Source organism: Capra hircus, chromosome 1 (assembly GCF_001704415.2).
Source record: "Capra hircus breed San Clemente chromosome 1, ASM170441v1, whole genome shotgun sequence".
NCBI classification, from domain to species: Eukaryota; Metazoa; Chordata; class Mammalia; order Artiodactyla; family Bovidae; genus Capra; species Capra hircus.
The window spans coordinates 95,146,809-95,218,897 of NC_030808.1; the positions used below are offsets into that span (position 1 = coordinate 95,146,809).

General features: G+C 40.8%; 1 protein-coding gene across 1 annotated transcript; it reads right to left on the minus strand.

Annotated features, from left to right (window-relative positions):
* TMEM212 (transmembrane protein 212) lies at positions 1,200–54,462 on the minus strand. Its single transcript, XM_018050240.1, has 4 exons — positions 54,304–54,462; positions 45,980–46,039; positions 44,437–44,820; positions 1,200–1,418 (listed from the first exon to the last, which is right to left on the minus strand). Exons 1-4 carry the CDS (start codon positions 54,460–54,462, stop codon positions 1,200–1,202), a joined length of 822 nt encoding a protein of 273 aa, XP_017905729.1.

The following is a 72,089-nucleotide window of genomic DNA, read 5'->3' on the forward strand; positions in this document are numbered from 1 at the left end:
TGACTCTTCGCGACCCCATGGACTGCAGGCCACCAGGCACCTCCATCCATGGGATTTTCTAGGCAAGAGTACTGGAGTGGGGTGCTATTGCCTTCTCCACTTTTCAAGCCTACTTAATCATTTACCAAAATATTGTTTCACTTTCTACTTAACAAGTAGAACATAAAATTACTCTGTTTAAGTTATAATTAGGTTTGGCAGTTTAAAAAACTAACAATGGGGGGGAAAAAACCAGTCACTGTAATAGTCACTTCAAAAATATTAAAACTTAAAATCTGCCCCCAAATTAAATTTGCCCTAAAAGCGGCTAAAATACCGAAGGTTAACAAAATATTTCATATGTAAGACCCAGAAAACCCTTTATTTTGTTAAGCCCAGAGGTAGGAATATAGGATGATATGGTGAATCATGAAATCATTAGGCATTCAGCTGCTCTGTATGTTTCACTGTGGCTTCACATAGGGGTCATAATGATTGCTGGAGCTCTAGCCGCATGCATTCCCATTCCAGACAGCATGAAAGACAAAGGGAGACACCGAAAGAGGACTAATTACTGTTTTACAAAGGGACCCTATTTGGAAGTCCAGCAATGATTTCAATGGCTTTATCTTAGCCATATGATAGATAGACATTAAATAGGTAATAGAGCTGTGCTCAGTTGTGTCTGACTCTTGCAACTCCATGGACTGTAGCCTATCAGGCTCTTCTGTCCATTGAATTTTCCAGGCAAGAATACTGGAGTGGGTCGCCATTTCCTACTCCACGGGATCTTTCTGACCCAGAGATCAAACCCACATCTCTTGTGGCTCCTGCACTGTCAGGTGGATACTTTACCGTGGCACCACCTGGGAAGCCCCTCTTAGCCATAAGGCCACAGTTGACTACAACTGAAAAATATATCCTTCTGTTAGAGCATATTAGTGCCTCAAATGAAATCAGGATTATGCTACTAAGTAAAAAGTGGAGATGGACAATGTATAGAAAATTGGCAGGCTCTACTGCACCACTATATCTTGTCCCGTCAGTCAACAAGAGACATTTGCTCTGATCAACCTGAAACCTTGAATAGAGCATGTTATACCCCATATCCCTGTTCAGTGTTACTATGAGGAACTGAGTGTTGAGGCAATGAAGGGAAACGTGGCCTTCCAGCCCACCCCCTCCTCTGAAGCCAGCAAGGCAGTGGCAGCATGCATGATTTAGTGTGGGCTGGGGGAGATAGTTGTCCAGGAGCTTGAGACAGTGCCAAGCACCAGAGTGAGCAGAGAGAGCACCACAGCATGGTTTGGAGGAGCAATGAAGAGCATGGTGAAGAGGCAGGCTGCGATGCGCACTGACACTAATCTGATTTGAGGCTCAAACTCTGTGTCACCAAACGTACAACTGAAACTGTCCCTGAAGGAAAGGAAGACCTCATCCTGTTCTTAAAAGAACGGGGGAGAGCCAACTGGCATATGTGTGGATCAAATCAGGAACTCCTCCCCCGTCCCACTCCCCACCCCAAACACATACACAAACAAGCATTTTTAAGCCATCAGGGTACCAAATTATTGTTTTCCCTACAATCTGTGACTTTTGTTGGGTCTCTCTGTACTCTTCCACTCTCCTTTCACCTTGTTCTCCCTGCTATTTTGCCCCCTACCCCCTTATTAGGCCAACTTGTGTACTATCTTTATTACAGTATCACTTATTTTTACCCTAAGAAGAATGTAATTTTGATAGGAAAGAGAGTTCTCATTTGACAGTCAAATGATATAATTTTGTGACTATTTAAAGCAAGTCATTTAACCTCTCTGAACCTTAATTCCCACATCTGTGAAACTGATGACTACTTACATATTTCCCAGGCTTGCTGAGTAAAGCAATTATAAAACACTCAGCAATGTAAAAAAAAAAAATATATATATATATATACACACACACACAAAGGTTCATTCGTTAGTCTGTTTTCCACACTTCAGAACTTTGCTGTAAAAAAACCTACCGATTCCTGCTTTGAGCATTATGGGAGCTGCAGACTGGGGGATCCTAGGAAAGATCCCAACACAGAACTAGCCCTGGAGAGGACACAGATTTGGAGACTTTTTAGGTCTCACAAGAAGAGTGGAAGTCTACAAAAACTTGTTTCTTCTAAGAAAGGAAGACAAGAAAATGAGGGAATAAGAGCCGTGGTTTCGAGGATCGGACCACAGGGAGGACAGAGTGGCAGATATTCTATCTGGAAACATACTTGAGCTGGCCTCAGCGTGGGGAAGGAGAGCCTGGGATCCTGTGCTGAGACAAGAGCCTAAACAGGATCAAATGACTTGCAATAACCTTAGAACCCATTTCCTGTATGAGGAATAACCATGTAAGGCCAAACCCTTATAACCGGATAAACCACCTAACCTTATAAGGCTAAATGAAAAAAGCTGAAAGCAAATCTGTACATTTACGATCACAGTTTCATGTACTAGGGATTTTTATCATTTTTATTATTTTTTCTATATTCCAAATTTTCTATAATTAGTATATTTTAATACAATCAGAAAAAATGAATTAAAAACCATTTTATATTGGAAGCAGTAATAGCCTCAAATATATAACTGGTAATATAATTACAGTAATTTAAGAATTAATTTAAAAGATAAAGTATATAAAAATATAAAAATTTGACTATGCTATAATAAACATAAAAAGCAGATGCATATAATTAAAACTATATAAAAATATAAGCAAAACAGAAGGGACTATACAGAAACATGAAAGCTTTTTGTCACCAACAAAGCCCATTAATAATTCCGAGGGAATCAAAACAGAATCCGCATAATAAAATAAAGCCTAACCTTCTTGTCCTTTGTGATTAATCTAGTTTCACTTGCTCAAGGGTGTTCCATGCAGTGGCCTCAAACAGGCCCTTCAGACCAAGAGTTCCTCCTGAAAAATGGCTGCGCCTGACGCCGCTCGGGCAGTGTGCAGAGACACTGCGAACGACAGCTTGATCCAAGATGGCGGCAGCTGGCCATGCGCAGAGAGGCTGCAACCTGCACTGCGGGCTGAGCGAATGCAAAGAGCAGCGCAGCTGCGCCCCTCCCCAGGAACTCTCCTGAGAACATCCCTGCAAGATCTCTGAAAAGCAGCCACACCCACTAGAGCGAGCACTCCTACCTTTCTACGTAACCAAAGTAAGAAACTTCTCTTTGCATCTGAGCCAAACTCCGTCCCATTCTATAGGCTCAAACAACACTGGACAGAAGAATCCTTGTTGGGGACCCATTTGGGAAGGTTTGGTAATATTTTCTGAAGGTCTTTTAAAAGTAAGAGCAATTTTAATTTTTTTCTAAATTTAAGCATTCGTCAAGATTGTTTTATTACTTTAAAACGTAAGTATGGTACAAATGATACAACCTTTTTTTTTTTTTTTTTGGTCAGGATTCCTGAGGACTGAGGGCAGCTATGAACAAAACTATAAATCCAGAATAATATCACTCCCCCAGCATGCTGTGACACTGGAGACATGAGAGAGAGAGCATCTACCAAGAGGAAGGAGTTTGAGATCAAGGATGGAGGTGCAAGGGGTTCCCACTTTTTCTTGGAATTCATTAATAATGAGATGGGCTGTGTGATCTAGGAGTGTGGGCTGTATCTTATGAGGTTGGGAATTTCATGTTCTCCTCATGTATTTTCTTTTTGTAACCCCCAAGGCTTTAATAAAATCGGGTTCAAACAAACTAGCCTCTTTTCTGCTTAAGCAAGAAAGATCTCTTTGGCCATTCTTGGGGACAGCCATGCTCCATGACTAGAATATAACAGAAAGAGAAACTGCAAGAAGATGAATCTCCTGGAAGTAGAGGCAGGCACTCTTCACTCCGCCTTTCCCTTTTAAGTTGGGGGTGTATCCCCCTAAGTGAGCATCTGGAAGCTTCAGCGCTTTATTTTTGCTCTGCTTGCAGGCATTTGCCATCAGCTGTCAGGCAGCTTGGAGGAACAAGGAGAACAGAACCTCTGGACAGCATACCTGTGACTGTGGTCTGAAGTTGCTAACGGCAGCCACTAATTGACCAGCATTGCTTAGTGGTCTCCAGTTCTGTCCACTCTCAAGGTGACACCCAAGCTGTTCAACCTCCTTTTCAAACCCCCTCCTGCATGACAAGGTGGAAGATTCTGTATCTCAATGTCATTCTCAGAGATGATTTTTTTCAACCCCAGAACCAATTGTTCTCTAAATTGCTGTCTCCTAATTAGCTCTTTCATTCACCCCAAACTCCATTCCTCATCCCATTGTCTGACTTGCTTCATGCTTTTCCAGATTGGGCTTCCCAGGTGGCGCTAGTGGTAAAGAATCCACCTGCCAATGCAGGAGACACAGGCGATGCAGGTTTGATCCCTGGGTCAGGAAGATCCCCTGGAGGAGGAAATGGCAACCCACTCCAGTATTCTTGCCTGGAGAATCCCATGGACAGAGGAGCCTGACGGGCTACAGCCCATGGGGTCTCAAAGAGTTGGACACAACTGAGCACAATGCTTTTTTGATGCTTTACCTAGATTGTTGCAATAGCCTGGGAATTGGTTTCTCTGCCTCTGTTCCTAAAAACCCCACCCCCAAACTACCAAGGTATTGTTTTTATGTTTTTATTTTTTATTTTTATTTTTTCAAGGTATTGTTTTTAAACAGATTTAGATGTGTTATTACTCCCGTTACTCCCACTATTTCTCCATTAAAAACTCCCGTATTTAAAAGAGACTTCTGTGGTTCTTCATTAATTACAAGATACAATCTGAATGTCTTGGTCTGAGATTTAAGATCTACATTTCCCACTTCATCTTTTACCACTAGCCCTGTGTTCTAGCTACACAGAATTTCTTAAAAGTCCTTCTTTCCTTAGCCTTTTTTTTCTTTCCTTCCTTTTCTCTCTCCTCTTTCTCTTCTTTATTTTTCTTAATTGAAGTACAGTTGATTCACAGTGTTATTAGTTTCAGGTGTACAGCATAGTGATTCAGTATTTTACAGATTAAGTTAAGTCGGTCGCTCAGTCGTGTCTGACTCTTTGCGACCCCGTGGACTGTAGCCCACCAGGCTCCTCCGTCCATGGGATTCTCCAGGCAAGAATACTGGAGTGGGTTACCATTTTCTTCTCCAGGGGATCTTCCCGACCCAGGGATCGAACCCAGGTCTCCCGCCTTGCAGGCGGACACTTTAACCTCTGAGCCACCAGGGAAGCCCATTTTACAGATTATATTCCACTAAAAGTTATTGCAAGATAATGGCTATAATTCTCTGTAGTATACAATATGTCCTTGTTGCTTATTTATTTTATGTGTGTGTTAGTTACTCAGTCGTGTCCGACTCTTTATGAACCCATGGACTGTAGCCCGCCAAGCTCCTCTGTCCATGGGATTTTCTAGACAAGAATGCTGGAGTGGGTTGCCATTTCCTTCTTCAGGGGATCTTCCTGACCCAGGGATCTCCTGCATTGCAGGCAGATTCTTTACCTTCTGAGCTACCAGGGAAGCCCTTTATTTTATACATACCCCTGATTTGCCCCTCTCCCCTTCAGTAACCACTGGTTTGTTTTCTATATTTGTGAGTTTGTTTCTGTTTTGCATATGCATTCATTTATACTATTTCTGTCTTTTTATCTTTATTTCTTAAAACAGCAAAAACAACAAACCTCAAAAACATAGGAAATAAAAATGAAAGAAAAATTTGCAGTTTAACACCACCAATACATAATTAGTTGTGTCATTTGATAGTATCTTATTATTTCTTTATGTGCATACTTTCAAGTTATAAATGTTTTTATTACCCCCCCATTTGAAGATGAAAAAGCAAAGATTCAGAAAAATCATGACAAGCTTTCTCATTGTCTCTTCACAGATCTAATTTACCATTTTAATCACAAGTTAGAAGTTATGAAATCTAGTCCTGAAATGCAGAAGATAACTTTCTTCACTTTTCTCTGATTTAATATATCAATTTTGGTTTCTAATCCCATTCTTTGGGTGCAATGGAAACGTAACTTCAGTCAATTTACCACACCGCTTTCCTTTTCCCTAGGGGGTTTGCTGCAAATCCTTTATGTCACCTAGCTACCTAGCATCTGCTTAGGTGTACATCACCTTGATTGTTCCTTGAGCACCCATTGAATGCCAGCTGCTGAAGGGACCTCCATTGTAACAACACAATGGGACCCATCTGATTTCAGGGCTCCCTCCTTGCCATTTCTGACCGTGGTTGGCGGGGGGGGATCATTGTTCAACTCTCACACCATGGCAGGGCTAGGGAACTCTGCAGGGCTCTCAGCCATTTACCATGGCTCCATTTCTTCTCTGAGGTCTTGCCTCCCCTCTGGAGCTCAGCCTATAGAGCAAAGCCACTCCTTAGCAGTGTCTGCTTCTCCTCCCGATTTCCTTTCCTAATTTTCTTCTTTTCTGTCCTCTAAAGGAACTAGACTCAGAAATCGGATAAGATTCCTTTTCTTTGCTTGATGTTATCGCGACCTTTTCCTGAGATGAAGAAGGTCTAATCTGGTGTTAGATAGAGGGAAGGCAGAAAAGGAAATACTGGAGAAAACTGTTAATATTTTAAAAATACTTTTCTGACACAATAGCATAGATAAAATTTTGTTTTCTCTTTTTTAAACTGACCACAAGCATACTGAATATTATCACATAGTTTTTAAAATTATAATTTTAATACTTGGATAATAATATATTGCTTAAATTCCATGAGGATGTGGCATCTGCTGTGTTCTTTTAGTGATGAGGGACAGTTCAATTAGCTATAATGGGGCTGGCTTCACAGAAAGTGTAACAGGATAGGGGCTTTATATCAGAGATGATTTTAGGGTCCTTAGCAGATTCTTACTGTTGCTAGTAATAAGATATTAAAGATATGAACTTAAATTTGACACGTTATATTTCGATTTCTATCCCTTTTTATATTGAACAAAGAGGTTCTATAGTTGCAGGCTTCCCAAGAGCATGATGCTTTGTAAAAGATTAACTTTGTACTCCATGTCCTAATGCAGTTTACAATTGTCTGACTCTTTGTGACCCCATGGACTATATCTTGCCAGAATCCTCTGTCCAGGCAAGAATACTGGAGTGGGTAGCCATTCCCGTCTTCAGGGGATCTTTCCAACCCGGGGATGGAACTCCAGTCTCCAGAGTTGCAGGCAGATTCTTTACTGTCTGAGCCACCAGGGAAGCCCCCCTTATGATTACATACATGGCATCAAATAAAAGCCTTTTGGATACACAGAGAGCTAGAATAAATAAGTAAAAAGTCTCTGCTGTTTAAAGCAATATAGTTTTCTGGCTGCAATGCAATATCTAGTACACTAGATTTCAAATCCAGTGGTTCACATTCAAATTTCCATGGCACTTTTATTTTGTTTGCTATTTATAGGATACAGTGCAAAGCAATGTCATTTCTAGAATTCCTGCGTGGAATGACTTCAGATATAGCAACCTGGTTAAAAAGAGGGTGATGGGATTAAGCAAATTATCCTAAAGCAGGGCCTACATAGAAAACACAAGATTTTTCTTTTTTTTAAAACTAAGTATTTGGGCTAATGAAGATTGGGTCTGTGGGCCAGGACTAAAAGCCTACCCCCAGCCACCCAAGGGCACTGCCACTGATGTTAGGTACAGCATGGGATATCTGACAGACCTTTCTTGCTATATGATCTTGAGCAGTATACCTAATTTCTCTAAGTGTTAATTTTCTCATTTGAAATATTGATAACCATTCCTATCTACTAAGGTTGTTGTAAGGGCTTCCTTGGTGGCTCAGACAGTTAAGAATCTGCCTGCAATGCAGGATACCCAGGTTCAATCCCTGGGTTGGGAAGATCCTCTGGAGAAGGGCATGGCTGCCCACTCCAGTATTCTTGCTTGGAGGACTCCATGGACAGAGGAACTTGGCAGGATATAATTCATGGGGTCACAAGACTCAGAGATGACTGAGTGACTAACGTTTTTATTTTCAAGAGTTACAGATAAAGTACCTGACTCATAGTAGGCACCTCAGTAAAGGGTAGCTACTATTAGTATTATTATTGCCCATGAAAGGGTCTGTGAGCATAAACGGGATGATTACGGAGGAAAGATGAGGTTAAAGAAAATGAACACTAGTAACAAAGCACTTAGCCTGTGATGTCTGACCTTTGGGGAAATTTAAAAGCTGATCATTGCTTGATTTCATGGTAGTACCCTTCCCCAGGACCCCAAAGTATTATGTGACATGTTTATTTGTCTAAGTGATTTAGCTTCTTGAGACCTTAGATTTTGTAACACTCTCTGTGCCACTGAAGGTTGTATGGAAAGTTTCAAAATCAGGGTTTGAGATTTCCTTTAAAATATTAACAGAAAAGTAAACAAAGTTTCTTCTTCCTAATATAACAGGATCTTCTCTTCCTAATGTAAGATACCATCTAATAGATGGCTGGCCTCATACCTAGGCTGACAATAGGATGTTATTTAACTGCCCTACCCCTGCCTTCCATCATGCTTCCTCCCCTCTCCGCCACAAATAAGCACTGGAAGTTAAAAGCTGCAATTCCACTTCAAAGCAATGGTCCGGGTCCATAGATAGGACATTCCAAAGGGCTAAGCAGAGCCTGTGCTTGAAATAAGAAAAGAAGGAAAACTGAAAGTGGGGGCTGGTAACCATAGCATTTGAGGAGTCTCTGGGAGATGAGATCTTAGGGAAACCCTGAAGTGGGTATAGGAAGTGGTTGGACACAACCAAACAGAAAAGGTAACTGAATATATTATTACCCAGCTCGCCCTCTGGACACCCTTGGGGCAGCTGGCTTCACTTAGTGTCCTTCTTAAAACTTCTCTCGAATGATCTCTCCAGAAACATTAATATCAACCCCTGTATAAATGTCAATGATAAGTCTTAGCCGAGAATATTCTGGCTACCCTAGGAAATCAGGATTTCTCAGGAAATCCGAGTGCTTGGGCCAGGTCTGCTATTAGTGTTTTGGGAGAGCTCCAGGAAATGATCTCTTTTCACTTCACTACCTTCATTTGCATTCTTTTGTTTAACAAATTTTTGTGTAGCATCAACCAGTCAGGTATAGTGAAAAATCCCAATGATAAAACAGAAATATGGTCTTTGATTTTATGATGTTTATTACATAGTGTATGTAGAGCAAAACCAAACAACTAAATGAAATAATATAAACAATGATGGTCCATCAAAATGGTAAGGAAGGAACATTCAGGCCAAAGCAGCATGATGAACAGAGCGCCTGAGGGGGAGATAGGTGCCCATGAGTACTGGTGGCAGAGGGAGGTATTCAGAGAGCCAGAGAGATGAGGTTGAGGAGGCTGCCCCGGGGGGCAATGCTGCAGGGACACCTAGGAGTGGGAAGGCCAGAATAGGAGTTTCACTTGAAGAACAGTGAGAAGCCCCTGGAGGATTTTAAGTAGAGATGAGATGATCCATGTATGGTTTATGAATATTTCTACATTCCTTACTGACTATCCCCTCCAAGTAGTTATGGCCCAACGTGGCTCAGCAGTAAAGTATCCACCTGCATTGCAGGTTGGAGGTTCGAACCCTGGATTGGGAAGATCCTCTGAAGGAGAAAGTTGCAACCCATTCCAGTATTCATGCCTGGAAAATTCCACAGACAGCAGAGCCTGGTGGGCTACAGTCCATAGCGTTGCAAAAAAGTTTGACACGACTGAGTGAACACACACACACAGTCTGTTTCATATGAGAAAATACTCCAACCTAAAGAATAGCCCTTGGATTAGAAAATCACTTTCTAGGAAACTGCTGTGCCACTTCTCTCCCGTCTGCCTGGAATTTTACCCTCCCCATTGTAACAAATCCCCTCATCTGAAATTTCTTGGCATCTTCCTGCAAGTCTCATGTCAAGGGAATATCACCTGTATCTTATTAACCTTGGATGAACCACGTTCTAACTTGCCTTCAATGCCCTGTAAACCTAGAGTCACCTGATTGAAGCCTGTTGCCTTAGAATTCTAAACCATAATACTGCTTCTCTATGAAATCATTTACTTTCCCATACAGTTTGCTTGAGAACTATTTGATAAGTTTGTTGTCAAGAAAGAGAGAAGGAACCCAACAAACATTTGTGTTGTGTCCTGCATCTCCCACAAAGATAAAGCTATTCTCTCCAAATTATGGCCTCCAAAGACATCCTAAATCCTCCAGGCTTAAGTGTTTTAGGATATCCAGTGAGAACTCAGCAAACACCACATGGCAAAGAACCATAACCACAACGTCTGCTTCTAAGCAATATAACTCATGGGATCTGAGCAAAGAACTGGCCTTTCAAGACTCCATTTCTCACAGAAGTACATGTAATTTCTTCCTCATGCCTTAATTTAGCTTGGCAATATTTTGCAGTCCTTGTGCAGCTTTCGTGTTTTCCAGCTTGACATGGGTAAAGGAGAAGAGACGGCTCTAATACCTTTGGATTTTGTACGGATTGTTGGTGCCCAAAGCCAAACTTTTCCAGCAGCTGGTAAACAGCTTTAAAATTCAGGATCTCTTCTTTTGGCTCTCATTTGCCTGAAGAGCCATAAATGTCAGTCTTGTAACTTCCTCACAAACAAAGCCCATTGGTAAGTCAGTAAAAGCAGGCGGGATGTATGCTCATGACGAGCATGTTAAGACATTTCATTAGCTTCTTTTCCTGATGGCTGTGCAAGATCAGAGCGGAGAAAGGAGCCTGCACAGCTTACTGATGAACTGTGTTTTTAAAGCTTAGTTGAAAGATATACTTAGCATTCAACTGAAACATGCAAGTCAAATGAAAGGGCTATTTTCATCAGGTTTCCCTATAGTTTGAACAATTTGGAATAATTAGATTGGGCCATTAGGCCAGAAATGAGTGCAATTACAATACATAAGCTGTCTTCTAAGGATGATTATATTTATTGAGTAGGGATTGAAAAGCAGAATACCTTTTCTTGCCTTTTACATTTATTCTCTTCTTTTCTAAAAGCTCCCAGTCTGCCTTTTCCTGTCAATTATGTCTAAGTTGAGGTTATTTTAAAATTTTAGTCTCTTCAGAATTATCTGTTGTTTTTTTCTTTTTTCTCCTAGAATGTCAAATCTTCCTGGCAAAGTCTTACAATCTCTTTTCCTTGAACCTATAAGAACCTTGTTAACTAAGTGATATGGAGTAAACCAAACATTTGTGTAGTGTCTGTCTGCCTAGGAGATAAAGCTGTTCATGCAATGAAGTTCTGGAAGACATCAATAACCCCCTTTAGCTCTAGGCATTTTAGGAGTGTTGTCTTAAGAAAAAAAGACTCTTTTACAAACTCTGGATGTGTAGTGAGCCTTAATCTCTTGCAGTAAGATAATAAGTATACTCTTGGGTAAATAAGTGAAGAAAAGATTGACAAAGAAATGAACATGTTGACTACTTTTATTCTTCAGCAGTAATGTAACAGTAAAGATTTTTCAAAATAAGTTATTTTGACCAGATTTTTAAAATAAAATGTATTACTTGATCCTACTTGATCTAACGCAGCAAACTCTTGGTTTCTCTATTTTAGTTTCATGTGTTGACTTTTTTTAAAGAATAAAAACTGATTCATTCCAATAAATTAATAGAAAGAAATGTCAATTTATAATAGTGTCCTTAGTTTTTGCCAAAGATTGTGTAAATGACCATACCCACTTGTAGATTTTAATAGGTCATTCTTCCAAATGTCACAGATCCAAATGACCAAAATTCTATTATAAAGGCTTCTATACATCACTGAGTTTTGTTCAGAACTTTTCTCAAGGGTTATGCCCATTAGTAAATTGTTCTCGAAACCAATAACTTACTTTGAGGATTGAAATGCTTTGCTTAAGGAGCAAAGGATATATTTTGTGGGAAAAAACTCTTCAAGAATACCATTATGATAGCAGAATGATTATAAAAAGTGATATCTATTGTTTGATGAATTCTAGTTTTCTGCTATTCTACAAATGAGTCACAATTTCTTCATTTTCTAAATTACAAACTCCCATACATATAATGTGTGGTGGTGGTGGGGTGTGTGTGTGTGTGTGTGTGTGTGTGTGTGTGTGTGTGTGTATGTATGTGTTTGTGTAGGGAGATAGTTAGAATGTGATGTGATCAGTCAAGTTTAAGTAATTTGTTTTATGCAAAATGAAAAGAGCACACTACAGCTCATGAGAAAGTCAAGACTGGAAAAGCCAAACTAGTCCTCCTCTTTTCTAAATGTCTAGAAAGTTGTGTTGGCTGTTAACAGGCATACCTCAGAGACACTGGGGATTCAGTTCCAGACCACCTCAATAAATCAGAGGCTGTAATAAAGTGAGTCACAAGAATATTTTAGTTTCCCAGTGTATATAGAAGTTATGCTTATACTATACTGTAGCCTATTAACTGTGCAATAGCATTATATCTAAAAAAGTACACAACTTAATTTAAAAATTCTTTATTGTTAAAAATGCTAACCATCATCTGAGCCTTCAGCTTTGCTGGTAGAATGTCTTGCCTCTATGCTGATTGAACAGGGTAAAGGTATTAATTGGCCTAATTTAAATATTGTTGTGTCTCCAGGGTGTAGGAAAGGCTTTCCTTGTGGCTCAGATGGTAAAGAATCTGCCTGCAAAGCGGAAGACCAAGGTTCAATCCCTGGGTCAGGAAGATCCCCTGGAGAGGGAAATGGCAACCCACTCTGGTATTCCTACCTGGAGAATTTCTTGGACAGAGGGAGCCTGGTGGGCTATAGTCCATGGGGTCACAAAGAGTCAGACATGACTGCGTGACTAACACTTTTTCAGGATATAAGGAGGACCAAGGAGAGGGAAAGAGACTGAACTTTGGTTGGTGGAGTACTCAGAACGCACTCCCACATTTCCCAATACACTAAGATCCAGTGCTTATCCTGCTTGTCCTCAGAAACCTTCCCTGAATACGCCAGCCCAGGGAAGTTTGCCCCCTTGGCCTCTCACTTACTATTTGACCCTTATCAATGACAGGCTGGTGGTGCCATTTATCTCATCCCATGTTTATGTCTTATCTGTCCAATTAAATTCAGGGTTCTTAAGAGTTACTACCTTACTACCTTTTTTAAAAAATTGTATCATATAAGAGCTCAGCATGGTGCTTTACACAGTGGAGTAGGAGGTCAACAAATCTGGTTGAATGATTAGACAGTAGAGAAAATAATGAATGTATTTTTCAAGACCACCTTGTTTGCTGAAAGAAAAGAAAAAAATTTAACAATCCTTAAGAGTCAGAAATTTTTCTTTATGGAGAATTGAGCTTCAAGGTCCAAATTTGAGTGGCTTCAGGTTGAAGATAATTCCATTTCTGCTGTTGTAGCAAGCCCTCTCATTTAACAGACAAAACATCCACCCAGCTGTAATATCCATTTCAATTTACAAATTTGAATAAAAGAGAAATTTTGAGGAGATCTGTGTTGAATTGGTTAGAAGGAAAGAAAGGAGTCAGTTGCTGAAGGAGCATTATTTGCACTTTCACACCCCCTCTCTTAATATATTAAAATATCTTTCTTCATATTTCTCTCCAGAAGCACCATTTTTCACAGTGGCCAAAGAACTACTTAGGAGTGTTCCTTCCTGCTGTATTTTTGTCTGCATCAAACTGCTCAGCTTAGATTAGAAGTCAGGGGGTTATTTTGTTTTTTGTATCCTGGACAGGTCTGAAAATAGACTTTGTCACAACAAGCAGCAATTACAGAGCACTTAATATTTGTAAAGTGCTTTCCAATCTTTACCAGTTTGCCTTTGAAATGCTATTGTTGATGTGAGCTACTTATCTTCTGAATTTCCAGATGGAGAAAGGGCAGAGAGGTTAAGTGGTTTGCCTGAAATTTAATAGTATGTTACTAGTAGTGCTCCAGTATTAATGCTCCACAATTCCTGAGTGAAAAATGTTATCCACCTTTCCTTTCTAATTTTGAAGGAAAATAGAATCATAGAGCTATCCAATAGACATTTATTGGTAGAATGGTAGAAGTATTTGATTCCTGGTTTTTATTTGTTAAGAGATTAGAAGGAGCTTTAACAAAGTAAGACCAATTAGAGAACTTTTAGAGGAGGAAATGGCAACCCACTTCAGTATTCTTGCCTGGAGAATCCCATGGACAAAGGAGCCTGGAATCACAAAGAGTCGGACATGACTGAAGCAACTTAGCAGCAGCAGCAGCAGACAACTTTTAAGTAACTCAGTGAATGAAGAAAACAATTTTGTGGAACAGGGCTTTTACATAGGACAATAAAGCTACATAGGACTTTTTTTTTTTACTTCAGTATCCAAATAGTTAAGAGCTCATGCTAAATGCTAACAGTAAAATTCTCCTTTGCTAAACACTTTTAAACATTCCATTTTATTTGAGATAATTTTATGCTTTGAGAAAAGGGAAGATGGGATCACAGCGCTGATATGGGGGTAGAGATTATTGGTGAGGGTGACCAGTTCTTCCGTGAACTCAGTTTCCAGTGGGAAATACCAAGACCACATCCTATGGACTTACCACTCCTGAGTTCAGTGAGTGACCTGGACTGACCTGACACCTTAGATTTTTTTTCTTCTCTAGATCCATCTAGGAGACTTGTAGACGCTTCTTTCCACCCAACCAAAGAAAGTCATTTGGGAATGCTATTTTTCTCTGAATAGGCCTCTTGTGTTGTGATTGGCTTTGCTCTTGGGAGATGGACTGTAAATGGAGAGTTGCAATTGTTAATAATAAACATTTTTACCCAAGTTCATTGCTACCCCTGCTCATACATGCTTGGTTTTCAATTTGTTACTCACTTGCAGGTGGAGCAGGGTTATATGCCTCTAACTTAAACATCATTGATTAAGCAATATAGCAATCTTCTGTCAGTATTTAAGTACAGAGCTAAGGAATCCACTGCTTTTTAGGCCCACTTGCCAGGAATCACCTTGACCAGGCTTCAGAGGAATGCCCTCTTTGGCGAGGCTCTGGAAAAGCTGGATGGAGAGTAACTCATATCCTCCTTCTGCTTCTCTGTGAGTGAGAAATGCTTTAAAAGAAAGAGCGATTTGCCTACCTAGGAAGGTCACCATGGCTCAGATATTCTTGGCCTCATCTTTGAAATTGTTCATCAAATAGAGGCTAGGAACTCTGATATATATGGAGAAAAAAAGAAATCAAATCGAGCAAACAAAGTTTTCAAAAGTTACTTCTAGAGAAAAGAAAAGTGTTCCTACTTGAAGTAGCCAACCTCCTTCATTCTCTGAGAAAAGATGCTTTGGCTACCTTAGTTCACAGTAATTCTTAGATTTATTTGGAAGAGAAGAGTAAAATGAATTTTCAGCCCCTCTGATAGCTACAATCGTCTTATGAGTTCATAAAGCCAAGTCTTTAGAAGAAATATGGCCTTCAGTCCCTGTTAATATATCAAAGTCTAAAGGTCTGTATAGTGTTACTGTTTACTTATTTTTGATGACTACATTCTTTTTTCCCCCAACATATCATTAAGGGCAGGACTTTCCTGCCCCAGGACATTCAGAGTTAAATGAAAAAGTCATTTTGGAGGTAACACTCCAAAGTAAGGTCACTATGATAATCCAAGGAGAATGGATCCATAGAATATATTTCTTTTTCATTTCACAGCTGGCATGTTTATTACCTATTTATTTCAATCTATCTTTCTCTGGAAAAAAGCTTAACATTAAAGATGATTTACCTTTTTTCAAAGTATGTCTTCGGATGATGAGGAGGAAACCTGGGAACCTATGGTAGAGTATTTGGGTGTGGGTATACTAATAAAAATCAGCATTCTCACCTCCTTCTATCAGTTTTCTAAAAATCCCTTTTATGGAGAGCCCCTAGGATAAGCCCTAGTTGAGCTTCTGAGTTAATGGCAGAAAATAATATCAGATGACATTTATTAGGTGCTGTGTGAGAGGCACTGAGATGATCAGTCTGCATATAACACTCTACACAACAATCCTATGATAACACTGATATAAAGCCCATGTTAATACTAGGGTATTATTCTCCTGAGTGAGCAGACAGTTGATACTGATCTTAAGATGGTTAAGGGACTTGCATGTGGTCACACTGTTCATGGGAAATAAAAATAGAAAGAATCTAGGCAGTCTTATTCAGAGCTGGGTCCTTGGCCCTTCCATGAGCTGCATCTAGCTGCTTTTTGTGGGTCAACACCTGGGGAGGTAGGGGAACATCTTCCCATAGCTAATAGATCATGGTCCACTGTTTGCTCTATGTTGAATCAAAACACATAAACTCAAGAAAAAAAATGTCCACAAAATACTGTGGAAGAGAATGAAACTTAATTTATGCTAAAGAATATATATATATATATATATATAGAGAGAGAGAGAGAGAGAGAGAGAGAGACGCTGATGGGCTGAAAGAACCAAAAGAGAAGGACAGAGGTACTTATTTTGGTGGATAAAAATGACTGCTATTTGTTTGAAGCCTAAAGTGCTGGTTAGGACAAAAGTATCAGCCTGCCAATCTCTAGAATTAGTGATAAGGAAGCACAGTGGTCTCTCCTCATCTCCTACTGGAGGACTTTTTAACAGAAACTTCCTCTTTACAGTCAGTGGTTGAGAAACCTCAAGAATCATATAATAATTTTAGGGAAATTGAGACTGAAGAAATAATGAATGTGTTTAATGAATCAAATTACAGTGAGAATCAACATACATACATGTATTGAATATGTATGTGTGAAAAATGAATCTTGACCCCCTTACCTCTCACAATGCTAAAAAAGCAATTCCAGATAGCTTATAGAACTAAATGTGAAAGGATAAATGGTAAAGATTCTAGGAAATGACATAGATAATATCTTTGTGACTTTAGAGTAGAAAAATATTCCTTAAGACACAAAAAATTAAAAGATTGGCATATTGGACTTTGATAAAATTAAGAGCTTTTGTTATCAAAAGACATCTTAATTAAGAGAATAGAAAGGAAAGCCACAAAATAGAAGAATGTATTTCTGATGCATAGAACTCACTAATGACTCATAGTCAAAATATTTAAAGAACTTCAATAAATCAGTAAGAGATAAAACAGACAATCTAGTAGAAAAATGTACAAAAAAACTGAAATAGAGAGGTCATCAAAAAAGATATGCAAATGGCCAATAAATATTATTAACCTTCAGAGAAATCCAAATGTAATTCCACTATACCTTTACCAGAATGGCTAACATTAGGACTGAAAATGCTAACAGTTTGCAAAGACATAGAGTAACTGCTGGTAGGAACATAAGTTGGTACAGTCACTCTAGACAACAGTGTGGCAGTATCTCCTAAAGCAGAAAGTATGCATGTCTTATACCAAATTATTTCACTCCTAGGTATGTTCATGGGCTTCCCAGGTGGATCTAGTGGTGTAGAACCTGTCTGCCAATGCAGGAGACACAAGAGAGGCGGTTTCGATCCCTGGGTCAAGAAGATCCCCTGGAGGAAGGCATGGCAACTCACTCTAGTATCCTTGCCTGCAGAATCCCATAGACAAAGGAGCCTGGTGGGCTACAGCCCATAGAGTTGCAAAGAGTCGGACACAACAGAAGTGACTTAGAACAGCACAGCACAGCACAGGTATGTACTTAATAGAAATGTATTCATATGTTTACACAAGACATATTCATAGAAACATTAGTCATAATAGCCCCAAACTGAGAACAACCCAGTTACCAAACAACAGGAAAATGGAGAAATGAATTGTGGGTATATTCATATGATGGTATACTTGAGAGCAATAACAACACAATGTACTGCCAACACAGGCTGCAAAATAGATAAAGCTTGTGAATGTAATGCTAAGAAAAGTTAGATGCAGAAAAATACATATCATAAGATTTTATTTATAAGAAGCTCAAAGACAGGCAAGGCTTGCTGATGGCAATGGTGACAGAACTCAGGATAGTGGTTATGCTCCATAATCTCCTCTGCCCTGACTGATACACTATCAAAAACTGATATATGACCTTCACTCTGAAGCTTCATGTGATAGGTACTCTCCTGCAATTCAAGAGAATATTGCTTGTGTTTCTATTTAAAATTTATATCATCTGCCTTGCTTAGTAATTAGCAATATTCTTCTGTTTTCTTTTAATGTCTGTTTTCTTCTTCCATCACTAACCCCCATCTCATTGTATACAAATATACTCACAAACTACCTCATAAGGAAAATAAGGTTGCATTTCTTAAAGATACATCTAATAAGTTATTTAAAATAGTGTTTTTACTGAAGTATAACATACATGCAAAAAAGTGAACAAATCATAATTGTAAGTATCAATTAATTTTCACAAAGTGAACAGTGCCATGTTATAAACACACAGATCAAGAAATAGCACTTTTAACACCCCAGGTATTACCTTCCCAAAGGTAACCAAACCGCCAAATCATAAAACAGTACTCTCTTTCTCTGAAGGAGGGTGTATTCCCGCTCCCAAATTTTGTTCAGATGTCAAAATTAATAATGTCACACATATACCAAGGTGATATGAGAAGGTTTATTACATTCTGAGGCTTTCTGAGGAGAGTGATCAAGAAAAGGAGACGGGCCTCAGATGTTTATGGTAGTTAAAGGATGGGGCCAGCGTGAGTGTTCTCTCATGTGAGAAGGCGCCTGAATGTTTTGGACCTCCCACTGATGTCAAAGAAAGGAGCACCCAAGATTTTTTTTTAATTATTCAGCTTATGCGGATGTGCAACAGAAGAGAAAGAGGAGTGGTAAGGTTTAAAAGATATCAGCAGTCCTACATCAAAAGATGGAGTCAGGCTTTTTATTCCATGCAGACAACCTGTATTTATTTCTTGCTTGTGCTGCATGTCCATCATGGGCTGAGAGGAGCCTCTGGTCCATGACATGTTTACACTTAGGCTGTCAGGGCGACCATTATCTGGAACATCGCTAATCACTTTAATGGGGGGAAAAAGCCAATCTCCACTAAATTGTAAAGCTTCTGCTGGAAAGTGACGTGTGTCACTGTACTTTAATTCCATCGGCCAAATCAATTCATCTGGATGCAAAAGGGTAGGAAGAGTACAGTCTACCGTGGGTTTAACAGGAGGAGAACCAGAAACAATGATGAGATACACTGTTGTTACTATAGGTGGATCTTAAAGGATGAGTAGGGTATTGACTGGTAAAGGAAGAACTGTCTTGACACTGAAGGAATAACATGAGCAAGGATGTGGAAGGGTAGATGGTGTGGCCCAACCAGAGATTGCTGAAAATGAACTTGTGGGAGATGAGATTAGAAAGAAACGTTCAGTTTAGTAATAAAAAGCTTTGAAATTTAAGTATCTTGGGCTTTTAGCACTGGACAGAATGAAATATTTTGAGGCTATTGAACATGGATTTTCAGTAAGAATTTACACAAATAAAAAGTCAGGAAGTTATTGTAATAGAGACGAATAGATCGAGGTCTGAACTAGAACAGTGGCTGTGGGAATAGGAAAGTGGAGGCTCGAGTCTTTGGTGGTCCAATCGGACATGAGGTGAGAAAGAATAGTGAAAATTATACCATTTTCTTCTATCCTGGATGAATGGAAGAATGGTGGAGACATTTCTAGGGCACAGAGGACAACATGGGGTGAATTAATAAATTTGCTTCTGAAAATGCCGAATTCAATATAATGCAAGGACGTTGCTATAAAGTGCATGTTTGTGTCCTCCCCTCAAATTTGTATGTTGAAATTCTAATGCCCACTATGATGGTCTCAAGAGATGGGACTTTTGAGAGACGATTAGGTCAGGAGGGTGGGGCCATTATGAATGGGATTAGTACTTTCATAAAAGAAATTCCAGAGAGTTTCTTTATCCCTTGTGGCACATGAGGAAGCAGAGAGAAGATGACTGTTTATGAACCAGAACGTGGGTCTTCAGCAGACACAGAATCTGCCAGTGCCTCCATCTTGGACATTCTGTTGTCCAGGGTGGTTGTTTGTAAGTCACTAAGCTTCCCTGGTGGCTCAGAGGTTAAAGCGTCTGCCACCAATATAGGAGACCTGGGTTCAATCCCTGGGTCAGGAAGATCCCCTGGAGAAAGAAATGGCAACCCACTCCAGTATTCTTGCCTGGAGAATCCCATGGACTGAGGAGCCTGGTTGGCTGCAGTCCACGGGGTCACAAAGAGTCGGACACGACTGAGTGACTTTACTTACTTATTTAAATCTATGGTATTCTGTTACAGTAGCCTGAATGGTCTAAAACTGACATCCAAGTGTAGAGAAACACTCAAAAATTTTTGTCTAGCACGTAAAAAAAGCAAGAGGACTAGACTTACAGATTCTCAAGTCAACATCCGATCAGACACATTGATGAGGTTGCCCAAAAAGAGACTGTACAGTTAGAAGAGAAGAAGAACTTTAGAGAACATCTACATTCAGGGAGCAGGAAGAACATAAAGAATGCTAGAAAAGAAAGCCAAGAAGAATCTGTCAAATAAAGAAGGAGCACACGCTTCAGGAACAGAGACAGCTGAGGAAAAGGGGAGTGACTTAAGGCGTGTGATGCTGCCGACAGGACGTGCAGGAGGAACATCAGCAAAGATATGTTGAAAGGTGAGTGACTTGGGAGAGTGATTTTATTAATTTTATTTTTAAGTCTTTATTGAATTTGTTACAATACTGCTTCTGTTTTATGTTTTGGTTTTTTGGCTGTGAGGCATGCAGGATTCCAGCTCCCTGACCAGGAGTTAAACCTGCACCCCTGCACTGAAGCAAAGTCTCAACCACTCTAGTGCCAAGGAAGTCCTGGAAGGCCACTTTAGTAGAGAGATGGGTTTAGATGGCAGGAGGGTTAGGGCAAGAAGGGGGAATAAGCAAATATAGGCTACACTTTTGGTAAGTTCAAAACTGAAAAGAAGGTGAGTTATGTGTGGGAAAGCTTAGGAGAAAGGCAAAGTTTCTGGAAAGCTTAGCTGTATGTCTTGGCATGCTGTTCTATATACTTTCTTTAGGGCAGAAGTTTTAGTTTAAAAAAAAGTTATGCTAAAAATCGAACCCTTAATTCTTGGTAAATTCTAAAGTACATCACCAGTACTTTATAGGTGTGGCCAAGGAGAATTCCACAAGGTTGGGCACATGACTCAGGAGCAACCAGACAGAGTCGGCCCCGGGACTGTGTCTGGAGTGATCCAGAAATTCTTCTGCTGGGTTTTGGAAGCTGGCCGAATGTAAGCTGAGCGTGGCCAGTGGCCGTCTTTTCCATTACATGGGTTGAGCCTGCCTGAGAAAGTGCCAATGCTGAGGAAACCAGAGTGAGACAGACAGAGACAGAGCTGGAGATAGAAACCTGGCCCCAGTGGGATCCCTTTCATCTGGGCCTGTTCTACATCTGTACTTTTCTGATATGCAAGTTACTCAACCCCATTTTTTTGTTAAAACCAGTTTGTGTTGGGTGTTCTGCCATTGCAACTGAGATAGTCCTAATATAGCACAACATCACCTAAAGCTAGGTACACACGCTCTCCACAGGTACCTTCTATATGACAGTGGTATTTTTAAGAAATTAGCATCTGTTAAAATCTGTGCATCTGTAATTACGAGAATGTCTGAAGAGAACTGGTATTTAACATTTATCTTTCCTTAGATTGTTGATGAGTTTCACTGTAGGAATAGGAAAAATGTAACGAGATAAACGTTAACTTTTGAGTCATCAGAGTACATAGTTTTCTTTGAGATATAGTTATGGAATGCATATACATCAGATTATTACATTGTTTTCCTCAAATGGAATCTTTTAAAAGAAAGCCATCATCACCAACAAAAAGGTGACATCTTTTATCTTTTTAGGAAAAACTTTTCATCTCTGTGATCTAATTGCAAGGTTCAAAACTCTAAGACTCTTCCCCCACACTCATAGCATGAGCTGTCTTTCTTATTTGTTTTTGGATTAGTTTCCAATTGACATCAGACATGGTAGCAAGAAACCCTTTCACTTTTGTATGGTATCCAGCAGCATCAATCTGTGAATTGCAAATACTCAAACTCTCTCCTGAAGATTAGCCTTAACTAAATTGCTTGGGGACAAGAAATGAGGAATTCCTCCTCCATTTGCAGAATTAAAAAAAAAAAAGAAACTAACTTTCAAAAGGAGCAGGAAGCAGCTTGTCCACAATAAATCACCAGCAAGCAAGTGTTCTGAGGACGAAAAGGTTGATATTAACAGAGGTGGCATTTTTCTTTCAGCAGAAAAGATCTTTCAGTGAATTTGGAACTGACAGCATTGAAAACCTAGTCAGCTGAGAGTCTGAATGCTATAAACTTAGGGAGAAATGTTATTGTGTTTTATATACTTGAACATGCTTCTTCTTCTAATTGGGAGGTAGTTGCATTCAAATGTCCAAATCATCTACAGCCCTTGTAAGCTCCACACACTTAAGACCGCAGTTCACTTTTTGTTTATATGCCAAGGGGTTTTACTAATCCACTTAATTATCAGTGGGAATAAAGCATCAATGAGGATAATATTGTGGCACGACAAAGAGAAGTTCTTTGGACCCTGCTTATAATTATATAGAAATGATCTTACTGCAGTATTATATACGAGAAAGAAAAAGGCAATGGCCTGGGGGTCAGAAAACTGGTTCTTAGGGCCTGCGTTACTGTTACTAATTTAGAACCATGGATAAATCCGGTAATCTCTCTGGGTCTCAGTTTTCCCAGCTGTTAACAAAGGGAGGATTCTATTGAGACATTGGTTGATGTCTTAGTTACTATTGCTATGTAACAAATTATCCCAAACTGACTGACCTAAAACAGCAACCATTTTATTGTACAAACAGGCTGTTTGGGTCAGATATTCAGGCAGTGCTCAGCTGGGCAATTCTTTAGTTTTTTGAAACAGTTACTGAGGTCACTCAGAGGTGCTCAGCTGGAAGATGAGATATTCCTGAAGGTTGAAGACAGCCTCACTCACATTTCTAGGCAGAGATGGGCTCAGTTTGTAGACTGAAACAGCTGCACATTGCTTGTCCAGCATGGTAGCTTCTCCAGCCGGGTGGTCTCATAGTGGTCAAGCTTCTTACCTGGTGGTTAGCTTCTCCCAGAGCGAGCTTAGTAAGAGAACTACATAGTTCCAACCTAGCCTTAGAAATGATACACCATCATCTTCACTGCATACTATTTGTCACAAGCCTCCCTAGATTTAAAGGCAAAGGGTATAGATTCCACGTGAAGTAGGAAATGGCAACCCACTCCAGTATCCGTGCCCGGAAAATCCTAGGGACAGAGGAGCCTGGTGGGCTGCAATCCATGGGGTTACAAAGAGTCAGATATGACTGAGCAACTGATTTCACAGATCCCACCTTTTGATGGGAGCAAAGCCAAAGAATTTGGCAGCAATATATACACATTGCTGCTGCACTGGGCCTTTGTTGCTGCATGTGGTCTTTTCTCTAGGTGTCGTGACCAGGGGCTATTCTCTAGTTGGGGTGCATGGGATTCCCACGGTGATGGCTTCTCCTTTTGCAGAGCATGGGCTCTAGGACACATAGACTCAGTAGTTGTGGCTCATGCGTTCTAGAGTGCTGGCTCAGAAGTTGTGACCCATGAGCTTAGTTGCCTCATAACATGTGGAATCTTCCCAGACCAGGGAGTGAACCCATGTCCCCTGCATTGGCAGGTAGATTCTTAATGACTAGACCATCAGAGAAATCCAATGGCAGCTGTATTTTAAAACCACCACAACTACTTAGATGGTTCCAAATATTACTTTTCATTATTATTTTCCAGGATTCTCTACATTCCCATATTTCTTTAATTCATTCATCACATATTTTACTCCCTACTCTGGATCAGACATATTGGGTAAAATTGACAAGCAAAACAGAAAGATGATTTCTGCTCTGATGGTGCTTATAGTCCAATGAGGGGAACACACATTAATAGAGTTTGAGTAAGTATACAATTACAAACTCTGCTAAGTGTTACCAGAATCTCTGTGGTTTCATAACAGACAGACTGGTTTAATCAAGATTTTGAGTCTCCCCAAGGAAAGAATTTGAAATCTAAAGAATGTGTTGAAGTTGGCTCCGTGAAAAGTATAAATACGTCATCACACAAGGCTTCCTCTTGTTGCCATGTTGCCCCTAAATCTTAGTCTCCTAACTCCGAAGACCCTTTTTCTCTGCCCTACTTGCTTACTCCTTCTTGTTGTTCAGTTGCTAAGCCATGTCAAACTCTTTACAACCCCATGGATTGTAACATGCCAGGCTTCCTTGTCCTTCACTATCTCCTAGAATTTGCTCAAACTTATGTCCACTGCGTTGGTGATGCCATCTAACCATCTCATCCTCTGCCTCACCCTTCTCCTCCTGCCCTCAATCTTTCTCAGCATCAGGGTGTTTTCCAATGATTCGATCTCTTTCAGTTCAGTTCAGTCATTCAGTCATGTCCGACTCTTTGTGACCCCATGAATCACAGCACACCAGGCCTCCCTGTCCATCACCAACTCCTGGAGTTCACTTAAACTCACGTCCATTGAGTTGGTGATGCCATCCAGCCATCTCATCCTCTGTCGTGCCCTTCTCCTCCTGCCCCCAATCCCTCCCAGCATCAGAGTCTTTTCCAATGAGTCAACTCTTTGCATGAGGTGGCCAAACATGGCCAAACATGAGGAGTTTCAGCTTTAGCATCACTCCTTCCAAAGAACACTCAGGGCTGATCTCCTTTAGAATGGACTACTTGGATCTCCATGCAGTCCAAGGGACTCTTAAGAGTCTTCTCCAACAGCACAGTTCAAAAGCATCAATTCTTCGGCGCTCAGCTTTCTTCACAGTCCAACTCTCACATCCATACATGACCACTGGAAAAACCATAGCCTTGACTAGACGGACCTTTGTTGGCAAAGTCTCTGCTTTTGAATATGCTGTCTAGGTTGGTCATAACTTTCCTTCCAAGGAGTAAGCATCTTTTAATTTCATGGCTGCAATCACCATCTGCAGTGATTTTGGAGCCCAAAAAATAAAGTCTGACACTGTTTCCACTGTTTCCCCATCTATTTCCCATGAAGTGATGGGACCAGATGCCATGATCTTCGTTTTCTGAATGTTGAAAAGATTTAGCCAACTTTAAGCCAACTTTTTCACTCTCCACTTTCACTTTCATCAAGAGGCTTTTGAGTTCCTCTTCACTTGCTGCCATAAGGGTGGTGTCATCTGCATATCTGAGGTTATTGATATTTCTCCCAGAAATCTTGATTCCAGCTTGTGCTTCTTCCAGTCCAGCATTTCTCATGATGTACTCTGCATAGAAGTTAAATAAGCAGGGTGACAATATACAGTCTTGATGTACTCCTTTTCCTATTTGGAACCAGTCTGTTGTTCCAGTCCAGTTCTAACTGTTGCTTCCTGACCTGCATACAGATTTCTCAAGAAGCAGGTCAGCTGGTCTGTTATTCCCATCTCTTGAAGAATTTTCCACAGTTTATTGTGATCCACACAGTCAAAGGCTTTGGCATAGTCCATAAAGCAGAAATGGATGTTTTTCTGGAACTCTGTTACTTTTTCCATGATCCAGCGGATGTTGGCAATTTAATCTGTCATTCCTCTGCCTTTCCTAAAACCAGCTTGAACATCAGGAAGTTCATGGTTCACGTAATGCTGAAGCCTGGCTTGGAGAATTTTGAGCATTACTTTACTAGCATTTGAGATGAGTGCAATTGTGTGGTAGTTTGAGCATTCTTTGGCATTGCCTTTCTTTGGGATTGAAATGAAAACTGACCTTTTCCAGTCCTGTGGCCACTGCTGAGTTTTCCAAATTTGCTGGCATATTGAGTGCAGCACTTTCACAGCATTGTCTTCTAGGATTTGAAATAGCTCAACTGGAATTCTATCACCTCTACTAGCTTTGTTCTTAGTGATGCTTCCTAAAGCCCACTTGACTTCACATTCCAGGATGTCTGGCTCTAGGTGAGTGATCATACCATCACTGTCTTTAGCAGTAGTTTACTTTGGAATTTACATGTTCAAATTTACATGTTCTTGTCCCCAGAACTTCTACTGGCTCCCTACTATTTGCTGCTGCTGCTGCTGCTGCTGCTGCTGCTGCTAAGTTGATTCAGTCATGTCCGACTCTGTGCGACCCCATAGACAGCAGCCCACCAGGCTCCCCCATCCCTGGAATTCTCCAGGCAAGAACACTGGAGGGGGTTGCCATTTCCTTCTCCAATGCATGCTAGATAGAATTAATTGGATTAGTATGGCACTGGAGGACCTGCTTTTGCTGGCTCCATCCTAACTTCCTGACCTCATCTCCTCCTGCCCTATTTGTATCTATGCTCCAGCCGTACCAACCTCCTTGCTATTCCCAGGGCATGCATTACTTTTCATGCCTCTGTGTTTTTGTTCTCACTGATCTCCTTCTGAGGTAAACTTCCCCCTGCCCCATGTCTCCACCACTAGTATACTATCCATCCACTAGTATACTAGTATTCATCTTTCCATGTCTTGCTCTAGGGCCATCTACATTAAAATGCATCCTAATCTCTGGGTATGGTTACTCTATCCTCTAAGTGTTCTCTATAGCTCTTTCCTGATACTTCTCTTCCATTCTGTTTTGTTAGCTCTTTTCTGACCCCACTAAATTTTAGGATCCTTAAAGATAGGAACCATTAAAAAATCATGCCTTCCAAAGAGCCTGTCATGGTACTTTCCCCATAGCAAGCATTCAATAATTGTTTGCAGAATGAACAAATGAATGAATATGCATCATTTTGATCAGGTTCAGTTCAGTTCATTTCAGTCACTCAGTTGTATCTGACTTTTTGCAACCCCATGAATCGCAACACGCCAGGCCTCCCTGTCCATCACCATCTCCCAGAGTTCCCTCAGACTCACATTCATCAAGTCGGTGATGCCATTCAGCCATCTCATCCTCTGTTGTCACCTTCTCCTCCTGCCCCCAACCCCTCCCAGCATCAGAGTCTTTTCCAATGAGTCAGCTCTTTGCATGAGGTGGCCAAAGTACTGGAGTTTCAGCTTTAGCTTCATTCCTTCCAAAGAACACCCAGGACTGATCTCCTTTAGAATGGACTGGTTGGATCTCCTTGCAGTCCAAGGGACTCTCAAGAGTCTTCTCCAACACCACAGTTCAAAAGCATCAGGTTAGAGGCATACAAAGTGCAAGGATCTTTCCTACCTTTCTGTATATTCAGCTTTTAGCATAGTGGGTGGTACCCAATACTGATATGTTGTTGTTGTTATTAAGTCACTCAGTCGTGTCTGACTCTTTGCGACTCCATGGACTGTAGCTCACCAGGCTCCTCTATCCATGGGATTCCCCAGGCAAGTACACTGGAGTGGATTGCACGTGCATGCTAAGTCACTTCAGTCATGTCTGACTCTTTGCAACACTATGGACTGTAGCCCGCCAGGCTCCTCTTTTCATGGGATTCTCCAGGCAAGCATACTGCAGTGGGTTGTCATTCTCTCCTCCAGAGGATCTTCTTGACCCAGGGATTGAACTCACATCTCTTATGTCTCCTGCATTGGCAGGCAGGTGCTTTACCACAAGCACCACCTGGAATGCCCACCCAATATTTCACTGTAAATAAGTGTAGAGCTTTCACTTGTACATGTTGTAAAAACCACTGAATCTGTTAAAATGTTTTGGACACAAAGCTGGATACATTTTTAAGCACTTAACACTAAATGATAAATTCTTTGAGACAGGAATTGTATCTTCTATCTATGTGTTTTATACTCAGATATTATTTTATATATACAAATCACTTACATGAAATAAAAGTGCTTGTAACTCATTTCTTGAGTTCAAAAGTTACTCAGATAGTGTTCATGTTTATTATATACACATTTCTCTGGTAAGCAATATGTGAATATATATTGTATATAAACACAGATATTAGAACTCTGGTCAAACATATTTGCCATGAATTTGGATATGCTGCTACTACTACTACTACTAAGTCACTTCAGTCGTGTCCGACTCTGTGCAACCCCATAGATGGCAGCCCACCAGGCTCCACCGTCCCTGGGATTCTCCAGGCAAGAACACTGGAGTGGGTATGCTATGAAGGAAGTAATCTCTCCTGAAAAGTAATAACCACTTCTAATAAGCCTTTGCTGTAATAACCCAATAAGCCTTAAGTAGGTCTCAATCTTGTCCCTCAGTATTACTATTACAAAAATGTTGCCACTGTGCTTGTTCCCACATTGGTCTTTATTGTATTTGAAAAGGGTGAAAATGATGATTATCTGTATAGAGTGGTGGAGCCAAAAAGCTGGAAGCAGAATTGATGATCATAAAGTGACAAATAATTAGAGCTAGAAGAGGCTAGAAGACTAGTGAGTCCAGCTCATTTATTCTAGCGGTGAAGCAACTAAGGTTCAAGTTCATACTCTTGCCTTTGTATCCCATGATACTCAATTTTAGGGATTCAGAAGTTAAAAGGGTGGACTTTGCAGATTAAAGAAAGCACAAAGCTTATTGACTGTTTTTCCTCAAGGGTCTCTTCCAAACAGCACGGTTTGAGAACACACCTGTTGGATCACAGTCAGAATTTAGTAAGCACACACTTATTTAGACCACAAATGACATTATCCATCCATCTTGGAAGGCATAGTGCTCACCCCACGACCTCTCAACGGTTGCTAAGATGTCCCCTGATTTCATCGACCTCTGTGTGTCTTGGTGCCTTGACCTTTAAGGCTCCCTGGTGCCAGAATGTCTGCAGCTGTAGGATCAAAGACCCACAGGGGAAAAAATCCACTTTTAACTGAGATGGAGATCGGATGAGTTATTAGGAAAAACAGCTATGTACCCGGGAAACCTTGTTCCTCTGGAAAATGCCTGAACTGTAACCCATATATAAACATCAAGCCCTAAGATCTAAATACAACACAAGCCAGAGACAGAGTCTTCTGCCTCCCAGGCAGGAGTCACATTTCATCTGCCTTCCAAAATGACCTGAAGTGCCCAGCACATAGTAAGTGCTTAATAAATATCTGTGAAATAAATTGAATGAATGAGGTGGCATGAAATGAAAGAAATGAATAAAGCAAAATTATGAGCAAAAGATCAAGTGAGAAGTTAACATTTTTAAAAATAGGGTGTTAGATATTTAAGTGTAAGCCCTGAAATTAAATCTAAGTTCTTTTTGTAGTTTACTAGCAATCAAGGCAAAATGGCAATGCAGTGGGGTTTGCCTAGTTCTTAGTGTGGAAAAGAATATGTCATTCCAGGGCGTCATGTTTTCCCTTTTCTATCTCTTGGGGAAAGCTGAGTTGTGTGAGAAATCTTCCTATGACCCCAAAGTGGCATTTACATCTTGAGGAAATGTGAAGATTCTTTTCTGGTTTGCAGCCAAAGTGACTTTCAGTGACAGTTTGGTAATCCCCCTCCCAAGTGTCATCCAGAGTCTTGCTTAAAGAGAGGAACTCCATTCTGGTTACCATTCCTTCCCTGGCTGCCTGTAACTGCCGATTCTCCACAATCCTCAGCTAGGACCTACTGTTTGAAACTGAACCTCAGAGCATTCTTAAAATATTTTCTAAGCCCTCTCTCCTTACAGATGCCCCTCTTCCACTAGCCTTATGGATTGAGACGCTAGGATATTTTTGCAGTACTATACTTAGCGTGGCTTATAATCCTTGACCATGTTATCTCAGGCACCCTCTAAGAATCCCTTAACAAATAAAGTAACCTGAGTAGAATAAAATCCTTGTTGATTGATTGATCTGAGGCTTGCAGTGCACTCAGCCCAGTCTTGCTTTACAGCTCTCTCCTCTGGCTCCCTCTCATTCTCTTTCCACTTAGATATATTCCCCTATTTACAGCCAAGCTCCATATTTTTCCCCCTGTTTTTCTCTATCTCTGTAATAGTGTCCATCTCCTTATCTGAAGTAATAATTCAACTTTGAGCTTATCTTCTTCACGATATTTGCCAAACAAAGCAAATTGTGAGTATTTGCAACTTTAAACTCATTTTTAACACTGGCATTTGTTTCTTTTAGCCCCAGAATTTGGGGACTAAAAGGACCTTACAATTAATTTTAACTCCTTTGTCTTATAGATGAGAAAACTTAAGACCGCAAAGGTAAAACAGTTTTCTTTTCAGTCCTTACCCTGGTAAATATTGAACCCATTAATATTTCTTCATGATGTTTATTTTCTTAATCATCTCTGTTTCGTGGACTAGGAAATTTCATTTCCCAATTCTTTACACCTTGTCCTGTGGCCAGTATACTGCATATTTCTCAATTGACAATAAATTCATGAACTAAATCAAATGATATCATCATTAATTTATATTTTATTTCACTTGAAAAGAATTAATGAATTAATAAATAAATTAGGGTTCCTTTAAGATAAAAATAAAATACATAAAACCTCTCTGTCATTTGGTTATTTCAAAGCAAAGTTGATAACAGGTGAGTTTTCCCACAGTCCTACGTCAGTCCATCATTATGGCATATTAATTACCAACACTTTTTCACCTATCAATCCTGACAACCCTTTATACTAAAAATATCTATTTTGATACTATGAATTTAAAAAGCCATCATGATTAGGTAAACAATCTATCCAGTGGATAAGTTCCCTTTTTCAGGATGCCAAATGGGCAATGAGAGTCTTGTTTATGAGAAGTAGATTTATAGAAAAGAAAAACAAATCAGCCTGTGCAGAAGCTTCTACAAACAGGAGATGTGAGATGTGTTCAGAACAAAGAAGGGGTCATCCTTAAAAAACACAAGAAGCTTTGATCTGTTTCCCTGCCTAGAGCAAGGTGAAAGGGTAGAGTCTTAAACAAGCCTCATCTGTGTATTTAAGTTAAATGACTCTTTCAACATGTACAGGCAAGCAGAAGGGTTACTGAAATGGCAAAAATACCAGGTCTAGGCCTGGTGACTATACAAGTAGGTCAAAAGTAAAATAAATTCCTTTTTATTCCTCATAGGTTTAACTATAGGAAATAATGTGTCCTCAAAAGGGAGTGATCAGATAGTACAGGAAAGCAAATTTGGCGGAGTACTAAAACCCCAGGAATTTCGGACATTTTACATTCTTGCCCATAATTTAAAGTTCCATACTTCTTTCTAGACTTGTTACGCTTCCTAGGCTTGTAACCACCGATAACTTTTGACAGACCTTGGAAACAGTGACTCATTTACAAAGACCCGCGTATTTGAGAGGAACACCCACAGGATAATGAAAGAAAGGTGTGACAACTATGCTTGTTTTGGCGCATCCTGGGGAAATGTACGAGCCCTTCGTGCATTTGTGCATGCTCAGTCGTGTCCGACTCTGAGACCCCATGGACTGTAACTGGTCAGGCTTCTCTGCCCGTGGGATTTCCCAGGCAAGAATATTGGAATGGGTTGCCATTTCCTCCTTCAGGGGATCTTACTGACCCAGGGATGGAACTCTCATCTCCTGCACTGGCAGGCGGATTCTTATCCACCCTGCCTACTGGGAAACTCCTTATAAGCCCTTCAGATATTTGCAGATTTTTCCAGAGATAGCACATTTGTCACTACAAGGTCCATCCAGTTACTATGTAATGGTTTATAGATGTGAATACTGTGTAAACTGTGTCTCAGAGCATCTCTGACGTCTATCCACTCAGCTGCAGTAGAGAGCTTAAATCTGTTTGGCAAACCTCCATAATATCTAGAAACATTGCTTCTAATGTGTAACTTCATCCTAGTTCTAGGACTTTTCATTTCTGAAATCAGAAGTGTTTGCTATTTTGGTAGTAGAAATTTGCCTGCTCACTCTCCTCCACTGACACGCAAGTGAATTAGTGTTATTAATAATTTTGTGCTGAAATGGACAAAAGAAGCATCAGGAATCTTTTTTTTTTTTTCCTGTCATATCTGCAGTCTTTGCTTGGCAGATTCCACTACCTCCCCAGAAGGATCCAAGAAGGGAGACAAAGAAAAGAAAAATGGCAGAAGATGATAAGGCTAGACCCCTCACTTCACTGTTTATGGGGTAGACCTATGGTTTCTAGAGGGACATGGTCATCATCAGTCAGGAGAATAGGCACTTGTTCACTTGTTTCCAGGCAGTACTCACCAGGCACTTAGCCCCCAGAACCCATGTCTGAGGCAGAAACTCAGTTATTGAACCAAATCATAAGACCACATGTGGAGAAGCAAGGGCGATTTGATGTGGAGTCCCAGGGGACTGGTCCGAGGTCTTCTTGCCTTGATTGTGTCTCTAAGCAGGTCTGTCTGCATGTGGAGCCCAGAGCAGGGTCTACCATGTGGGGAACAGTCAGGCTGCTACAGTTACGCAATTTGCACATGAGAGCACCTGGCCACGCTGAACTCTAGCTCAGAGCTCCTATTCGCCAAGCACGGTGCTTCACACTATGTGTGTTGACTTATTGGAAGCACCTGTTAAAAATCCCTAAAGGACTCCCTATGTGCTTGGGTGACCCAGTCAGGAGGTGGATGTGGCCCAGAGCTCATAATTAGGCAGATCTTCCAATGCACACTTCTAGAGATATCTTTGAAGATGTTATGTGTATCTATGTAACTGTAGGTACAACATCTTCAAGGCTATCTCTAGAAGTGTGAATTTGCAGATTGGAAGCAAAAGACTGGCTCATCACTCTCCTTCACACTGTGTCCCGTTCACTACCAGAACATCTATCGCTGGTTGCGAGATGTTTGTGCGAATCCGAAAAAGGGAGATCCAACCCCTCACCAGCAACCATGGTTTGATAGTCGGAGTGAGCCAGATTTGAGTCCCGCTCTGCCTCTGGGCAACCTACACTGTCACCCTTGGTGGCTCTGCCTATATGCCAGTTTTAAAGCAAATCTGTAAATCATTTTGCAAGTGGCAAAATTATATTCTCTTTGCCTAAAGTATTAAATGCTGTCGCAACTAAAAAAATTCCACAAGTTTTGTAACTATGTTTTGGCACATCTGTATCTTAAATATATCAGGACTGTCACTAAATAGAAGTGGCCAGGATCTCTCTCTCTCTCACTAACCTCTGGGAAGCCCTAGCCAAGGAACAGGAGGGAGGGTGGCAGGAGCTGGAGTGAGGAAGGCTGACACCTTCCGCTGCAAGCATTGCAGCTAAAAGGCTGCTTGTCAGCTGCAATCATTTCTCCTGCAGGAAATGTCATTGCTTCATTGCATTGCAAGAAAATGATGTCATGGTGTGGGGCCCTCATCCATTTCCTGACTTTTAACCTGAATCTTGTAACCTTTTTCAGCTATACTGCACCCAGAAAAAAAAAAAAGAAACACATTGAATGTAAAGGCCAGTGTGTCTCATTAAGGCCTCTGAGGTTCCAGGATGGGGGTGGCTTCTGCATATACGTTAATGATAGAAATACAGTTTTGTTTGGGTGTTACATTCTCGGTATGGCATGGGCCTAGGACGCATCTTTAGGATGTGTCTGTAATTTCTTGGCAGAAACCTTTGCTATACCGAGTGAAATTAGTGAGGACAATGTTAAATTTAATTAGGAAGCCTTGCTTAGTTTTGGCTTTGTGGTGGTGGTCTTCGCTGTTAAACTCTGTGTGAACGTGAATAATGGTCCCTGAACTGATATTTAAAATTTTACATACTGCATTTGTGTCTCTGTGTCTTAGGATTGGTTACAACCCCAGCCTAAATGACATTATTAAGCTATTTCCTGGAATGTCAAGGGTTGAAATTGCCCTGTCAAGAACGACTCTGTTCTTTCAGGGTTTCAGAGAGCAGGGGCTCAGATTGCACTCTTGCTCTGTTATTGTAAGTTTTTCCCTGGCAGGAAACCACTAGATCTCAGAAAATTTGCATATATCCAATAAGAGTGATCTCCTGTATGGAGGTTTTCAAGATTGCATGACAACACTGTGGAAGAATCTCATATGGGGAAAGGGGATTTTTTTTGCTTTCCCCAAGCCCCATTTTAAATAGTTTCCTTCCCACAAGCTGATGTGTCCACATTCAGAGTTATAAGTAACCCAGCCTATTTTCCCGCCTTGGCGCCTGCCACTAGTCCAGTAATATCAACAGCCCCACAAAACTGAGGACAGGCTGTTTAAAGTAAAAGTGCCTTATTCTTTGCACTCTGTAAAGCAAATTTTTGCGAGTGGGCATGTGATGATGAGCATTAACCGTTTAGTTTCCCCAGGCAAAGGCATAGCAAAACACCCAGTACTTTGCACATGCAAGAGCTATAAATAACTGGACATATTTCTTTATTTCTGATTAACAGTTTATATGTGGGATTCCAGTTAACCTAAAATACTTGCTGTTGGCCTACTTCTCGTGTGTATCCATTTGGGATCCTCAGAATTGTGCACATTTTGCTGAGAGTCACTTGCAAAAGTTCCAGGAAGTGACTATTGGATTTACCGATCCAACAGTTAGAGCTATACGGGCTGGAACGCCAACCATTGATAAAGTGCCCAGATTGTTGTTATTTAGTCGCTAAGTCATGTCTGACTCTTTGTGACTCCATAGACTGTAGCTGCCAGGCTCCTCCGTCCATAGGATTTCCCAGGCAAGAATACTTAAGTAGGTTGCCATTTCCTCCTCTGGGGATCGAACATGTGTCTCCTGCTGGGCAGGCAGATTCTTTACCACTGAGCCACCTGGGAAGTCCAATCATAATTATACCAGACTTAAAAATGCCCAAGTCACCTTAAATCCTTTTAGAACAGAATAGGATATAAATAGGAAAACAAAATGTAAGTAGACAAATAAGTAGCCATGGTGCCCAATACTAGCTGGGAATGCTCAATTAATAGTAAAATGAATTCAGATAATATACCAATGAAATTGAAGTCCCTACTTGTATAATCACCAGGCCCAAGGCTAGATACCTTATTACTGCATTAAGTGACAGATAAACATGTGTTGATTTAAGAGCTACCACCGGGAAGCACCTTAAAGGCTTCCATACACCAGCAATTGAGCTGTGTATCTTTGAACATGTCTCTTAGCCTCTCTGAATGTTAAGTTTTCATTTGTAGAATGAAGGTATTTAGCATTGTTATGTCTATGGTGTTAGGTCGAAAATTTTCTGTACTTCTCCATTCTCAAAAGAATGGACTTTTTAAAGACTTACATTCAAAGGCATGTGATAACTGTTGAACAATCCAATATCTCTTGACACTAATTTTGAGTGCTTACCCTGTGTAAAATAGATAGCTAGTGGGAAATTGCTGTGTAGCACAGGGAACTCAGCTTGGTGCTCTGTGTCAGTCTTAGAGGGGTGTGAGGTTGGATCAAAAGGAGGGAGACATATGTATACATATAGCTGATTCACTTTGTTGTACAGCAGAAACCAACACAATTTTCTAAAGCAATTGTCCTCCAATTAAAAAATAAATACATAAAAACTTAAAAAAAAATTGAGTGGCTTTCTGGTGTGTGCTTGACTCATATAGTATCAAGGCAAGTCTGGGGATTAGCCTGGACCATTAGCTCCATTTGATTAGGGAGGAAACAGAGTCTATTGCCTAAAATGACAGAGGGCCAGGAGCTGAATCCAGGTATTTTTCATTCCTAGGTTGGATCCATTCTCAGCTACACTACACCAGTGCATCTCATACTTCAGTGTGCTTCAGGATCACCTGAAGGAGGGCTTCCTAAAACAGCGTGTGGGACCCAACACCAGAGTCTCCAGGTATTACACATTCCCAGCTGATGTTGCAGATCTTGGAACCACATTTGAGAACCACTGAACTGTGCTCACAAGGGCTACAGATACAAGACCAAGACATAGAGACTGTGAAAAGTAGGTCTCCAGCCAAGACAAAAAAGACCTCTACATTTAGAGCCATTCAGTAGCTGATAGGGGATGCCTTTCGGAAATGGCTGAGATGTCAGGAGCATATGGAACTTGGATAGTCAATGAAAATTTGGTCTAAAGTGCCCTTACCAAAGTGTTAGTCTCTGAGTCATTTCCAACTCTTTGTGACCTCATAGACTGTAGCCCATCAGGCTTTTCTGTCCATAGAATTCTCCAGCCACGAATAGTGGAGTGGGTAGCCATTCCCTTCTCCAAGGAATCTTCCTGACCCAGCGATCAAACCCTGGTCTCTCACATTGCAGGCAGATTCTTCACTGTCTGAGCCACCAGGGAAGCCCAACTAAAGTCCTTTCTAATTAATTAAACTGTTTGTCTTATGTGCCAAAGACCAGCTACAGAGAGGTCGGGAGGGAGGGCCATAGGCCCCCTGCAGGAAACCTTTCTCATTATGCCCACAATTCAATTGTGCTTTGAAGATTTAGAATCACTTCCGTAATGGCAATAAAGAAAGGCTGAAAAGTGTTTCTTTAATTTGGATAATATGAAATTACAGTTTAACGAAACATCACACAAAGAACAAGAGGAACTTAAAACATTTATTCACTTCTATTTCTATTTCAAATTTTAAAATTCTATGACAACAATGACATAATTTCAATTTTTGTATCATAGCATATAGATCAGAAAAAAGGTTAACCATCAAAAGGGCTAAAATGTACAATTATTTTAATTTTTATTTTATAAGAACATAGAGGAAAAAAGTTTAAGGATCAAATAATTTTAGAAATATTTCAAAATCATGGTCACAAATATGACAAATTTAAGAGGAACAGTGCTTCAAATTTATCGTCCATTCTTTTGACCCTGGGAAGAAAAAAATGCAATACTGTTTATTTCTACAATTTATCAAAGAAAATAGAGTGTCATTTCTGACATTTAATTTAGCCTTTTTTATGTCACAGGAACCCAGTGAAGAATGACTCAAGTAACAGCATCATGCTACCACTTAAGGATTTAAGAGGAATCACTAGAGAGAACAAAATTGGTGATATTGGTGGAGAGGCATGGCAGAGAAATATGAAGAAAGAAATACATGTGCCATTAAATATCTGGCATATGCATGAACCAGTCTGGAAGAACCATTACTCTTGTGGGCAGGGGTTGTCTATGGAGTGGGGACTCTCTGTTCGTTGTCTCTTTTGGTCATTTGCTGTTTGTTTTGTCTGGTTTGGGTTTTTTTTGAAAATTACGGAAGGCTAAAGGGCACGTTCTGAAATCTTGACTGAGCCAAGAATTTAAATTTGATTAGAATGGAGGGGAAGAGAGCAAACACGTGGGACTTGCCAGATACCGTGCTCAGTGTAAGGCTCTTAACAGTAACCATATCATTTCATTTTGCAATATGTGATGTAGGTGTTATCTCCATTTTACCAACAAGGAAACTTAGGCTCAAAGAGGTTCAATATTGATTTGTTCAAGGCTCCTCAAATAGTTGATGATAGAAGAAGCCATTACCCTTCAAACTGTTTGACTTAAACAGTATATATCAGTTCTGTGTGTAGCCTACCATTGAAAGCAGCTCTTCAATAAACCACCACTCCTTGGTGGTGGTTGTCGTTCAGTGGCTCAGTCATGTCCGACTCTGTAACCCCATGGAATGCAGCAGGGAATTCAAATCTACTTTTCTATGTATTCATTTCTGGAGATTCTTCTTGGATTCCATGACCATAGCAAATTTCCCCATGACATGTAAATTGTCTTTACATTTAAAATTCTCCTGCTGTAGGTTTAAGTAAGATTTTAGCTATGGCTAGAGGGAAAGGAGTACGTCAAGGCTGTCTATTGTCACCCTGCTTATTTAACTTCTATGCAGAGTACATCATGAGAAACGCTGGACTGGAAGAAGCACAAGCTGGAATCAAGATTGCCGGGAGAAATATCAATAACCGCAGATATGCAGATGACACCACCCTTATGGCAGAAAGTGAAGAGGAACTGAAAAGCCTCTTGATGACAGTGAAAGAGGAGAGCGAAAAAGTTGGCTTAAAGCTCAACATTCAGAAAACTAAGATCATGGGCACCCAGTCCCATCACTTCATGGGAAATAGATGGGAAACAGTGGAAACAGTGTCAGACTTTAGTTTTGGGGGCTCCAAAATCACTGCAGATGGTGACTGCAGCCATAAAATTAAAAGACGCCTACTCCTTGGAAGGAAAGTTATGACCAACTTAGATAGCATATTCAAAAGCAGAGACATTACTTTGCCAACAAATGTCCATCTAGTCAAGGCTATGGTTTTTCCTGTGGTCATGTATGGATGTGAGAGAAAGCTGAGTGCCGAAGAACTGATGCTTTTGAACTATGGTGTTGGAGAAGACTCTTGAGAGTCCCTTGGACTGCAAGGAGATCCAATCAGTCCAACCTAAAGGAGATCGGTCCTGGGTGTTCATTGGAAGGACTGATGCCAAGGCTGAAACTCTAATACTTTGGCCTCATGTGAAGAGTTGACTCATTGGAAAAGACTCTGATGCTGGGAGGGATTGGGGGCAGGAGGAGAAGGGAACGACAGGATGAGATGGCTGGATGGCATCACCGACTCGATGGATGTGAGTTTGGGTGAACTCCGGGAGTTGGTGATGGACAGGGAGGCCTGGCGTGCTGCAATTCATGGGGTTGCAAAGAGTCGGACACGACTGAGCAACTGAACTGAACTGAACTGAGAGGATACAAAAATGACATTTAGTATTGCAACTTGCTTCTCTCTTCCTCTTTTGATTCTCACACTCCCAGTCTCACCTTTCTTGCTCACCTTAGTCCCTGAACTTGAGGAACGCATGTGCTCAGAGAGGAGCTGAGTACACATGATGTCATATGAAGGAGTGTGAAGGGGAAAGCAAGGGAATGATGCAACGGATGTGAACTTGAGCAATCCTTCTAGTGCCTGCGTGGAGATACTTTTTAAGAAAGAGACTGGAAGTGAAGAAGTCTGAGTGAAAGAATATGGGAACCAAACCAGGGTCCCCAGGGTTGGTACAGCGAAAAGAGGACAGAGTAGAGAAGCACTTGAGAGGTACGGTACAGTTGTCAGGAGAGGAGGTGTCATAATGTCTGGATAGGTTCCTCACCTCCCAAAGCCTCCATTATGTTTCACCCTCATTACTTCCTCTTTTTCTCTCCCTTCTTTCATTTGAAGAGGGGTCTCAGGCATCCAATAATAGCTGTCGAGTATTCCCGTCAATTAATAAAATTTAAAGTGCCCAACCAACAATGTTGCAATCCTAAATGGCTTTGTATTCATAGATTAGCACCATTACAGTCATTCTGAAATATTCACTAGCAGAAATTGAGTTTTCTTTGTTTAAAACTGAATTTACATGATTATAGGGAATGGAGGCTTCTGATTTCTACTTAAGTTTCTACCCTGTTATGAAATAAAAATTTCTTCTTTCTTTAAAATCTATTTCTAATTTTTAAAACTATGACATTTAAAATTTGTTAAAAATATAGTTACAAGAATATTTTAGATTGAGAGTAAGGAACAAGGGGGAAAGTCTATTAGGATATTTTTTATTAAATGTTTCAATTGACTGCATGTTAAAAGGAAAATACGTTGAACTCAAAACAATATATAAGGTAAAATTCAACAGAAAGCAGTTCTCTGGTTGCTAACCCCTCCCTACCTATTGCTCCCTCTTTGACAAAATATCAAGCTTATTTTAATACATTACAATGGACACTTTAGTCTCATTTCCTCTCTTAGTAAGTTGCTATCACCCTTGGCATGGTCCCATTGATTAAATAGAAAGAAAATATCCTGGGAAAAATACTTCCATTTCTAAAATGTGGGTTAATTTTGGTCTGTGAGTAACATAAGAAAAATTGTCCATGAAAAGCGTGATTATGCCAAGTCACTTGGAGTATGTAAAACTGGAGATACACCAGCTAAGAGGTGTGATCCAGTAGCAAGGAACCTGGCCTCCAGGCCCTGCAAGCCCTGGGAGAGAACCCTGATCTGACATGATACCTCGACATCCTCGTCTGTGAAATGAGTTCAATGAGCTTTGGAGTGTTGTGAGGAATACAGCAAGAAAAGCACCTGATGAACAGCAACTGCCCAATAAATAGCACCTACAGTTACTCTTCTATTCCCCAGTTTTACGTAACTACTAGTATTATTCCAAATAAAATTATGAGATAAAAGGAATAGTGATGCCCCGAATTGTGATGCTTTTTCTAGACTCTGATTTTTCTACTGACCAATTTGAGAAGACCACACCATAGAATTTATGAGGATAAATACAATGCATTCTTACAGTGGCACGATCCTACTTGAGTTTTACTGGATCTACCCAAAGGGATTAGTTCCCAGAGGCACCAGAAAGACCTTGCTATATAGCCCAGCATGGAACCTCAGACCTTTAGAAGAAGAGTCATAGATGAACTTGTTTCAAAACACTTTTCTATTGCTAATGATGCAGAGTAGGTTTGCTGGAAGATCAGGAACCAGTATATTGCTGCTAATCTGCCTTTAGTTTGAAGAAAGGAAAGTCGTCCACTTAGAATCTGTCCCCATGTTTTAAATTGCATTTAAAGGGTTTACCTACACCTTTTATGGCAAATATTTCTCAATTCATTGAAAAAAAAAATAAAACCATTGTATCACATGATAAGGGGAAAATATTTTCTTTCCCCCTTTCATTAAAAAAAAACAACCCCAAACATAACAATGAATAATGAAAGGAAAACAAATGAAGCCATTCCATTCCATGGAGGAGGGGCAGAGTAGCTGCAGGGGACAGCTGCAGTGTGTCTGGCATCCCAATTCTTTCCTTTCTCATCACTTTATTACTTACTGAACCAAGAATGTAGACAATTTCAGCTATGGTTGTTTTGCATTTTAATTTGTCAACTTAAATTTTACGTGGTGCTCATTTGCCCCATGCACTGAGTGCTGAGCCCATAGGATCACTTCAGTGTGTTGTTGTATGGAGCCACACAAGCAGGGGACTCTCAGTCCTTTCCCAGCTCCACCCCTTCCCATGAGGCCCTACAGATTTGGAAGGACTCACTGTCTTGGTCAGCCTGGACTGCTGTAACGTACAACCAGAGAATGGATGGCTTAAGCCACAGATATTTGTTACAGTTCTGGCAGCTGGACTTCCAAAATCAAGGTGTCAACAGATTCAGTGTCTGGTGGGAGCCCACTTTCTAGTTTGTAGATGGTCCCCTTCTTGCTGTATATTGTTTTGGGGAAGAGAGAAAAAGCACTGGTCTTTTCATTTTCTTTAAGGGCACTAACCCCATCACAGAGTCTCTGATGACTGTCATGACCTCATCCAAATCTAATTACTGCCCAAAGACCCGCACCTCTTAATACCATCATAGTAGGGGTTAGGGCTTAGAATTTGGGGGTGATAACATTGGAGAAGGAAATGGCAACCCACTCCAGTATTCTTGCCTGCAGAAGTCCTTGGACAGAGGAGCTTGGCAGGCTATAGTCACAGTCACAGAGTCAGACACAATCGAAGCAACTTAGCATGCATGCACATGGACGAGTATTTAGTCTGTGGCACTCACACCATGCTTTCGTGTTTGTCAAAATCATCAAACCCTTCACACCTCTTTCAAACATTTCTTCCTCCGATTTTAGTCGGGTGCCAATTGACTGCATGCTCATACACCAGCACTGTGTGGCCTTCAGTAAGAAGTTATCAACTGTTTATGTCTCTCCCCTCCCCAATCCATATGTTGAAACCCTAATCCCCACACTGTGATGGTGTTTTGCAATAAGTCATTTGGGAGAAGTTTACATGAGGTCATGAGTGTGGAGCTCCCATGATGAGATTAATGTCTGTAAAAAATAGGAGACAGTAAGATTGCTCTTCTCTAGAATTGGGCCCTGGAAAGGCTATGTGAGCACTCAGTGAGCAGGCAGTCATCCACAAGCCAGGAAGAAGGCCTCACCAAAAACCAACCATGCTAGCACTTTGATCTTGACTTCCAGTCTCTGGAACTGTGAGAAATAAATATGTGTTGGTTAAGCCACCCAGTCTATGGCATTTTTTAATAGCAGCTGAGCTGACTGGGACACAAGATGACTTCAATTCTACTAAACTGAAAAGGCACAGGAAGGAAGAAATAAAGAATGTGGTGATTCCTAAGGGTGTGCTTGATTTATTTTTGAAAACATGTTTTTGAACTTACAGAAACAAATCCTTAGGAGGGAATATTTTTCATCATGATATTGACTGTTACATATGGATCTGAAAAAAAAATTGATTTTGTTCTACAATACAACCACAATTTCCCTCAAACCCTCCTTCAAACCACCACTTTCTTCTTTTTATTTTTTATGATTTTTCATAGCTTTCGAGTTTTCTGCTGCTGCTGCTACTACTGCTAAGTAACTTCAGTCGTGTCTGACTCTGTGCAACCCCATAGACAGCAGCCCACCAGGCTCCTCCATCCCTGGGATTCTCCAGGCAAGAACACTGGAGTGGGTTGCCATTTCCTTCTCCAATGCATGAAAGTGAAAAGTGAAAATGAAGTCACTCAGTCATGTCCAACCCTCAGTGATCCCATGGACTGCAGTCCACCAGGCTCCTCCGTCCATGGGACTTTCCAAGCAAGAGTACCGGAGTGGGGTGCCGTTGCCTTCTCCAGAGTTTCCTGCTATGTACTATATTTACACAAGAGAATTTTAATTTTCAGGCAGACACTTGAAAGTGAAGCTTTAAAAGCATTTTCAGTGTTTTGTTTATATGAAAAAGTGTGAATCAGCAGCATATTTTGCAATGTTTATTAGTTTTAAATAAAAATTTTAAAATATTACTTATCCAGTTCAGCATGTAGGGAATCTAACAACACAACTACATGAAGATTCATTAAAAGTAGAGTTACTATGTAGAATTCTGTATCCGAACAAATGATCCACCTTTCCTTCTAAAAAAGTTGTTTGTTTTCTAGAGTTTTGATAAATGATCCATTTATTCTACTGCTGAAAATTACACCTAATGTAGCTGAGATTTCTGCATGATAACAAAGGTTTGTTCAGGCTGCACATATTTCTTTTGGGCTTGGGGCAACAGCGGTGTATTTATTAATATAGGACATTGTATCCCATTATGTCAGCCACTCATCCTTGCTAATGAAATGTGATTTTCCACCCCTACAGATTAAGTGGCATCAAGTCATCCAAGAACATTCACCAAAGACATGCTTATTAAGTTTATCTAGAATCCTCAACCACACTAGTACTCCGTTTTATGTAAATTGTATAACTAAAATTCTGTTCAGAAGTGATATTAAGTAAAGCTTGTGCTAGGAAAAGAATTTTCATCAGAATCTCTTGGGACATGTGTTAAAAATGCACATTCCCTGTCTCCAACCCCAGAATTTCTGATGTAGTGTGACAGGACCTGGAAAGGATTCTGAAACCTAGTTTCACAAGAACATTGGGTGATTCTGATGTCATTGAACCACTTTGAGTAACATGTTCCAGTTCTACTGGGTCCTAAACTCAGCACAGAAACCACACACCTAGAAACTGTTCTGAGCAAGATGGGCAAAGGCAAAAATCTGTGAAGTCACAGAATCTTTCTCTGCTTTCAATTAATTTTCTCTCTCCAGGCACTTTAGGTGGTCTCACTGTTGGGTTTCCATGGGGCTGGCTTACCAAGCTCTGTGTATGTATTTTTTCATTCTTTTTTCCCTATCCTTCACTCGAGGTTAAACCTCAGTGTTGTGGGGTTATGCCTAAAATGATAGCCAGATGTCTGATTAGCCACCCATGTGAAGGAGTTATGACTGTCAACTCTTTAATGGGTGGTTCTCCTAGGCATATGTTCCTTTTAACAAATGACTCTAGAAAGTTAGGTCATTTGCCACAAGGGAGGGATCTCAAATACTAAACTGCTCTGGCAGTACAGTGGGGGTGGTGATTTTGGTATGCTTGCCTTGTTTCTCAGAGAGTTGCTTGTAAAATCAACTCTTTTCCTAAGAATGTACAGGATTTCCTTTGCAGATTTATGAAGACGTTGAAGAGGACAAGACTGACCACAAAAGGCATCAAGAGTGCCAAATTCTTGTCTTCCAGCTTTACTGGTTGGTGTTGATAGGATGAAACTAGAAAAAAATTGGCTAACATAACCCAAATTTACTTGACCCTGATATAATCCTAACTTGAATCATAAGGCCAGTGTAAGAGTCTGTAGTGGGAAATATCTCTTTTTAGGCTGTTCAACCCACAAAACAGGGACCCAGTATCAACCATCGGAATTTAGAACCAGAAGTCATTTGTGCTATTCTTCCAATAAACCCACTCTAACCCTCAAGGAAGCCAAAGCCTTGCATCTTAATGGTCTGGCAGAGGAGGAGAGGACACAGAGTGGGTGATGAGGGAGCCCAGGATAAATCTGACCTAATGAAGAGAAATAGCTCTGAGGTCTGAATCTGGTCTTACTATCCACTAAGCTGGGCAAGTCATGTAAACTCTTTAGGTTCTGTTTACTATCTGTGAAATGGACACATACTAAATATTCAGTTTATATTTCTATTATCATATCATTAATGTTATCATCAGCCCTTTTGGAAAAAGAAAGCTGAATCTGATGTTGATGTAAATCAGTCTCTTGCCTGGGGTAGAAGTAGAAAGAAGGGGTAAATTTTGGTTATAAACAAGATACACAGGTAAATAAGAGAGACAGATCAAGTATTAACATACCAAACTTTCCATGTTAGCATTTAAAATGGAACGAGAAGTGTCTGCCCTGTTCTGGAAACTTACACTGACATGTCCACTCTGGATAAGTCTTGCAGAAAGTGTGAACGCTGTCAGGGACACACAGAGCATGGCAGAGCTCAGGCACAGGTCGACGGCTTGCAGTGTCAGATGGTACTCTTCATAGTGTGGTGGGTCCACACAGACGGATGGGAATTTTGCATACGGAAAAGGAAAAGCAACTGCATAACCGAGGTAATTGATCCCTGCAATCCCTGAGAGTGAGTAGAAGCAATACGGGCCAAGGAGAGCAGAAACCAAGGCTACTGTAAAATGAAGTGCGCATCCCATTGTGCTCAGAATCACAGAGGTGAAACTAGCTTCCCACTGAAAATGAAACATAAATAGATTATTACTTTGGGAGCTCAATTTTTTAGAAGCTTCTTAGCAGCATAAGGGAAAAAGAGAGGCTGCCTATTAATCTTTCCTACTGGGAAATGAAGGAGAAATGGGTTACAGCCACCTCTTTAGGTCCTTTTGTTTTCCTCTTGACCCTTCAATATGGGAGAATAACATATCAACCCACTGGGCAGAAATGAAATCAACTCCATTCAAGAAACATTTATTTATCTCCTATCACATGTTGAGAACCAATCTAAGGTGGGAAAAACAGAAATGAGTGCCTTACTCTGAAAGTGAAAGTGAAGTCGCTCAGTTGTGTCCAATTCTTTGGGACGGAGAAGCCTGGTAGGCTACAGTCCATGGGATTCTCCAGGCAAGAATACTGGAGTGGGTTACCATTTCCTTCTCCAGGGTATCTTCTCAACCCAGGGATCACTCAGGAATCAAACCCTGGTCTCCCGCATTGGAGGCAGACGCTTTAACCTCTGAGCCACTCTAGGACTTGGTTATTCAGGGTGTGGTCCATGGTCCAGGAGAACTGACACCCTCTGGGAGCTTCTTAGAAATGGAGAATCTCAGTCTTTTGCAGATCTTCTAAGTCAGAATCTGCATTTTAACCAGATCCCCAGGTAACTCACACATAAAGTTTCAGAAGCCCTGCTGTGGCCATGGAAAGAGGAGCTATAATCTCCTCAAGGTAGTCTTTCTGTACTTGACTTTATACTGTTGAAATGCAAGACATAGATTTTTCATCCTTTTTATGGGAGAGGCAGTAGAGAGATTGGAAAGAGGTCCCAAACAGGAAATGATAACTTGAAAATGAATCATTAAAACGGACAAGACTACAGATCCTTTTTTGTAAAATGTAATTCAGGGAGACTAACACTGGTTCTGTTCTTCCCAAACTATTCATGAAATACTCAAATACCATAATCACAGTGACTTGTAGAAAATGCTTGGAGCAGGTATCAGACAAAAATTAGTCATTTAAAACAGTGTTTTATTGAAATGCATCATAGTAAGGCATAAATTAGACAAAATTCAGTTTTAATCAGAAATCACCTTCTTTGTGTTCTGTCCTGAACTAGTAGAGATTTGACCTTCAAACTTACTCTGCCACTTTACTTGACATCTATATATTTACCAGGTGTCTCTGCGTCCACTCTTTGTGAGCCAACAGTAGGAGGATACCAGTTGTGATGGCCTGTAAAAGGAGCATGGTAAAACAACATCCATGAGAGAAGGTACCTCTGGAAAGGGTTCAATCTGCTTCACAGTTTGACAACTTTGTCATGAACTGGAAGGAATTGGAGACAGCTAAATGGGTTTATGGCTTTGATCGCCTCCTCATCAGTGATGCCAATGAGGAAAAGAAGCCATCAGTGTCACAAAGATACAATTCACACAGGCTCGTTTTTTAAATTTTCTGTCTTGCCATTGCCATCACAGTTATAACCTTTACTACTGTAAGATGTCACTGCAATAAAAGCTTGGCTTTATAACCCTTGCCATATGTTTTATTTTGATTAATAGTCTATTGTTCGTCTCTCTCACAAATTGCTAAAATTACAAACAGAAGGAACTGGAATGGAAATGTGTCACGAAACTTCCTCCCCACCCCACCGCACCCCTCGCCCCCCGACAAACCCTCCCAGTAGCAGCATATCTTTTACTGTTTGCTTTCTTCAGAGATTTTGCAGGCTTGCCCTGCTGGTGGGATACAAATCCATGATCTCTATTTTTCAGGTAATAAAAACTGTCATTAGAATAAATGCATGACGGGGCATTTATGGTTCTAGGGACAGTGGTGTTCAACTTTCCAAAAGAGAGTTTTAACAGTCTCCATTGAAGAAAAAGGTCCCAAATGCAGAATGAAAATAGTTCAACAAAGGAGGGAATGGTGTCATCAGAATCGAGTAACAGATAGTGGGGAAAAATTCTGGACTCATCTTCGATTTGGCGCTGGGTCTGATGGAGACCTTTGTAGCCACTGAATCCAGAAATTGCTTATTCCCAATCCATAAATAATTTGTCCCTGTGCAAGGATTGTTTTGAGGTTGAGAGAGAAAACCAGGAAGAGATGTACCTGCAATAAGATATAGAATGAGGACAGGACTAAAAGTAGTTACAATTTAGGATTTTGACAGAGAAATAAACTTCACTGTATGGTATCAACAAATTTAAGGAGAAAAAAAATAAGAGTTTTTACCAAAATGGTTTTGCGGGGTGTTACTTTTTGTAGCTCCAGGTCTTAGTATATTTATTGTTTTGAGAAGCAGATTTTCATCTTCCTGGCATGTTCTATTTTGAATATTGGATTTAGAGAATTTGAGAGTGAGGGGGAAAAGCACACACACATACATTCACACAAAACTTCTCATGTAGCTAAGCCTGAAATTCCAAATTTGGCATCACCATCCCATTAAACTCCCATGGATAAAAACAGAACCATCTGTAGTCAAACGAGGTTGGGCTTGATTCTGCAAGAGGAAAGTTTCCAAGCGACCCTATGGAGGTTGAGCCAGCATAAATAGTACAACAAAACAGGAGAATTATTAAGAGCAACTGTAGCACTGATGCTAAGCCTGGGGCCAATCTCTGCTTTCAGAGGCAAAGTGCTCAACTGACACGTCACTCCTCCACGCATGAGAAACTCTAAAGCAAACGAAATAAAAAGCAAAGGAGCGCCTCTCCTGATTGAAGCCCAAGTAGATAACTGACATTATCAGATGCTTACATTCTAGATTGCCTTATCTACATTGGCACAAACCATTTCTTTTCTTTCAAAAGCTGAAAAATCCTACAGAATTGCAGCTGCCTGTTATTTCTGTTGTAGCTGCCAGCTTGAATTTTGCTTTGTTTACACAAAACTTTGAAAAAGATCTTTCATGAGGGAGGTTGGTGTATGAATGCCATTCAGTAACTTGTTCAATCCACCCTGAGGATGGTGACTCAGGACCCAAGCACACCCATCTCTCTTGGTGCCTGGCTGTGGGTGGGACATGGAGTCAGGGTGTTCCCCCAAGAGTCACGGGCTTTCCCCTTGCCTCCTTTCATTACGAAAATATATATATTTTTAGATAGGGAAAAGGAAAAGACTTTAAAAAGGAGAGATTTGCGAAAAGGGAAGAGAAGTCAATTGGGAAAAGGAAATGGTGACGTTTTGAGAGGTGAAGAGTTGGGCAGAGAGGGGCAGTCTGGTTGTGAGGAAAGGCAGGGGGGAGGCTGTGGTTGGGGAGGGTGTGAGTGCAAAGGGTGACCCAGCCCTGCAGCCTCTGCCTTCTTGTCTGGCTGTGGACTTGTTCTCTGGGAGCAGCTTGAGGGACATTACTTGGGTCTGGCAAAAGTTGCTGCTCACATTCTGCATGCTAATTGTGAACCCTCCCACTAAATCTTTAAATGGCCCCTGTAAGGATGCAGTTCCCAGAAGCTGATGAATTGAAGGAAGCAGAGAGCTTCACAGCAGAAATAGCAACTTTTAGAGGAATCCTTATAATATGGGTTAATTTATTCACTTATAGACATCTATTTTGGGGGTACTTGTTCATGATAGGCACTCTGCCGATGGAATAACGATAATAACAATGAGAATTTATTGTGCACTTACTGGATACCAGGTACTCTACCAAACGCTTTACAAGTGTTAATTCATTTAATCCTCACAATGAATGACCCTAGGAGGTAAATCATTTTCTAGTTTTTAACTGAGGCACAGAGAAGCTAAATAAGAAAAGCAAGCTCACCAAGCAATAATTATACAAACTGTGGCTCCAACTCTCAGTGGAATTCACAGTCCAGATGTGAAAGGAAGGACATAAGAATGTCCACAAAATGAGGCAGGAAGAGTGAGTGCTTTCTGTGTGAGAAGAGGTCGATGACAAGATACCACTTCCGGGGGACAATCGCTGATGGAGGCGATTGCTTGAGGGACGGTTGTGATTTCAGTGGGAGAGACAGAGGAAAGGGCAGCCCGGGCAGCTGGGACTTCATATACACAGCGAGGAACATGGCAGGCGTGCTTGGGGAATGAAAAGTGAGAGGAGCCTGGACCATCAGAGGGTCGGTCCCTGGCAGAGAGGTGTAGGAAACCAGGCTCGAGAGCCACAAGAGGCCAGGTGGAGGAGGGCCTCGAAATCCAGGCTAACAAACCTGAACTTTGGATGATGAAGTGACACTGAAGATTTTCAAACACAGGACTAGATGGACAGAACAGAGGTTTGGAAAGATAAGCCATCTGTTGCATGCTGGATAGGTATAGAGTAAGACCTAGAGATCTCTGTAAGACCCTGCTCGTCAAGCTTTTTCTTTAAACCTCTACCCAGAGTAAGATACATATTTTGCATCATGGCCAAGTTATAAATATTTTTACACGATAACACATAACTTTATTATGTGATATAACTCTTTTCTGTTTGATTCTATTCTATATGTTTAAATACTCATTACCCCACAGCTTGATTTTATAATCCACTAACACACAGATTCTCACAGTTTAGCTATCAAAGTTTCAAGGCGTAAAACCTGAGTGGGGTGGGGAGTGGTAAGGAGGTAGGCGGGGGTGTGCATGAGAACTAAAAAGGAAAAGAACAGAGATTTTGCCTCGTGGGAAAAACACCAGTTACTTGGCAATGGATTGGACGTGGTGGGGTGGAGGTGGGGCTGAGGGCTGGATTAGCGTGTTGCTGCCCTAAGCACAGTCTTAAGGACCAGTAGTATCTCATCTCTTGGGAACTTGTTAGACATGCAGAATCTCAACTGCCCTTTAGAGTCATGGAATCAGAGCCAACATTTTTAACAAAATCTCTAGTTGATTTGGCTTCCCAGGTGGCTTCAGTGGTAAAGAAATTGCCCACCAATGCAGGAGACACAGGAGACACAAGTTCAATCCCTGGCTCAGGAAGATCCCCTGGAGAAGGAAATGGCAACCCATTCCAGTATTCTTGCTTTGAGAATCCCATGGATGGAGGAGCCTGGCATTGCTCTGTCCATGGAGTTGTAGAGAAGTGGACACAACGGAGCACGCATGTGCACACTGGCCACAAGTGTGCTAGTTGGTTCATATGCACATTTCAGTTTGAGAAACACTAGAGGAAAGTGAAAGAAAGTGAAAGTGAAGTCGTTCAGTCGTGTCCGACTCTTTGCGACCCCGTGGACTGTAGCCGACCAGGCTCCTCCATCCGTGGGATTATCCAGGCAATAGTACTGGAATGGGTTGCCATTTCCTTCTCCAGGAGATCTTCCCAAACCAGGGATCGAACCTGGGTCTCCCGCATTGCAGGCAGATGTTTTACCATCTGAGCCACCAGGGAAGCTAGAGGAAAGGAGTCAAAATTCACTTGAGAGTTTGAAATTGAGTTCAAAGACTACCAAGTCAGAAGAAGAAATAAGTGCTTTTGGTGGTAATATGATTACATTTTTGGACGAATTAAGCTTCAAAAAGCTTAGGATATCTAAGTGGAAAACTGACCATTTGCTGGTTGGAAATCACAGGACTGCTGACGCTATAAGAGTCTTGAGCATTTGGTGCCTCAAGCCCCTTCTCTAACGGATGAGGAAACTGGAGATTGCATGAATGAGTCTAGCTCGCTTTTCTCCAAAGTTCCTGTCTCCAAGCAGGCCTGTGGATGCAGCACTGCTGCTCGCTGCTGGCCAAGTCACTGGACCCTGCAGGCTTTAGGTCTTGTTTTTAAATTCACTGCACTTCAGTCTCTTCATCAGAACTTGATCTACAGGCCAGGTTTTGCAGGATTAAAGTGGAGCTCAGTCCTTAAGGCACTATGATCTCCTTGCTGCACACTTTCTAGCAGCTGATACCTTTAAATAACCTACATCAGAAATCCTAGGAAAACTGCCTATCGCGTTGCTGTCCAAATTGAGGTGAGAGTCCGAAAATGAATATTTGTGAAGACTAGAAAGCCTTGAATGAAAGTCACCAAACAAATACAAAGTATAGATGACTTCTAAAAATTTCTCTCTTCCAATCTCAAAAGAGATATGGAGTCATTTTCAAAAGAAAATATTATTGAAGTGTAAAAATCATCTTTCCACCACATGAAGATATATTTCACACACAAGTTGAGAAGTGATTGGCAGAGATGGCTGTAGGATGAGTCAGAGACCTTTTGAGATTGACCCTGATCAGACAGAGCTGCGGTTTACTATGAAAACTCACTAGGAAAAAAAAAAATCAGACTGTTCCAAATTTAGATATTATTGAAAGAGTGAGCTTTCTTATTGCTTTCCTTCTCATGAGGGTTTTTTTTTCCTGCTTAAGTATAAATATCAGCTGGACCTTTATTCTTTGCAATCTAATCAGAGTTCAACTGTATAAGGAGTTTTGTCCTATCAAAATGGAGAGCATGGGATTCACCACTCATTTAACACTGGCAATATCAGGCAAATATCAGGCAAACACTGGCAAATATCAGCAATGTTTACTGAATATCTAGCATGATATTTACTCACTCCGTTTTAAGTATTGGACATATAGCAGTGAACAAAATAGAAAAAAAAATCCTGCCTTTGTACAATGTACATTTGGGGGGAAGGGTGACAATAAATAAGTCAATTACATTGTATATTAGATGGTATTAAGAGCTATGGGTGAAAAATAGAACAATGTATGAGAGACTGAGAATACCAATGTGGGGGAGATTTATAATTTTAAATACAGCAATGAGGGAGGGCATCTGTGAGAAAGTGACATTTGACCCAAGAACTGAAGGAAGTTAGGGAATAAGCTGTGTGAGAAAAGGCTTCAGACAGAGAACTGGCAGTGCAAAGGCCCTGAGGCAGACACACCTTGGAATGTGAATGAGCTGAATGGAAAGAAATGAGCTAAAAGTAGAGTGGCAGGAGGTGAGGTCCAGAAGGTAACATGATAGGGAGCTCAGCATGTCACCAGGGAACAGAGTGGGAGAGTGAGGCAGGTGCAAGGGATTAGGAACAAAGGGCTTGGGCAGAGAGTGGGGCATAAATCAAAAGCATGGCATTAACTAGCATTTGTAGGGCTTCAAAACTGGCAAAACTCTTTATTATGAAGTCTTTGTTCAAATTGTGTTCCTTCTCTCTGAGCCTCTTGGGTTAGACAGTTTCACATGGGCTCTCTAGTGAAAGTCCATGTTCTATAGGTAAAGGCAATGAAGAGCCAGCTGAATGAGGGCCCTGCTCTTGACTACATAACAAGAATGTCAAAGTCAGGCCTTGAACAAGGCCCACCTTCCCAAATCCTGACTCTCTGACTCTACCTCCCTATGCTGCCACTCTCAAAGTCAGAAAGCCACTGACTAGTTCTGTGCTACCAGATCATCTCTCTGGGCCTGAGCAGCTAAATGAAGCACGATTAGTGAGACAGGTGTTTGGTGTAGAAAGCTTATATTCAATAATTTGTGAACTAAATCAAATCACCAATATCTGCTGACTATATTATGATAGACCCAGCAGGGATAAGCAAAGATTTATAAGAAAGGGACACAGGGTTGAGCTATAACCATGGTTTTGTTAAACTTTGGGTCAATTGTAAAGTCAGAATTTTCTTTTTAAAATTGAATAGAAAATACGAGAATTTGCTTCACATAGAAGCTAAAGTATTTTTTTGTGAATCTTTTGTTCTATAAATCGAGTTATATGTATGTTTCAATATCTATCTTTTTCCCTTGAAAGATTTGTTTATGTACATTTCAGGTCTTGATTTAAAATACTTTTCTTACTCTGGATCACCAACAAAGAAGTTGGTAGTCATTTGTATAAGTGTAACTGTCATCTCTGCATTCTAGTAGATGTTTAATAAACATTTTCTTGAATGACTATGTGGTTTGTGGTAGGGGTTGGGGGAAAGAGGAAAAGTTCAACACTTGGGTGGTGCTTGTAAAAAAATGTGTTAAATAAAGAAAAGAAAAATCCCGTCAAGTGGTTTCCACGTTCAGTTCCTTGCTCCTCCCATCCGGTGTTCCTCCATCTGCACACCATCATTAAACCCCCCTAGACTGCGTGCCTTTAATAGCAATACTTTATTTTACTTTCCATTGTAACTCAAGCTTGTAGTAGGCTATCAATGTATATTTATTTAATAAATTAATTAAAATGATATTTCCTAGGGATTTGCTTTTAAATGGTGTCTCCATTAAAGTTTGATTTTTTTTTAAATTCCTTAAGGGAATTCCCTTAAGGCTTCCCCTTCCAATGCAGAGGGGTGAGGGTTCAATTCCTGGTCGGGAAACTAAGATCCCACGTGCCTCACAGCCAAAAAGACCAAAAAAACAAAAACAAAAAACAAAAACCACAAAAACAAACATAAAACAGAAGGAATATTGTAACGAATTCAATAAAGACTTTTCCCAAATGGTCCAGTGAAAAAAATCTTGGAAAAAGGACAAGATATTGCCCCTCTCAACAGTGGCTACATTGTAAGAGAAAACTCCATAAGATCAACAAGTTTCAAAATTGAATTCTCTAGTTTCCAATAATGAGTATCAGGCATCCCGGGAAACAATGGGAGAAGGATTTGTTGAGTGCTCAGGCCTCTGTAACTCCTCTTCAATCATGCCGCCATGGTGGCCACCTACTCCAAGGCTAAGTGTGTTTGTTTCTTTGACCCAGGAAGCTGAGGCACCATATCATCCTTCATCTGTGAGACCGTTTAACAGGCTGACACTGAGCAGTTACTTAGTATCCACGTGTATTTGGCACACGCAGGTTTGGCAACATATGAAGCTAGTGAAGCTGATCACCCAACTTCTTCAGTTATTTTCAGTGCAAACAGTTTTGTTCAAAGAAAATGATGGGAGAACTAAGATCTGGGGCTTGCAAACTTCTTGGTCACATAAACACACCTTAGTGTTTCTAATAAAAGTATTTGCCTGAAAATTATTTTACTTTGTTCATTTAAAAATTATTTTTCATGGTTTGTATTTTTTTTCTAAACTCAAATTTTGAAAGATAGATTCCAATTTCCCAGAATGTCAAGGTGAGAACAGTAAAATAAAGTAACTTTTGAGAGAATAGCATTTCATTATAGTATATCTGATATGTTGTGTGTGTGTGCATGCTAAGTCACTTCAGCCATGTCCGACTCTTTGCAACCACACAGACTGAAGCCCACCAGGCTCTTCTGTCCATGGGATTCTCCAGGCAAGAATACCAGAGTGGGCTGCCATGCCCTCCTCCAGGGGATCTTCCCAACCCAGAGATTGAACCAATGCCTCTTATGTCTCCTGCATTGGCAGGCAGGTTTGCCACCTGATGTACTGTATACATAATTAAATGACATTAAGAAAAACTTGTATTTTAAAAGATAACTAATAGAAATCAATGTTCTAAGGTACAATCTGATTTTCTGTAGAATTTTTATGTCTTCATGTTGTTGAAAAACTTTAAAAGATATATCATTCTCATCCCTCTTTCCCCTCCCGCTTTCCTTTATTCTCTCCACATGTGTAATAAAAACATTCATATTAATTATTTTCCTACCAAAACTCCATTCCAGATGGGACAAGCAATCCAGACACTCCATCCTGTGAACCAAAACTTGCAGGAAAAGACTGGGAAGAAAGCAAGAACTCCAGAGAGTACACTGAGAGTCCCCAGAGTAACGAGGACCCAGCCAGCAGACTGGTATAAATGCTGCATTTTCCTCTGTGACTTGGGTCCTGGGTCTCAAAGCCGTCTCGTTACCAAAACATGAGACTATGTCAGGCCTCGATAAACAGAAGTTTCTAAGAGACAGTAGCCATGACTCATGTGGACCGTTGATCCACTTGGAAACAAGATTACATTTGTTTTTAGTGAAATAATAACAAAATGGAGTGAAATAATCCTCGACATAAATTTGACACGATAAATTCTAATACTTCAGACACAGACAGAGAGATCATTCCTTGTTTGGGGCCACCGCCTTCATTCCCTTCATTCTGCCCTGTCGTGGGGAGTGACCACTTCCTGGCTTATTCAGATTCAAAGGCTTGCTGACTGAGCTAATTGTTTCTCAACTCAACCTGCCTGGTGGTTGCAGCAGAAAGCCAACATCCTTTGTGCACAATAGATCCACTTTCCCAGCACAATTTCCCACAAAACAAAGTAAAAATAAGCACTCTGATCACTTTTCATTGCATTTAATTTAAATGATTTAAAGCAAAAGCAAGACCTCTCCACCCCTTCAAAGTTCAGTTCTACTATATTATTTTTGAATTTTTGATATTAATTTATCCCCCAACAGGAACAAGCTTCATTAGGGACTTTTACATTGTTTTCACTAAACCAGCTTCACCTCAGTTAATTTATTGTTAATTCAATTATCAAGTAAAGGGCAAAGATGGAAATGTATGCAGTTATAAAATAAACTTTGAGGATTAATTCCTTAGTTGGTTGAATTACTGATCTCCATTCATGAATCGTAATTTAAAATTTAGATGATGGGCTCATCGACATTTAAGCAATCGCAAAAGTTCATCTCTCAGTTTTCATGTGTTGTGAGAAAGTAATTTGTATTTGCTTTTGACTCAAAGGACAGGTTTGACCATCTCCTTCAAGATAACATCTGGAAAACACAGACCACTTTCAGATGACTTGTGATTAAATAACCTATGCAATGTTAGTACTTTTTCTCGTTTTCCTTAAATAAAATGGGGAAAATAATTTTGTTGATGAAAATTCTATGGTTTAGAACAAGGCTTTTGGAGTCAGACAGCTAGGATCCTGTCCTAGTTCCACTCTCTACCAGGGATGCGTCCTTAGGCAAGGGCAAGTCACTTAGATTTTCGAGGACTGTTTTTTCACGTGGGAAATAGGAACAAAATTAGTGTTTATCTTTCTAGGTGATGGTTGTGAAGATTAAATGAGCCAATACAGGTAAAATGCTTAGTACTGAGCGTGCATGCTCAGTCACTCAGTTGTGTCCGACTCTTTGTGACCCCACGGACTGTAGCCTGCCAGGCTCCTCTGACCATGAGATTCTCCAGACAAGAATACTGGAGTGGGTTGCCTTGCCTTCCTCCCTAGCACTGACCTCCAAATAGCAAAGATGCTTGAGAAGATACCTGTTATTTCATCAGGATGTTCCATCTTTGGATTTCTTTCAGAAGTAAGAGACAAAGGTACAGTTTTCATTGTTTCTCTTATCTGTCATCTTACGGACACTATGTCTGACCCTTTCTGATAGCTTGGAAAAGCTCCCAAAGGATGCTCGCAGGTATAGCTGAGGAGAGAAGCTTCTCTCTGATTCTCTCCCTTTTTCTGTCTTAATCACCATCCCACTGTGTCACCCGCATTTTGAAGAAGTTGCATTCCCAGATATATTCAGAAAACCAGCCCAGACTTTCCACTATAGCTGTTGTTTTCCATCTCCTCTCAACACTGTGAGTGTAGTCTCTAATTCCCCTCTCCCCCCACTGATGCCACTAGGTAAGTTCGACATGATCAGAGGCCTTGTACATCTTATAAATCCCCTCGGTGTATAAGATATTGCCAACACCTAGAATCATGTCTAGCACAGAGTAGATACTTAGGACACACTTGTTAAATTAATTAATGAATACATTAGACTTCCCAGCTATGCAACTGGGGTCCCACGGGTCTGCCTCCTTGTAGCTCTGTGTATGTGCACCACGGCCAGTGTGTGCTAATGTCAGTGTGTTCCCTTGTTACAGAGGCAAGGGGTCTGGACCGAAGAAAAACTTGTTTGGTTTGAGCTGTTTTGACTTTTTCCTTTACTTTTTATCTCAAGGTTAGAGCTACATGGTATGTCAATGTACTGTGGGTCAGATCACTCTCTCCCGTTTGCATGTTTGGAAAATAAAGACTGTTGAAACATTCATGTTAAACAGCACAAAGATGGCAAACAAAAGGAATAGCTTTTGTTTCAGTCTGGGCAGGGGGGGTTGCTTTTTCAGGGTGTGTGACGCTGACAGGCTAACCCTGACTCTGCCATTGTGACCTGTAACCCTGAACTTATTAGTGATTAGAAAAGTCATCACCGCTTACTGCAACAAAGAGAAGGGGCAGAAGGAGAACTAAGGATTTCTCTGTGTGTTTTCCCTGACCGAGGAACTCTTTCCTGGTGATTTCTTTCCACGCTGATTTCATGAAAGCAAGTTGTGTAGGGAGGGCAGCTATCGGGAAAGAAGAGAAGTGTAATTCTGCTCCCGGCCTGGGCTTCCTCTAAGACTGGCCATATCTCCTCTTCCCAGGGTCTGGCAGCCAGCGAGGCTCACAGGGTTGCTGCCCCTCCAGGGCCCCTCCCTTCCTTCTGCAATAACTTACTGGAAGGCTGGTCTGTAATTCCTGGTGGAGATGGTGTTTGTCAAGGTCTTTGGAGGCTGCTTTGCTGAGCCTTCCTTCCCCTTCACTGTTGTGGCTCAGGGAAGAATGGTAGACATTCCACCAAACTCTTCAATCCAATTTTGCCACTAGAAAAATAAAAGCTCCTAAATGAATTGATGTTTTGATTCCAGCTCTCACCCATCCACTTCTGGCAAAAAAAAAAAAAAAAAAAAGGAGAAAGAAAGGAAACGAAATATAACTTGGAACCCTAAAGAGATGAGATAATGTCAGTGATGCTGAGAGAGAGAGGATGACTTGGATATCCTTCGCTTCTCCAGGTACATTCCTTCACATATGAGAAGTAATAGCTTTGTGGGAACTCAAGTCATGCGTTTTTTTTAAGTAGGATTCAAAGCCGCAGAAGGGATCCATTTTGCCAAAATTAAAGAAAATGGAGCTCTAAACAGATGGAGAGAAAATGTTGTATTTCCCCAGCAGCTTCAGGTTCAGTTCAGTTCAATCGCTCAGTAGTGTCTGACTCTTTGCAACCCCATGAACCGCAGCATGCCAGGCCTCTCTGTCCATCACCAACTCTCAGAGTCCACCCAAACTCATGTCCATTGAGTCGGTGATGCTATCCAAACATCTCATCCTCTGTTGTCCCCTTCTCCTCCTGCCCTCAGTATTTCCCAGAATCATGGTCTTCTCAAATGAGTCAGCTCTTCGCATCAGGTGGCCAAATTATTGGAGTTTCAGCTTCAACATCAGTCCTTCCAGTGAACACCCAGGACTGATCTTCTTTAGGATGGACTGGCTGGATCTCCTTGTAGTCCAAGGGACTCTCCAGAGTCTTCTCCAACACCACAATTCAAAAGTATCAATTCTTTGGCGCTCAGTTTTCTCTATAGTCCAACTCTCACATCCATACATGACCACTGCAAAAACCATAGCCTTGGCTAGACAGACATTTGCAGCTTCAGGTGACCAGCTTCATTTTTTTACACATCTGAGAGGTAGCTCCTGTAGCAGAAATAGCAGGGCATTTAGCATCAGAAAGACCAGGGTTCCACCTTCTTTCGCTGTTGGTGGGAATGCAAATTAGTGCAGCTACTATGGAAAACAGTATGGAGGTTCCTCAAAAAACTAAAAATAGAGTTGTCATATGATCCAGTAATCCCATTCCTGGGCTTATACTCAGAATAAACTATAATTTGAAAAGACACATGCACCAGTATGTGCATAGCAGCACTTTTTACAACAGCCGAGGCATGGAAACAAATAATGACAGATGAACGGATAAAGATGTGGTATACATATACTATGGACTATCACTCAGCTATAGAGAAGAATGAAGTAATGCCATTTGCAGCAACATGCGTGGACCTAGAGATTATCATACTAAGTGAAGTAAATGGGAAAGAGAATGACAAATACCATATGATGTCACTTATATGTGGGATCTCAAGTACAATACGAGTAAATGTATCTATGAAACAGACACAAAGACATAAAGAACAGACTTGAAGTTGTTAAGGAGGGGATGGAGGAGGGAAAGATTTGGGAGCTTGGAATTAGCAGATGTAAACTATTATATACAGTATGTGTAAATAACAAGGCCCTACTGTATAGCACAGGGAACTATATTCAATATCCTCTGATAAACTATAATGGAAAAAATATATATATATATAACTGAATCACTTTGCTATATAGCAGAAATTAACATAACATTGTAAATCAGCTATATTTCAATAAAATTTTTTAAAAAGACCTGGGTTCCATATTGAGGGTTCCATCTGATATATACAGAAGGAATGAAAAAGTTAGAAAATTAATACTCTTCTAACCTCAGTGCAGCAACTGATTAAAGCACAGCAGATACCTTTACAATGGAAAATACCTTAACCAAGATAAAGGTTAAATCACCATCTTAACCAAGCGATCAAACTTTACATCACCAACACCAGGACAAACTGACCTCACGGCTTCCTGATAAGATTTAATGGCTTCCTGATAAGATTTAATAGAAGTATACATGATCACCTGTGTATCATTTGTAGGAAAAATGTGTAGCTTGAATCTAATCACAAGGAAACAATCAAATTCAGATTACTGGGACATTTTACAAGGCAGTACCCTTGGCTCTTCAAAATTGTCCATATCATGAAAGATTACTGGTACAATTGGGGAAATTTAAACATGGAATTTCTATCAGATAACACGAATGCCTCAGTATTAAGTGTCTTAGGAGTATGACTGGCATTACGGTTATGTAAGAGAAGGTTCTTTTGGTGAACTGGGTATGTTAGTCTTCTTCATGCTTTCTTCTAGTTTTTCTGTAGGTTCAAAAATTTCAAATTAAAAGGTGAGAGAACAAAAAGGGGAAAACAAAGATTATAGCTTTAGTAACTTGCAAAAACTGAAAGGCCTAACTTTTACCCAGACATACAGCCATGCTGCTCAATAATCTCTGAGAATATTGACGAATGTAGATCACAGGGTAAGGAGTGTAAGACAGAAACTGTTTGGCCCCTTCAGTACCAAGATGAACCTGTCTTCCTAGCATAGGAATGATGGACACATGTATCTGATTATACCATGAAGACACAGCATTCATGTAGACACTTTAATGGGCATCTTTAATACGTTTTTTGGTCTTTCCAAATATTACAGGTCCTTAACTGGATTAAAAAATGTTCCAATGCTCATTCAAAATGCGCACTTCCCTCAGCTTTTTACTAGCTATTCAGCTTCAACTTTGAGTGAACCCTCCCTTCTCGTAATGGCTTGGGGTTTAAGGAGAGCAAAGTTCAATTTTTATCATCCCTAACTGGGAGTTGTCAAATTTAAAGACTTTGAATCTGCAAGATGTTTGGACCTAAAAAGAGATTTGTGCCTCAACTTGTACTTACCTAATTCCGATTTTATCTGCCTCTTGTATATCTGACCCTCGAATGTGTTTTGAAATCATCTGGAATTTATCAGAATTTTCCCCTGTTTTCACAAAGAAAAACAACTTAAGTGTGTCACCGGCAAACTTGTGCAGCTCGCTGTTGGTTGGCTTTCCCCAGCCCTGCAGCTGGAAGGAAATGCTCTTATTGGCAGACTTGACGCACCAGGCGGCCTCCCACAGGCTACTGTGGAGATGTCTGTCTTTCAGAGCCGCTGCTCCTATCTTGCTTTATCCTGGACATAGAGGAGTCACAGACAGAACTGATTATGACAGTGGCGGTGATTGATGGGTGCTTTGGCCACCAAGGAGAGGGGAAGAAACTAAGAAAACAGGAAGAGAGAAAGCAGTGGAGGTGTCTGGGGAAGAGAGGTGGAGAAAAGATGGAGAGGAGAGAGGGACAACAAGAGAGGAGTCAGAACACAGAGGAAAACATTCCTGAGGCCAAAAACAGCTTCTTGCGTCACTCACAGATTCAGAGCCTGGGTCTGCACAGAGTTGATTCTGGGACCGAGGAGCGATGGGAGCTGTGGGCTGTCCATGTACATTTGACAAGAGTTGTTTGTAGGGACAAAAGGGAAATAAATTGAGGGAAAGGGGGAAAAAAAAAAGTGAGAAAGGAACTGCTCTAAGTATCCTGAAATGTTCTCAGATGATGTTTGTTTTTAAAGTTGCTTTTAGGGACAAACCTTTAAGTCCTCTTAAATGAGAGATTTATATTCATTTAGGTCCTTTTCTTGGGATTTTTGAAAGAGGAAAGGACCAAATTGTTCAGTGAGAAACTCAACATGCTTTTTGATCCAACTATACTCATGTATGTGAAAGGGGAAAGGGAGGGAAGAAGAGGGAGGATGTGTTCACTAAAGCCCTCTACGGGTATTTTCATTATTCCCACTTTGAAGATGGCAAAACTGAGGTTCTAGTGTTAGATAATGAAGCTTACCCAACTAATTAGTGTTGAATCCTGGTTTTGAACTTAAGAATACTTGACTCTGAAGTGTGTAATTTTCCTTTTTCTCTAGTAGATCAGTATACAGGTGCACTCCAACTTTTAAAGCACATATGTACATCTGAAAATTGAACTATGAGGTACCAAAGTATATAGGGCTGGACTGAAGCCAAGGACATAATAAGAGTGGAGATGATGCTGCATGTGTACAGAGGAGACATTATTAGAACTTCTGATTCTACTCCCAGTTTAAAAAAAAAAAAAAAGAGCTGAACAAAGAGAGCCCTTGCTATTTTTTTTTAAACAATTAGAACAAAGAAGGAACTAAAATCAAAGGTCCGTTTCTGTGTATTGATGTTAAAATCCCAGAATTCCTGTCTAGAGCATTGCTGTGGCTAGTTTTCCATCTTGCAGTGCTTCATGTGTGAATTCTGGCCCTTGATGTGGAGATGGCCTGGGATGGATGCCGTGTGGAATGTTCCTGAACATCTGCTCGAGGAGGTGTGGGCTTAAACAAATGAATATGATGAGAAGCAGTCTGGCAGAACAGACAGAGACCAGGGCTGTGTGACCTTGAGTCATTCAAAACCTCATAATCTTGTTGTCCTTCTTGGTAACATGTGGTGGAGGTTAAACTAGATAATTTCTAAGACTCCTTCCATAGCTAAGATTCCATAGCTTAAAATAAATCCCAAAGGAGCAAAATTACGTATGTGACCAAAACCCCTGTCCCTGAGAAGTCTGTATCACTAAGAATGTTATCTCCTTGAGGACTGGGAACTTCCAGCTAGGTCCCCCTCTATCCATCTTACAAGCAGCGGGCACGTAATAAACACTGCATGCTGTGTATTGCCCAACTGGATTCTTGTCGGACAGATTTGACCTAGAGTTCCTCCAAAGAGGCCCCACTTTGACCCTTGTGGCGCACAAATAGCCAGTAACTGGGAGAAAACATCCACCAGCTGGACATTTAAAACTCCAAGTAACAAACTGGTGATCTCAGCCTGGCTCTGGTGACTGCGTCATAAAATCATGAAAACTCGTCAACAAACACAGCAGAGACAAAGGAGGGCACGGATTGAGGGATCATATAACCTAATCACTCTTCTTTCCCAAATTCTTGAAAGGGGATGAAAAGCTGGGAGGGAACTGGTAACAGACATTCCAGGTGTAGATAAAGGCAGAGATGAGAACCTATTGAGGATCTGGACGTGGCAGAGAACTTGAAGGCAAAGCCCCATCCAAGAGTGACTAGATAGAATGAAGCTCTTTAGGTTAGTTTCTTTTCTTTTTGGAAAGATTATTCCTTTTTATTTTTTTATTTTTATTTTTTTATTTTTTAAATTTTAAAATCTTTAATTCTTACATGCGTTCCCAAACATTATTCCTTTTTAAAATTTGGGGTTGTGCTGGGTGTTCATTGCTGTCCCAGAGAGTGGGGGTTCTTCTCTAGCTGTGGTGTGCGGGCTCCTCATTGCAGCAACTTCTCCTGTGGCAGAGCATGGGCTCTAGGCGCACGGGCTTCAGTAGTTGCAGCGCAGACTCAATTGTTGCGGCTCCGGGCTTCTAGAGCGCAGGCTCAGTAGTTGTGGCAGGCGGGCTTCTTTGCTCCACACGCAGTGTGTGAAATCTTCCCGAACAAGGGACAGAATTTGTATCGCCTGCACTGGCACGCAGATTCTTATCCTCTGTACCACCAGGAAAGTCCTCTAAGCCAATTTCTGATTGGCCAGGAAACAAAGTCCCTACCCTGTTTTCCAAGCAGCAGGTAAAATATCAAGAGCCTCAATTTTCTACATATTTTAAAATATAGGAAAGTGATGTGAGCTAAGCATGCTAAAAACAACTGATTCACTCTTTTGCTTCATGGAGGTCTCCGCTCAAAGGGCCTCTCATCACAGACTATCCTTCATCAATGTTTCTCCATCCCTTTTGTAAGTTTACTTACTACTGCCTGATTTTAAGGAGAAGGCAATGGCACCCCACTCCAGTACTCTTGCCTGGAAAATCCCATGGATGGAGGAGCCTGGTGGGCTGCAATCCATGGGGTCACTAAGAGTTGGACACAACTTCACTTTCACTTTTCACTTTCATGCATTGGAGAAGGAAATGGCAACCCACTCCAGTGTTCTTGCTTGGAGAATCCCAGGGATGGGGGAGCCTGGTGGGCCGCTGTCTATGGGGTTGCACAGAGTCGGACACGACTGAAGCGACTTAGCAGCAGCAGCAGCAGCCTCATTTTATTTTTCCTAGCTCTTGGGCTTACTTGTTTACTATGTGTCTCAACTAGAATGAAAGCTTCACAAAGGCCAGAACATTGTTTTGTTCACTGCTACATCCCAGAGCCAAGAGCAATAATCAATGTTTAGGAAAGTAGTGGTGAATGAATGAATGAGTTTATCAAGCCACTGCTTATCACAGTCTGGATGATCCAGACCATTTTTCTGTGAGGGTTAGCTCCTGAGACCTACACTTCAAAAGGTTTAATTTCTTGGTACCTTAAACCTCTCCATGAAAATCTACTCAGAAACACAAGGACAACCTTCTGGGTTAGCTCACCCAGCTGTGACACTTCCGCATTGTATGTAGACATATGCGAGAGGCACCCTGAAGTCACCCATCCTGGGGTTCTTTTGGCCTGGCTGCACCAGCACGTGACATACTGCCACATGACTCTGTTAAATAGAGGAAGACACAAGGTCACGGGCTAACTGCCTGAGTCCAGCAAGGACCTCTGCGTCTGAGAGAAAGCTCTCATACATACTTTTTTTTAAAAAGAAAAAGAACTTTTTATTTTGCATTGGGGTACAGCCAATTAACAAACAATGTGGTGGTAGTTTCAGGTGAACAGAGAAAGAACTAGGCCGTACATATACAAATACCCATTCTCTCCCAAACACCCCTCCCATTCAGGCTGCCACATAACACTGAGCAGAGGTCCATGTGCTTTGCAGCAGGTCCTTGTTGGTTATCCATTTTAAATATAGCAGTGTTTTGTACACACCTTTTCAATCCACTGGTGATGCCAACTTTTAAAGCAGTTCATGTTCATGGTGATCTACCTAATTTAATGTTTTTATAGATCTATGCATATTCAAAGACTTTATTTTTTTATCTCACCACTTTCCATAAATAACAAGTATTCCCCCCCAATCTGCAGAAAAATGAAATAACAAAGACATATAAAACTTTCACTTGAGAGAATTTGGCTATGTAAACTTATGATCCTATTGTATTTCCATACAGATGATACTGTGATCTTTTCTGAGCTAGGATAACTATTATAATAATAAACTAAGTGTATCTTTATGACATAAGGAGTTGGGTAGCATAGTATAAATATTACCTACTATTAGCAGATGATGCTATCGTTTTTGTGTGCAAAGGCCCACACTTTCCTTTTTCAACAATACAGATATCTTGCCCTGGTATTTATTTTTTTAAAGAGGAGAGAGTACATTTCTTGGAACTTCCTCACAGCATTGTCCCAGTACAAAAACACTTCTATTTCTTCCTCACAATCCACACAAAGCTAATTGACCTAAAAGGTAAAAAAGCCAGGCCTAAGCAAGCCTCCTTTATCTAATGGATAAATTCACTAAGAAAAATGTGGGGCAGAGAATGAAAAGTACATAGCAATAACCCAGCTGAAGGATCACAGAGAGAAAGAGTCTAAAAGAACCTTAGAGATTGGCAGGTCCATGCTTGTCATTTCATGGAATAATTCCATGGTTAAAGTACCAATGAAAAGAGCCATCCAGTTGCAACACTAACCTTAAATTTAATGAGCCAGTTGTGACCAGTGACGTTTCTGCTATGTCTGCCTTTAGCACTAGGTGTTGCTCTACTGCTATTTATAGATCAGCTTTTCTTTGATGCACAGCAGGAGTTGAACCTCCAAATTTGAGTTCCATTCTGCAAATGCTGAGTCTAAGAGTATACGCTGTTACTGTATGATATGTTAAGTTGAACAAACTTCATTTAAAGGGTGTAGCTATTGCATACTGAATCTACTGAAACAGCCACTCTGGAAAAAAGTGATCGATACATGCCAGGGAAAGGCTACTCCAAAGTTAAATTTTTCAAATTGTCCTAATTCAAATATTTACTTAAACTCTGTTTTTATATTATGTGCAGCACAAGGGGAATGACATTGTTAGCTGTGTGTTTCCTGGAACTGACGGTCTGCTACAAGGCCACAGATAAAGTTTGTTTATAGAAAAACAAAATATATTTAAAAAAAAAGTTTAGCACTGTTCTATTTGGGGTTTAATACTCCCACACATACCAAGTGGGAGAAAGGACAACTTTCTAGAAGCTTTCTCTGTGACAACAGAGGTCAGAAATGCTTTAACCCCCTCTAGTGACAGATGAATCACTACTCAGATTAGCTGAGTTGTTCAAAGTTGAATGAATATACCATAGGGAGAGACAGATCATGCTTCAAGAAATTTATAATTTAGGAAGAGGGCAAATTTTCAACTCACCTGTAAGTTTTAAAGGGTATAAAACTCAGCTGTTAAATGTGACTCTTCAACGTCATTATTCGGTTCTTTCAGCTCAGATCGATTCGGTCTACACCCGCTTCTCAGGTGGTGCTAGTGGTAAAGAAGCCTCCTGCCAATGCAGAAGATGCAGGAGATCTTGGGTTCGAGCCCTGAGTTGGGAAGATTCCCTGGAGGAGGAAATGGCACCCCATGCCAGGATTCTTGCCTGGAAAATGCCATGGACAGAGGAGCCTGGCAGGCTACAGTCCATGGAATCACAGTAGGATGTCTGAGCACAGGGATGTTTGGTATTTACCAATAACTAATAATCAGAGGAAACAGCAAATTGCCAACATCCACTGGATCATTGAAAAAGCAAGAGAGTTCCAGAAAAACATCGTTTTCTGCTTTATTGACTATGCCAAAGCCTTTGACTGTGTGGATCACAATAAACTGTGGAAAATTCTGAAAGAGATGGGAATACCAGGCCACCTGACCTGCCTGCTGAGAAACCTGTATGCAGGTCAGGAAGCAATAGTTAGAACTGGACATGGAACAACAGACTGGTTCCAAATAGGAAAAGGAGTACGTCAAGGCTGTATATTGTCACCCTGCTTATTAACTTATATGCAGAGTATATCATGAGAAACGCTGGACTGGAAACAGCACAAGCTGGAATCAAGATTGCTGGGAGAAATATCAATAACCTCAGATATGCAGATGACACCACCCTTATGGCAGCAAGTGAAGAGGAACTAAAAAACCTCTTGATGAAAGTGAAAGAGGAGAGTGAAAAAGTTGGCTTAAAGCTCAACATTCAGAAAACAAAGATCATGGCATCTGGTCCCATTACTTCATGGGAAATAGATGGGGAAACAGTGGAAACAGTGTCAGACTTTATTTTTTTGGGCTCCAAAATCACTGCAGATGGTGACTGCAGCCATGAAATCAAAAGATGCTTACTCCTTGGAAGGAAAGGTATGACCAACCTAGATAGCATATTCAAAAGCAAAGACATTACTTTGCCAACAAAGGTCTGTCTAGTCAAGGCTATGGTTTTTTCCAGTGGTCATGTATGGATGTGAGAGTTGGACTGTGAAGAAAGCTGAGCACCAAAGAATTGATGCTTTTGAATTGTGGTGTTGGAGAAGACTCTTGCGAGTCCCTTGGACTGCAAGGAGATCCAACCAGTCCATTCTAAAGGAGATCAGTCCTGGGTGTTCATTGGAAGGACTGATGTTGAAGCTGAAATTCCAGTACTTTGGCCACCTCATGCGAAGAGTTGACTCATTGGAAAAGACTCTGATGCTGGGAGGGATTGGGGGCAGGAGGAGAAGGGGACGACAGAGGATGAGATGACTGGATGGCATCACCGACTCGATGGATGTGAATTTGGGTAACTCCGGGAGTTGGTGATGGACAGAGAGGCCTGGCTTGCCGCAATTCATGGGGTCGCAAAGAGTCAGACATGACTGAGAGACTGAACTGAACTAAACTGAATAACATGCAGAGTTAGTGCTGGGATCCATAATACAAACCCTTTGATCTAGTCCTAGAGACAGGGTTTCTTCTAATTTTTACAGTTTGAGCCTCAAGCTAAAAAAAACAAGGCCTTGGTTTAAGTTTGACTTCCTTAAAAAAATATACTTTACGCTCTCTTCCTAGCACAAACATAGCCCTTCTTTTCTGACAATTCTATTTCCTTTACATTCTTTGAGGATAAAATTATGCTTTGTGATAAAACTATGCTTTGCTTTTTATATGTTTCAATTAGGGTATTGAAACTACTTTTTCTCCCAATTCTCTTTTCACAGAGGCTCTCCTTTCCCCCACCCTTACAGCTTCAGTCATCATGTAAAACAGTTTCCACTACTATTTTTACACTTCTTTCATCAGCCTCCATGTTAAAAAGGGGCAATTTTTCAAGTGATAGGTCAAACTCCTGATCCATGTTCTTGTAAACTTGGGGTAAGAGATGTTTATGTGTTAAGATAATTGTCTATTTCCTCTGAAGAGGAGAGAGGGAAGAATTTCTGAAAGAATCTATTTTGGAAATCAATGTTTAGTGAAAATTAGGAAGACCAGAGGCTCATTTGATAAAGAATCCTCCTGGAATGCAGGAGACCCTGGTCTGATCCCTTTGGTCAGGAAGATCCCCTGGAGAAGGAAATGGCAACTCACTCTAATATTCTTACCTGGAAAATCTCATGGACAGAGGAGCCAGTGGGCTACAGTCCATGGGCCTGTCTGGACAAAGAGTCAGACACGATGGAGCAACTGACACACTTTCACACTACATAATTATAGATGCAGTATACTATATATTGGGCTCCCAGGGGGCTCAGTGGTAAAAGAATCCACCTGTCAATGCAGGAGACACAAGAGACAAGCCAATCCCTGGATTAGAAATAGCCCGTGGAGAAGGAAATGACAACTACTCCAGTATTCTTTCCTGGGAAATCCCATGGACAGAGGAGACTGGTGGGCTATAGTCCATGAGGTTACAAAAGTCAGACACGACCACCACCAGGAAGCCCAGTGCTAGTAGATGCCAGGGAAGCTTCTGGCATCTCTAGTCAGACCCATGTCTATATGGACCATGTATAGATAAATCTGTGGGTATGTGTCTTGGGGGTAAGAACAGTAAGAGCTATGAAAATAGGCTTACTGTTCACACACACACAAATTATAAGATGCTTTTCCTTCATTTTTCTTAATGCTAAATTGACCAAAGCCTTTTTAAAAATTCTGCTACTGGAGAAGGCAATGGCAACTCACTCCAGTACTCTTGCCTGGAATATCCCATGGACGGAGGAGCCTGGAAGGCTGCAGTCCATGGGGTCGCTAGGAGTCGGACACGATTGAGCGACTTCACTTTCACTTTTCACTTTGATGCATTAGAGCAGGAAATGGCAACCCACTCCAGTGTTCTCGCCTGGAGAATCCCAGGGATGGGGGAGCCTGGTGGGCTCCCGTCTCTGGGGTTGCACAGAGTCGGACACGACTGAAGCTACTTAGCAGCAGCAATGTCACTAATCTCTTCCATCCCTTTTAATCCTCCAAGTAGCTTTAATCTGCATAATTCCAAAGAGGTTAATACGGGTCTTGCTCTCCCTTAAAAGTTGTTTCAGCCTAGTTTAACCACCTCTAATGTTGAAGTTCATTCCAAGATTGAGACAAAACCTCTCTATCTAAAGCAAACAAAAGCTAAATTCCTACCCTTTTGCCTCATTTCATGTTTTATTATTCTATGTTTCCTAATAATACATTTTGAAAATATTGAAATGGGCATAAGTTCTGTGTTCCAGAGGGAAGGCTATGTACAGTTAACACAAGTCCTGATTCCCAGAAGATGTCCATTTCAGGCCACATGCAATTTACATTTTTCCCTCCTTTCTTGACACAGGAAAAAAAAAATCTAGAAAACAGTATAGAATCCAATTATATGCATTTTTAGGCTAATGATAAACCATAGTCTTTCAATGCCCACAGCAGGGCCAGAGCTGGGCCTTACTGTAGCTTGGGGGTGTGTAAGTTGATGTACAGCTGTGATATTCACAAATCAGAAACTGTGGGCAGACCGCCTTATTACAAGGTGCTATTAAAAAGCTTATTAAATTCTAGCATCATTAAAGCCTAGAGATGTTTGCTTAAAATGAGCTAAGCTCACACACACCGTGAAGAATTCATTTTACGTGTTTATAACAATGATAATAGAAATAAGAATTTCCCCCCAATCTGCTTACTTTTTTCCTGTTAATTCTGGGTTAGAGAAGACAGTTGTTGTAAGAAAGACATTTCAAAGAGCACGTACACTTTTGTCAAATAAAAGAAGTATTTACAACATAGATTTAATTATGTTCTTAAAAATGTAATTATTTCAGTTACACAAACCTTGTGCTCTATTTCCTTAGAGAGGGGTTTGCAGCATCTTGGGGGAGTGTTTTAGTGAACAGAAGGCTTCCTTTTGAAGACCCACATCAGAGTAACTTTGGAATAAGCCATTGGCATGTTCTCCCTGATGCAGTAAATGTGGTATTTGTAAACAGAGGACACTCCCATAGCACAGGTGAGTTACTTTGATGGGCATTTCCTCACAATGAATGACAAGGAAACATACCCTTTAAAATGCACGAGTTCCCTCTTCAGATTTATTTCCAAAATACTTCAAAACATCGAATCCCTGGGCCACACTAATTTCCTGTGACTTGACTCCTGCCTGTGGAATTGTAGGAGTCTGCCCCAGTTCTGCAGGATAATGTCTCCTGTCTCCCTCTGGGAGCGTGTTACTCCTGCAGCACATGTTCCTACATTCATTTCCTCCAGATGCCTCTAGGCAGCCCTGTGCCCTGTGCCTTCATTCAGCAGCTGAGGGGATGCTCCAGCTGCCCCACATCCTTGGCAGATGGTTGCAGTATGATCTAGCCCATTATCTTTGGACCTTGACTCTCCTTCCTTATGAGTCTGCTTCCCCAGGGGAGTCCTCAGTCTCATACAAATACAGCTGGCCCTGGAACGTCCTTAGACTTGTCTGAATTTGCAACAGTTTAGGCTGGCCTGGGGGCCCTCCATTGTATAGCGGTATCGCTGTCAGTCAGGACTGGTGCTTAGAACTGTTTGACACTACAGAAAGGAGGAAAGAGATGGAGGGAGGGGGGAAGGAAAAGAAGAAAGAAAGACATTTTTAAAGGCTGAAAGAAAAGGGCTGGAAATGAAAATTCTAAAAGATACATGTTTCCTGTCTATAAGAAGTTTATGATCTATTGTTGATTATAATTAATTATCTCTGTTACTGCTGCTAAGTCACATCAGTCATGTCCGACTCTGTGCGACCCCATAGAAGGCAGCCCACCAGGCTCCCCTGTCCCTGGGACTCCCCAGGCAAGAACACTGGAGTGGGTTGCCATTTCCTTCTCCAATGCAGGAAAGTGAAAAGTGAAAGTGAAGTCACTAAGTTGTGTCAGACTCTTAGCGACCCCATGGACTGCAGCCCACCAGGCTCCTCCGTCCATAGGATTTTCCAGGCAAGAGTACTGGAGTGGGGTGCCATTGCCTTTTCCAATTATCTCTAAATACACTGAAATTTTCGTAACAAGGTGACTAAATGAGAGCATATCTAAATACCAGCTTAAAGACAATTGGCCAACAGACAACCAACATCAATCAAACCAGCCAGCAGGCTCCTCTTACAGGAGATGTCATTGCAAAAACCACCTTCTCTGTCTAGGACCAAATCCAAGTTTATGGTTTTAGTAATGAAAGGAGAACACTTCATCTATCCATCAATCTTAAATTCAACTGTGTCCTGGACTTCAAAAATAAGCTAAGTGCTAGAAATTTTTGAAAGTCCTTATGCAATACTTTTTCAGAAATACTCTCACAGAGGAGGAAATTTCACATCAGGGAAGTTGCGCCAGACAATCTACTCGTTGGTCGATCTAGATATTGGGTCCAAAGAAGTGTGTGAACTTCAAAGAACACCAGCAGCCCTAGCTTTGTTCCACAGGCACTGAAGAATGTCTCCCAAATTCTCTGGGAGGAGGAACATCTCTTCTTCTTCCAACCCCTCCCCAACTCAGTGGAACTGGGCCAATTAGGGCACAAATCCACAAGTAATAAAGGTTGTCATCTAACAAGAGAATGAAGAAATATAGTCCACCTGTTCCATGTGTGACATTTTTATTAATGCTGACTAACATCATGGTGGGCTTCCCAGGTGGCGCTAAAGGTAATGAACCTGGCTGTCAATGCAGGAGACATGGGTTAGATCCCTGGGTCAGGAAGATCTCCTGGAGGAGGACATGGCTACCCACTCAGGCATTCTTGCCTGTAGAATCCCATGGAGAGAGGAGCCTGGTGGGCTATAGTCCATGGGATTGCAAAGAGATAGACATGACTGAAGAGGCTTAGCATGCACACACGGTATCATGGTAGCTTTGATGCACTCAGGGAGGGTTCTTAGATCTTACTGAGCTTGCAGCCAACTGAAGTTCTCAGGTGTGCTACTGCACTAGCTCTTCAGTCATCTCCCATGCCGTAGATACAGCCTTGATTTGTCGAACGGACACTTATCTTTCTTTAACTCCTTGGTAGTGTTAACCCACTTACCTATTCTACTGAAATCGACATCAATCTTGATCCTGATATTTTCCCTCAGTTTCCATCTGCCAACTTACTGACAACAAATTTGTTTATTGACATCTACTTTTTGATGAAGGAACCTGGGATCGCATGGCAATCTACTGAAGGCCTTGTTCCAAGGTGATAATCACATATTATTGTAAACACTTTTTGGCAAATGATTGTTCATTGATTTCAGTTCCACATAATAAAATTATAGATATTCTCATAATTTACCAGTAGCTCTATCCAAATATTGTACCAGACTTGTTTTTGATAACTAATTCCTGGGAAAATACTTGCTGGCTCATCTGAGCCTCCTCATCTGAGAAAAATAATATTAATGAATAGTTTTCTGTTTATACCAATAAAAGTACTGAGGCTCTTCATAAACAGATTTTTAAATTAAATGAATAGAGAAGAAAACAAAGCCATACAAAATCTCGCAACCTGCCACTGTGATCAGTTGGGTTAATTTCCTTTCAGCTTCTTC

Coding starts and splice junctions, on each gene's coding strand:
- TMEM212 (XM_018050240.1), bottom strand. CDS start 54,462: ATGCAGCATTTATACCAGTCTGCTGGCTGGGTCCTCGTTACTCTGGGG. Junction 46,040..54,303: donor CCATCTGGAATGGAGTTTTG/GTAGGAAAATAA, acceptor CTCCTTTTACAG/GCCATCACAACTGGTATCCT. Junction 44,821..45,979: donor AGTGGACGCAGAGACACCTG/GTAAATATATAG, acceptor TTTCATTTTCAG/TGGGAAGCTAGTTTCACCTC.